At 38.9% G+C, this 72089-nt stretch overlaps 7 protein-coding genes across 7 annotated transcripts; 4 read left to right on the top strand and 3 right to left on the bottom strand.

The window, feature by feature from the left end:
- Positions 1 to 30546: 30546 nt before the first annotated feature.
- On the top strand, positions 30547 to 31713 carry LOC124150583 (neuropeptide-like protein 29). Its single transcript, XM_046522521.2, has 3 exons — positions 30547 to 30593; positions 30981 to 31305; positions 31609 to 31713. The coding sequence occupies exons 2-3, from the start codon at positions 30990 to 30992 to the stop codon at positions 31629 to 31631; spliced, it is 339 nt and encodes a 112-aa protein (XP_046378477.2). The 5' UTR covers positions 30547 to 30593; positions 30981 to 30989; the 3' UTR covers positions 31632 to 31713.
- A 4924-nt stretch (positions 31714 to 36637) lies between these two features.
- On the bottom strand, positions 36638 to 43394 carry LOC124150559 (spidroin-1-like). Its single transcript, XM_048402569.1, has 7 exons — positions 43380 to 43394; positions 42812 to 43154; positions 42671 to 42678; positions 39286 to 39503; positions 38472 to 38562; positions 37903 to 38191; positions 36638 to 36775 (listed from the first exon to the last, which is right to left on the bottom strand). The coding sequence occupies exons 2-7, from the start codon at positions 43143 to 43145 to the stop codon at positions 36759 to 36761; spliced, it is 957 nt and encodes a 318-aa protein (XP_048258526.1). The 5' UTR covers positions 43146 to 43154; positions 43380 to 43394; the 3' UTR covers positions 36638 to 36758.
- A 327-nt stretch (positions 43395 to 43721) lies between these two features.
- LOC124150582 (neuropeptide-like protein 29) lies at positions 43722 to 44969 on the top strand. The gene is made up of 3 exons (XM_046522520.2): positions 43722 to 43748; positions 44372 to 44699; positions 44860 to 44969. Exons 2-3 carry the CDS (start codon positions 44381 to 44383, stop codon positions 44880 to 44882), a joined length of 342 nt encoding a protein of 113 aa, XP_046378476.2. The 5' UTR covers positions 43722 to 43748; positions 44372 to 44380; the 3' UTR covers positions 44883 to 44969.
- A 3132-nt stretch (positions 44970 to 48101) lies between these two features.
- Positions 48102 to 50182, bottom strand: LOC125384140 (acanthoscurrin-1-like). Its single transcript, XM_048402616.1, has 3 exons — positions 50078 to 50182; positions 49513 to 49852; positions 48102 to 48237 (listed from the first exon to the last, which is right to left on the bottom strand). Exons 2-3 carry the CDS (start codon positions 49841 to 49843, stop codon positions 48221 to 48223), a joined length of 348 nt encoding a protein of 115 aa, XP_048258573.1. The 5' UTR covers positions 49844 to 49852; positions 50078 to 50182; the 3' UTR covers positions 48102 to 48220.
- A 1008-nt stretch (positions 50183 to 51190) lies between these two features.
- LOC125384141 (neuropeptide-like protein 29) lies at positions 51191 to 51808 on the top strand. The gene is made up of 2 exons (XM_048402617.1): positions 51191 to 51536; positions 51691 to 51808. Exons 1-2 carry the CDS (start codon positions 51218 to 51220, stop codon positions 51711 to 51713), a joined length of 342 nt encoding a protein of 113 aa, XP_048258574.1. The 5' UTR covers positions 51191 to 51217; the 3' UTR covers positions 51714 to 51808.
- A 3139-nt stretch (positions 51809 to 54947) lies between these two features.
- On the bottom strand, positions 54948 to 57021 carry LOC124150579 (acanthoscurrin-1-like). The gene is made up of 3 exons (XM_046522517.2): positions 56917 to 57021; positions 56340 to 56691; positions 54948 to 55083 (listed from the first exon to the last, which is right to left on the bottom strand). The coding sequence occupies exons 2-3, from the start codon at positions 56680 to 56682 to the stop codon at positions 55067 to 55069; spliced, it is 360 nt and encodes a 119-aa protein (XP_046378473.1). The 5' UTR covers positions 56683 to 56691; positions 56917 to 57021; the 3' UTR covers positions 54948 to 55066.
- A 262-nt stretch (positions 57022 to 57283) lies between these two features.
- Positions 57284 to 58346, top strand: LOC124150578 (neuropeptide-like protein 28). The gene is made up of 3 exons (XM_046522516.2): positions 57284 to 57296; positions 57787 to 58093; positions 58229 to 58346. Exons 2-3 carry the CDS (start codon positions 57796 to 57798, stop codon positions 58249 to 58251), a joined length of 321 nt encoding a protein of 106 aa, XP_046378472.2. The 5' UTR covers positions 57284 to 57296; positions 57787 to 57795; the 3' UTR covers positions 58252 to 58346.
- The last annotated feature ends 13743 nt before the right edge of the window (positions 58347 to 72089 follow it).

Below are 72089 nucleotides of genomic sequence, written 5' to 3'. Positions count from 1 at the left end.
GTATGAATCGTGGCGCGCCCACACTGGTTAAGGAATATCCCAGAGCTATATATACTGAAACGAGAAACTACTGATCTCGCCATGATGTTAAATTGGGTTTCTTTAACCGTTGGCTTTTCGCGAACATCACTGATTTCACCTTTCACGCCGACTCGAATCTGTTTCGGCAGGTAATCGAGACTGATTATTTTCAGGCATTGACGTTTTATATTTCATTTGTTTTCAATTAAATAGATACCCTAGTCTACCCTGGCCGAAATTAACGTCCAAGTCAAAATGCGGAAAGAGTTTCCTCGACATCAAATTACCATGGCAAACTAATGGCATTTATACGACGAATATCCGTGTTTTCTGAACGAGAATGCCGGAGATATTCAAAACGTAATACAATAGCCACGCAGTCCGTTTTCCAAATAAACATTGTGAAACATAATGTTCGTATATTGTTCTGGTACAAAAATAGATCACTCCAGCTAGACAGCAAATTGCAGTGAATGGCAAGAAAACCAATATGTATGAAAGTGATCTAAGCTTGAGTGAGTTTAAGCTTGCTGAAAGTATGTAAAAGTAATTCTTTGATGATTCTATATTTGAATATGATCTGCTTACAGGAAATGGTAATTACATTTTCTGGGATGAAATCAATAGGCTTATGTTTGAAACCATTTCAAACTTGCTTCCTATTGTACGTAATGTTGATTACTGCTCGGGCTTTTGAAATTAAGGTCCTATAATAATATACAAATAAAGTCGGATTCATATGAAGTCATCTAAATGTTATGCTATTAAAAATAACAACATGATGTTTTGTCATTCGTCTGATCGATGTTTTTCATAAATTCATTGGTCCATGTGACAGCCAAATATTGGACCAACTGAGTTAGCGTTGCCGGCTGTTTCTGTTCCTGTCGTAGGCGTCGTTTCATCTCATCCCAGACATGTTCTTTGGAGGAGAGGAAGCCATGGCGGTACCGCAATGTTTTGCTGCCTAAAAAACATTTGTTACAACACTACAACGTGTGGACGGGCATTATCCTGCTGCAACGTGACATTACGTCACTGCATTTGCACAAAGCGTGGAACATTATTCATGTCCCTTGAGTAACACAAGTGTCGCTGAAACAACGGGCGCCTGAAGACCTTTGCATGACCAGGACTGTCCAGATGAAACCGGGACTCATGTCTGAACAGTATACTGCCCCAGTCTGGTCTTCCAACCCTGATGATGTCTTCACTATACAAGGCGTGCCCTACGGTGACGTGGACGCAAAATTGGGCATATCGATGGACGTCGGGATGTTGTGCTCCCTCAACCGATTGCGTACGGTTCTGCCACTACTTGGTCTCAACCCAGGAGTTGTCCGAGCTGTTAATGTGGCATTTGGTACCGATTCCGCAGATGCACTAACTGAATATGGTTGTCTAGTTGATGTGACTAGACGTGGACGACTTAGAACACAGATTAGATTTAGAACACAAAGAACAGTCTCTAACAGAATTGTGTACTGTAGACAAAGAAATCATTATAAATTTTGTTGCAGAAAATATAAATCCATTTCACGTAAGAAATCAGTTGAAAGATTGCATAGAAGCATAAATAGTCAATCTAGCTTTTGGAAACAGATAAGATCATTACAAAACAAACCCAGACAGAAGAATCATATAACGAAAGCAGAATGGCTGTGCCATTTTAGAGAGTTTTTTGCAAATGACAATGTTTTTTCTCCTCACTTAGATGATGAAAATGAACTCAGTTCTAATCAGTTTACAGATATTGATGCATTCATACTAAATTCTACGATAACTGAACATGAAATTACATCATCAATAAATAAGTTAAAAAAAGGACAATCCGCCGGGCCCGATTAAGTGCTGATAGAAATGCTTAAATGTTCCCAATTGGATATTATGCCATTTCTTCATAAATGTTTCAACAAACTCTTTGATAATCAAATATTTCCAAACTGTTGGTCTTGTTCAGAAATAGTCCCTCTACATAAAAAAGGCGATCCGAGAAACCCTGAAAACTACAGGGGGATCTCATTAATGAGTGTTCTGGGGAAAATTTTTACCTCTGTTTTGAATAACAGGCTTACTAACTGGGCGAATATGAGAGATAAGATACCGGAAGTTCAAGCTGGTTTTAGAAAAAATTATTCAACCAGAGATCATATTTTTACATTATATGCTGCAATTCAAAAATGTCTAACACGTCGTAAACACAAGGTTTACGTTGCTTTTATTGATTTTAAAAAGGCATTTGATACAGTTGATCGTTATAAATTATGGTGTTGTTTAAGAAAAGCCGGACTACAAGGGAAGATGTTTAATATACTACAATCAATGTATTCAAATATCAAGTCATGTGTACGTAGTGATTATGGTGTTACTGATTTTATCGATTGCCCATCTGGTTTACGTCAGGGATGTATACTGAGTCCTCTGTTATTTTCGTTTTTCATAAGCGAATTATATTATGAAATCTCAAGTAACGGCAAGCATGGTATACAGATGTAACCTGACATCCTTGAACTTCTTATGCTCCTTTTTGCTGATGATGTTATTTTACTATCTGACACTGTTATTGGTCTACAGAATCAGTTGAATGTATTAGATAAATATACTAAGGAATGGAATTTATCTGTAAATTTAGATAAGGCAGAAATTAGAGTATTCAGAAAAGGGGGTCCTTTAAAATTTAGGGAAAGATGGTACTTAAATGGACAACAAATTAATGTAGTTAATGGTTATAAGTATCTCGGCATAATGTTCAATTCAACACTAAATATGAACAAATGTGTATCTGACTTATCACTGCGAGGGAAATGAGCTTTACTTAATATAATGTCTGTTTCACATAAACTTGGAGTTATTACTCCAAAAGTATTTTTCAAATTACTTGATACTCAAATACAGCCAATTTTATTGTATGGATCTAAAGTGTGGGGTTACCGAAGATATGAATGTTTAGAAAGAATTCACCTGGCATGTAAATAGTTTCTTCGCGTTGGAATAGCAACACCAAATAATATGATATATGGAGAATGTGGAAGATACCCACTTTACATTAATTCACAAATAAAGTGTTTAAAATATTGGTTTAATATCATCCGTATGCCAGAACATCGGCTTCCGAAAAAAGCTTATAACATGCTCTTTCATTTAGATAGTATCGGTAAGGTTACATGGATATCGCATATTAGGACACTATTACTCTCACATGGATATGGGTATATATGGCTTAACCAATCTGTTGGTGATCAACATTTATTTCTAAATGATTTTCGTAAAATAGCAATAAATATGTTCTATCAAGTGTGGCAATGCAACTTGGAAAACAGTTCACGTTATGATTTGTACAGAACATTTAAGACTCTATTAGAGCCAGAAAAATATCTATCAGTTTTAACAAATAGTCACCTAAGAAATGGATATATTAAATACAGACGTGGCTTGTCAGAACTTATGATTAACTATGGACGGAATATATCACTTGAAAGAATACAAAGAATTTGTCCATTCTGTAACTCTGCAATAGAAGACAAAATACATTTTACCTTTGAATGTCCTTATTATGCAGAATTACGTACTAAATATATACCAGAATGTTTCTTATCTAAATCGAGTAGAATAGCTTTTGTTTCTATTTTGTCATCGAATGATGCCGATGTAATGTTTAAACTGTCTTTATTTGTAAAAACATGGGATGGAACTACGAAATAACATGTTGAGTGGAAATTCATAATTTTAATTACCTCACCCTAGAAAGTCCTCATGATTATCACCGATTGTTAAATGAATGTTATATTTATATAATTTTTGTTGTATCTCCCAATCTGTAAATTCTCACCCACTGTATTTATCTGAACTTGTATATGGGCCGATGGCCTTTGATACAATAAACATCTTTGACTTTGACTGGCCAATGGCACGTCATGAGTGTTCCCCTACTGAAGATAACGTCAACAAAGAGATACTTTTTTGTTTCGATGGACAATAAAATGTCTGGAAACGTCGTTTTTCGCCATTCCTGTTTTCAGCATACCCAAGGTGCGAAGACGTTGAGTTTCAGCCAGCCGTGGCATTACGAACGCGTTATTTACGCTTAATCAAAAGTGTTCATATCAGCACCTGATAGCTAAACAATTATTGTGGGCTGTTCACATTTTTAAAATACACGCGTCTGCGTGTCATGCTCCCAAAAAACACACAAAGTGTGCGCCGTGCATAAACTTACACGTGCAAATTGTGAATCTCGACTTTAAAGTCGAGAAGATATCATCAGAAATTCGTAGGGAAAGATGCATTTTTTAATTTCAGAATAAGTGTATTTATATTAAACTTTATATGAAGCAAAGTTTTTTCCGTTGTTACAGTTACATAATTGTTGAGAAGATTGTATAGATTACAAGGCGCCACAGACCGCGGGCCTACTGTCACGCTCAATATAAATTTGATGAATGAAACAGTGCTGATAATTCTACATGTGTGGATACTGAAGGTAAATCATTCAAAACATCGACCTGTTACATTGTCACAATTGCTATAAACCACTGGTCTGCCTTGTTCTTAATCATATCTCAAATTCCCATTTTAACGTTCTATTTTATTCTGTTTGTCTTCTGATCTGGTGACAGCGAACACAACAGATGAATGATCACTACGTCAGTAACGGCACCATGTGTACGTGGTATGGCTCAGCTTGTCTTGCCTTTCTTTATGGTTGAAGAATGGATGCCAGATTAATCAATTTTGTGTTTCTTAATTCAACATTATGAAATAGAATGCGCAATATTTCCTTTGAAACCAAATTATAACATCCCAGAAGGGAGAAATTTAGGGATAGTTTAATTGGTTGTGCCAGGTGACCCGATTACAATTCTTTTGTCTTTTTGTCAAGATTGATTTATGATATCTTTCAGATATCAGAAAGGTCCACAGCAACAGTGCCACTATTTTAGAGAGCTTCATTGAAGGTCATGGATCTTGTCAGTATGTCGGGGTGATTCCTGTTTCTGAAGTAACTTCTCCAACCGCGTGTGGATTAATGGTGTCAATAAAACTGACGCAGCGTTACTATAACACGTATTATAACGACCATTGACCACCGGAACCATGTCACCCTGCACGATGCATATTAAAAGCTGTTATCGCTTCCCAATGTCCGAAGCATGTTAACACAAACCAGTATGTTCCATATCCACCAAATGGAGTTTTATTTTTCTATGCTACATGAGCGTCCTCGCATAGTACAGATTGTAAGTGATGTTATTATGATTTGACTGATTTTTTAACGCCCTTACATTACAAGTATTTCCATTATGGCAAAATAGTAATCATTCTTATTCATATTGCACCGTATCCGCATCCTTTTGCATCCGCAGGCGTGCTCTTGGCGCGACGTAACTGCCATCTCCATCACAGTGCGAATGCCAATTGCTTTCCCAGCTATCTGGAGAAAATACGGTCAGGCGCGGCCTGTTATGCGCTATAGTCCTTGCCACTTAGTGAGCGAGTGAGTATGATTTTACGCCGCTTTTAGCAATATTCCAGCAATATCACGGCGGGGGACACCAGAAATGGGCCCACTTGAGTGAGTGAGTCAGTAATTATTGCAAAACGTCGCATCAGCAATCTTGCAACTAAATCACTAAATAACACTAAATTAACGAGGATAGCTGCATGTGTGTTAATACTTATAAAGTGAAAACAAGTCATTCCGCATATATGGACTATTACTTACAGAGATGACAAAACAAAAATTGCAAAGAGCGCTTTTCAAGAAATATCCATTTTGCTGGCGATAAAAATGACCATTTCTCTTGATAAAGAATGGCACACAAGCGGTTATCTTCGTTTATTAATAATCACCATATTTCGTGATTCTTTTCCAAGTGGCGAGGACTATTGAAGGTTTTATATGTGTAATAATATCTACACCAACCAGGAACCACTCGCTCGTGGGTGAACACAGATCATATCACATTCCTGAGACACCCACTCGTTTACTGTAACATGTGATTCAGTGTGGGCAGGGCACTCTCCGGACTCAAGTTTGCCGAGCGAGGTCACTCATCACTTCTTTCCGTCGTCAACATTCCCCCTGATGTGTCACCTATGTTCCATGACCACGTGCCTCTATTATAATGAGAACGGGTATAGCTCGCAGGATACAGGTCATAATCTGAAGCAACAAACGATGATGCCATCAAACTACAGTTAACTACGTTTATAATGAACACGCATATAACGAACTGACGGATTTTTTAGTCCCGTCCATCTATTGCATATATGCTGTATATATGCTTATAACGAACTACGGTTATTACGAACTAAAATTAGTAGTCCCGTTGAGTTCGTTATAACCGTAGTTTACTGTAGTTTACTGTACGTTTTTATGCAAACAGTATGAAAGGCGGGTCTTACCGGTAGGGCAGGACATGCTGAACTTTTTCGCGAACCTCTGGTGCCATCATTGATTTTCAGTGGTCCATCCCCATATGCCCACAGCTATTTGACCTTTACGCTAAATGGAATCGGTTTCGATAGAAAAGCTAAGCTGGTTATTCTCTTGCATTAGCAATATATATTTCCGTAACGCTGTCATGGAAGCATTAATGCTGCATCTTTGCATACTGATAGTTGTTTTCACGAACACCAACGGCGGAAGTAGTAAAATATTAGTATTGACGAAAACAATAAATACCAAGTAACCTACGTTATTTAAAACATTCGTTACAACGCTAACTGTTAAAAATACACCCGTTTCGTGCAGAAGAATACAATTCCATGAGCTGACCATACTGTTATTGGTACACTGTGTATAGTTTTAGTCTACAGTGAAAGGTAACGTCAACCACGAAGAGCGAGTAGTAAATATAAAACATTTCTTTTAACCCAGTAATCTATTTGTAATATCCTGATAAAACTCTATTGTACTTTCTTTATGCTTCCATAAAACATGTCCATGAAAGTTATTATCAGTAATATACATGGAGACCTTAATGGAGCAAGGTCAGAGCCAGGAACACAACAAGTAACAAGTGTATTATCTTGTCACTCCCTGAACCAGATTATGACCATCACGTGCACAAGCTGCTAACATCATCCTTCACTGCTGGCAACACCTTTCTTCACTCAACACAACAGTTTGATATTTATTTTGATGAGAACGTGTCTGAAACATGAGTTCACAGAGCTTAAAGTTCTGTTATTGTTAATCTTGACGAAATACATATTGAGTGAGTGAATTGGTTTTGACGACGTTTTGAACAGTATTTCCGTATGTCTGCTTAATGTGAATATAATGCCCCAAGTGATATAGATCTTAGATCTCTCACACTTCGATTAACGGGGATAGCCTTGTGTTTAAAGCGTTCGCTCGTCACGCCGAAGACCCCGGTTCGAATTTGTGAGCCCAATGCTGGAATATTGCGAAAAGCGGCGTAAATATTCACTCACTCACTCACTCACTAACTTACTCACTGATAGTCGGAATCGTAAGATGTACTCTGCTTTTAGTAGATATTTTATCGCTTGTATTTACTTCCGTCTTCCTTCGACATTTTGGGTCACCCCCAGCAGCTAGACTCAACCACACACACACTTTGTTATTACCTGAGTGAAACGTTACACCTACAGCCAATTAAGCAAAGCAATCGAGGATAGCTACATTATTATTACTTTTCGTTTAGTGCACCACGTTAATCACATTTCTATTATGATTAGCCGACAAGAGAAAGGCATTGCCCAGATTATCCCCCGTGGGACAACGATATGGTCTTTTCAGGTACGTATTCCAGAATCGCCCACGCGCAAATTAATGGAGTTATCTCATGAAGTCACGTGAATAACGAGTGTTGGCTGCGCCGCAATGAAATTGGTTGAAACAAGATTTATAAGGATTTGAAGCTTGTTTTTTTTTCATAATTGGAATCCTACAATGGCCAATACAACATTCGAGGCATCAGTGGAGTTTTAGAGGGGATTCATAGTGAAGATATGAAGGACCTTTCCTAATTTGCAGAATCAACGGCAAAGAGCTGTTCAGAGCTGATGGAAGACTACCGCCGAAGGATGGGTGTGTGGGTGTTGGGTTGGAAACGAACGGCGAGATGGAGGAATGTTCGGGATGTCGTGCCGTATGGTGGAAGGGGTGTTTACGTGTGAGGGGGGTTTTATGGACACGAGAGAACACCACTGGTCACCGTCAACGGAAATTTGACAGCTCAGCCTGACATGGATGACATTCGTCGTCCGATTGTCCTACCATTTTCACAACAGCTGCCACGTGGTGTCCTTTACCAGCATGACAACGCCAGACCCCATACAGCCCGAATCGTACAGAACTTCCTTGCAGACAACAACGTCCACGTGTTGCCGTGGCAAGCACGCTCCCCAGACATGTCCCCCATAGAACACCTCTGCGATGTCACGGATCGTCGTGTTCGACAGAGTCCACACCCTCACACCAACCGAAAACATCTGATCCAGGCCCTCCAAGAAGAATGGCGACGTATCCCACGTGACGTCATCAGAAGACTGACTTTTTCTGTGCGCGGAGAGTTTTTGTGCGTCTTGTATCAGGGGGTGGTCATACACAATATTAATGTGACATGTATACCCCCGCTTTGTGTTAAGTGTTACTAAGATCATTTAATGCTGTCCTACGGACTGGAATTTATCTCGACCAGTGGACATATGGTGTCATCTTGCCTGTATCTTAGAAAGGGCCCTCCAATAATCCAGGAAGCTATAGACCTACTACCACATTATTGGAAGTTGCAGGGAAAATATTTGCGAATCTTTTCTGCTCTAGATAAACATTATGGGCTGATATTGAGGATAAAATACTGAAGGCACAGGCAGATTTTCGGAAAAGATATCAGACCTCAGATAATATATTTATTCTGAAAACTATTATCCAAAAGTACTTATCTCAGAAGTGTGGTCGCTTCTATTGTGCATTTATAGATTTAAAGGCTGTATTCGTTTTTGTCTACAGAAATGGTTTTTTGTATAAACTTTGAAAAAAATGCTTTAACACTAATTATCTTGAAATAGTATCTTGCTATAAATATCTTGGTGTTCATTTTTTCTCATCTGGTTCAGGTACTTAACCCTCAAATCATTGTCGCAAAAGCTTGGAAAGTTATCCTAATATTGCAATGAAAATCTGTTCCAAAACTTCCCCAAAGTATTCAGCTTTATATTGTTTATGATACAGTTAATCACATCAATTTTATCATGTGGATCTGAGGTATGGAGTTTCAACCCAAGCCCTGATGTTGATACAATTCATGACATGTTTTGTAAATTATTATTGGGTCTTAAACGCCAAAACCCCCAATAAAGCTGCGATATGGGAGGTTGGGAGATTTTCTATGAAGGTTTTTCAATAGAAGGGAATAATTACTTATTTGTTGAGATTGTTGAGCCAAAATTCAAATATTATTTTCAAGCGTACGTACCACTTCGAGTTTAGGAAAGCCGAATTGGGGGAAAATGCTGGAGTTATGATGTTAAAATCTTGTTATATAAGTATGGTTTGGGAGAAGTTTGGCTCCGTCAAGCGTCTGGCTATGTTGATTTATTGATGAACCAATTTGTAAAACACTGTTCAGATATGGAACGATAATATGACAGCTTCTCCAAAGTTATATTTTTATAGACATGTTAAAATAGAATTACAGGTTTTGTGTTCCTGAAGATTTTGTCCAATTTGCAAAGAATCAATAGTAGAATCAGATTACCATATTTGCCTCCAATGTCCATTCTATGAAGATTTAAAAGAAATCATTTGACCAAAGTATTAATATGTCCATCCAAACCAGCAAAAAACTTAAAATGCTGTTCTGCAGCTCAAATCCGACTTTACTTAACAGTCTTGATAAATATAATTTATTAGCACTTAAGAAGCGCAATAGATATTTTGAAGATGCCAATAAATATTCTAAGTAGTAATTCTGTCTACTATTGTACATCACAAAGTAAACATTATCAAATTTATGTTTGTGTGTGTGAGAGCGGCGTTAAACGACAAACGATCGCAGAAATGCATGCAAATATACATACAGTATGTGCGACCGTGTCCATGCTCTCATCAGCTGTTGCCTTCGAAGGTCAAGCTGAAAATTGTGATTAACAACAATTCTAAGAGATTAGAACGAGATAGACGACTTCTATCAAGGATGGTCAGTTCGTATATGTATTACTGTGTCATAGTTTTGAAAGCCCGAAGCACTTATCACGTGCAAATGTCAAGGGTATACACAGCGTGTCCGGTGGATGTATTGTACGATCGTCTGAGTGTGTAATGTATACTTTAATGGACGGTTTACTGCAGTAAGCTGCGTTTATGATCCCCGTTTCATGTAAAAAATATTCCAGATAACTTTCAGTCTTCTTTTTATTCTTTTTATCCAGCAACAGCTTTGTCATTTAATAAATAAAAAACGTAAAAGTGAGCATAAACCGTCTCGATTATCAACCGAAATAGATTGCCCATTGGGCGTAGTAGGCAATATAGCGGTGTTAATTGCATGAATGGGTTACTGAAAATCAGTGACGACACCAGGTGTTCGCGAAAAAGGGTAAAAGGGTCCTGTCCTACCGGTAGCACCCATCACTGATTAAAAAATAAAGCTCCCACAAATGTAAAGTTATACATTTTATAGATAATACATTATACAAGTAAACAATACATCATACAATCTAGTATATACGGTAATGATTCTTCTGACAAAAGACAGTGCATATCTCTTACTCCAGAGTACTGTGGGTGTAGGGTTAATCTGCTTCTGTGTTATCCCTGAGTCCTTCCCTACGTGTGCGGATAAACATCATTACCTTTTTGAGTAGGGGATCTTAGGATTAATCCTCCGGCAATGACTGACGATTATCGATCCCCCGCACATACTACAAACGTATGCACGCTACATGCAACGATGTGCATTCTGGGCTTACAAAGTTTGACCTTCTTTCACAAACATCACACCACGATCCGGAAATTAGCCGACAAATGTCGGCTTGAAAACATTACTAGTTGGGAACCCTAGAGACAACTGTAGCGTCTTCCTTGACATAAAGGTTGTTGGGCTGTGAGTTCTGTGTAGGATGGATGGTGTAGGAGAGACGCTGTGGCGGGGGAGAGTCGTTGCGGAGGGAGGGGGTATACGACTCCAGGCAGTGAGGATGAGGACAAATGATCTGGTATCTTGGTGAGAGACCGACATCTGCATCACATGTCGATCTTGTCTAAGTGACGGATTTTCTGATCTCGGACAACTGTGCATCAGTTAAATGTTGATCATTTCAATGCCTAAATAATACATTCTAGATCACTGGTACAGCTGTTTTTAATGATTCATTTCGGCCAATATCTCAAATATCTCACATGAATCTTACCCAGGCATTGGCCCGTATTTCATCTCTTTAAGGTACTGAATCAGTATACCCTAATACCGTCAAGCTTTCATGAAAACAATTCTCCCTTGGGGATTTAGTCCTGACAAGTCCGCAAAAGGATTTTGGTATTGCGGTGCCTGAGGAAATAGAAAAAATAATTAAAATACTGTTTTCTAAGTGTAAACATGTACAAACAAATACAAAGCTTGTGTATTATCCTGTCTTAAAAAGGCATGTAGAAGTGATACACATAAGGAAGATAATTTATGGATGTTAACTTCTTTATTATGAGGAACACGACGTTTCGGAGTATATGCATACTCCTTCATCAGGTGAACCGGGTAAAGAAGTTGACATCCATAAATTCTCTTCCTTATGTGTATTAACCTATTTTTCCTGGTTGGCCGACGTGGAATCAAAATTAAATGTTAAACGACATGTGATCCATTACTACATTCTCAAAAGGGACCTCGCGCCAGTGCACCAACTTGCAACATTGGGAACAATGTCTAGAAATTAGATCTGGGCCTCCCATGTATCGCACATCCAATGACTGTCAATACATTAACAACACAAACTGTTCAAAGGAGAATATTTTATCGCGGTATCAGCTTATAGCATCATGTAGTATATCATTTTCCTCTGAACGGCCTTCTGTTTCTTCTCTCGGCATATCCTTGAATAATTTGAACGTGTAAATCTGACGAAATATGCACCGTAAATGCGCGACCTCTAATGTACATTTACTGGGAGAGAAAGGATTGTTTGATGAAGCATGTGGAGGCTTATGACATCGATAAAATCGTTTTATTTTCGGGCTGAACTCGTAGGTGCAAATAATGCCGGCCGCCATTTGGCCTCTGATTCGGTTCAGATCGAACTTAATAGCGGACTTACATTTCAGGAATAGTATTTTCAAAATACATTCACTTTTTATGTTATAATTAGCACCTAAATAAGCGTCAGAATAGTAGGAATGATTAATTTAACTGTGGAATACAGACATAGATTTCCTGTGTTTACAAACAAATTTGAAAACTGAAGTCCAGGTAAATTTTCGACGGGATTCGTCAATCAGTGATCAAGTCTCGCGGGATATTGCACATATTTTCACTTGTTAAGTATTTGTGATATTTTCCAATGGAACTACTCATTGAATTTTAATGTCATTGTTTTTCCAGTCACCTTTCCAAGATTATATGTTCTCTGCCGCGCGAATAGTGAACGTTCAAACTTTGCGATTCGCCAGTTGTTGATGGTTAGCATAGAAAGTTTTCCCCGTAGCAAGATTTCTACTGGTACTAACATCTAGGAAAAGTAGTATCCGCTGCAGTGAGCTTAGCGGTGTAATGAACACGGTCTTCACGCCTAACGCAGTATGGACTCGAGCAACAACGACACTAGCACAGCAAGCCGAAAAAGCATCCCAGCTTATCTATAAACTCCATTTTAAGTGTGGTGGACTGCCAATAAATTTTGCTGCAAACTAATTTGACAGAATGATATTACCAATCCTTACCTACGGCGCTGAAATTTGGGGGTTTCAACGGATTCAATGTATCGAAACAGTTCAGCTAAAATATTTCAAGAAGATTATCTATGTTCCTCAAAATGCATGCAATACTGCTGTTCTTGGTGACTGTGGAAGAAATACTGTCTTCGTGACGCAAGTAATGAAATTGTTATCTTTTTGGACTAAACTTATCTCAATGGACAACAATCGACTTCTAAAACAAACGTACATAATGTTACATGAACTGGACAGTGTAAACCGTACATCGTGGGTGTCATATGTTGAAGAAACTTTATTTAGATATGGATTTGGATACACTTGGATCATGCAGGACTTAATCAGTATTCTTATCAGAAATAAAACAACGTACCATCGACGTAGATATTCAACAATGGCAAGCAGACATTACAGGCAACTCTAAACTATCTTCCTACTCTACTTATAAATCTGTTTTAAATGTCGAACTTTATCTTACACATATCAATTTACGGAATTACAGACAAGCACTATCAAGATTTAGATGCGGATACCACAATTTAATGATTGAACTTGGACGAAGAATGGGATTGGATGAAGAAATCAGATTATGTACATACTGTAGCCGTTATGGAATAGATGTAATTGAAAACGAATATCATTTTTTACATATCTGCAAAGCCTTCTCTCAACTCCGGGAATCTTATATTCAACCTATTTATTATAAACATCCTTCTGTTACAACATTTGTAAAGCTAATTAATTCCAAATGCCCTCAAACACTGTTAAATTTAAGTAAATACATATTTTTCGCTTTTAAACTGTATCCTACACTTCATCAATAATTGCTTGTTGTTATGTATATATATTGTTTTAATCCTCTCGTGTATATTGTAACTATCTATTTTGTTTTAATATTGACAATGTATGTCCTGTGGGCCAGTGGCCTTTTTGACTTGAATAAACACACTCAACGAACACGTCAAGTATTTTCAGCTGAGAAAACCGTCCCATTGTAAAACATTTCTCTCATTGCTTAGAACTTTCTTAAAATATTTTGACGCATTTCTGACAAACAATCAAATGATTATCAATACGACTTTGATCTGATAAAGGTCCCTGACATCTCAATGATGTCTCTGTATGAGACGCGTTCAAAAAGAAAACTAGAAGAAGCAGTCCAGATTCGCCGCCGAAAGCATTCTACCAACAGAGATGAAGAATACTGCATCCCATTCGCCTACAATGAATTCATCAAACAATAGTTGTATTTTGCCAATCATACCACCAATGCAATTTAATCCGGTTTAACTGGGTTCATGTTAAATTGGCTTCCTCGTCGGTTGTTCTCTGTCCGTCATGTTGTTTCAATATTATCCGTCTCTTGTTATTTGTCAACGTACTCATGTAAATCACTCTCGTGCATCAAATGTGTCGTTACTGTTAAAACTTCACCAAACATATATATTTCTGTACATGTGCATTATTCAGTCTTCTTTGACAACGGCCTAAGGATCCACTCCGAAACGTCGCTATTACAGTGTAATTAAGAAGTTGTTATCCATGAACCTTTGTTTATTTTATTATAACACTTATCTATCGCTTATCCCAGTTTCGTGGAAGAGTTTCTCTTAGCTATCAAGAACGTTCTCCACGGTTGCAATGACGTCATCGTTCGAGTCCGACTAGATCAGTCTTGACGTTTGGGAACAGTGGGACTTCAGCCGGAGGCAAATGAGGAGTAGGGTGCTTAAAAGAATTCAAAGCCACTCTTGATTGACTTATGCACTAGCTTATTATCCTTTTGGAAGAGCACAACTTTTTTCAGCTTCAAATGTCACGAACCCTTAATTACATCCCGTAAAATTGCCACAAAAGTGCAGCATAATATGCTCTGTTTATTATCTGACTGTTAGGAAGATAGCCCACCGTGGATCACAATAATACGGAGAATATATGCTTTCCAGATGATGTGACAGCCTTTGCCTTCTTTCGGGATGATGTCAAATGATTCCACTATTTTTATTATTGTTAACTCATCCATAGCCACACATATTTCCAAGAACCTTTTGGCATCAGCTTCCACCAGCTGGATAATCACGAGCCAAGTGCCTGGTGCGTTTTTCATCAGATGTCAGAAGTCTTTTAAGCCAAAGAGATAATATTTTCTTCGTTGCCAATGTGTCCGTTATAATTGAATGTACTCTTTCGTAGGAAATACCTACTGAACTAGCAATATGACGCCCAGTCTTTCGCCGGTCGGTCATCGCCATATCGTGGATTCTCGGGATCATTTCCGATGTTGGTAACGTGACAGACCTTACGAGGCTGGGGTTGTCTTCAAGGCTATGTTGCCCACCGGGGGCACCCTTCTCTAGCGCATTGTCTTTATCTTCATGGATGGCTTTTGGTGTTAAGCACTTTTTCCTATAAATCAAACCTCGTATTGTCAATTGTCTGATAGGCATTACTTGGAAGTTGACGGATGACAAGGTAGACACAATTTTATGGATAACAACTTCTTCGAATTGTCCACGTATTACTCGCTGCGCCGCTGGGTCTGAGCCCTGTGTTGGTGATCCAAAAGCTGTGTCAGCGCTGTTACATGTATTCTCATCTTAACGCTACAAAATATTTCTGATATTTGTCATTCCAAATTCCATATGTTTTCATATCGACAAAAGAAGCAGTTGGGAACACAACTGTAAGCGACAAATCCTATCGAAAAAGGTTGAAGGTGAACTCAATCATAGCAACCCATGTCTGTGTGTGACCATTTGTATGTTAGTCTATATCTATCAGATAGTGTCATGCGTGGAGCATGACCTTGGCGTTTGTTAAAGTACAAGTATCAGGTCAAATAGGGTATCATGTGTGGTGTGGTTGACATTTGTTTTTGTCAAACTCAAAGTACCAGATAGTGTATCATGTGTGGTTCACCTTGGATTTTGTTTAAGAAAAAAATCAGATGATGTGAAATATGCTTGTGGGGGATCTGGGAGTTCGTTAAACTAGAAGTGTCAGATTAAATAGTATCATGTTTGGGGTGACCTCGCTGTTTGCTAAACTAGAACTATAAGAGAATGTATCATATTTGTGTGTGGTGACCTCGCTGATTTTAAACTAGAACTATCATAGACTGTGTCATGTGTGTGTGGTGACCTAGGTCTTCGTTGCACTAGAAGTAGCAGAATAATGTATCATCTCATTAGAACTGGAATACATTTGCCTTGTGTCTGTTGGTGATTGTAGTATGTTTTAGTCTAGAGCTATCAAAGATTGTAACATTGTCTAGGAGGTAGTGTCACGTCCCTGATTTAATCAAGGATACCTACGCACACACATCAAACCATTCTTCTACATTAGCTTGTACATGTAATAGACATCCAACCTGATATCCTATCAAGATCTAAATAACTCCGCATATCAAACGTTGCCTAGATCTTTGGATGGCTGTACTCGGTGAATGTCGGATTGTCGTATGTGAACCATTATGGATCTTTTCTTGTAATTTCGGAAACAGTGTGGTGATCGATCGATATTACACTTAACGTCAACGTTTAGAGTCATATTATTAAATACAACCTTTAATTAATATTTGAATGACATAAATTAATTTTAAGAAATCAGCACAAGAAAAGATTTTGTTTGTTTATCTACGACGTGATCCTTTCAAAATTACGTTCAACATGTATATAACAACACACACGTCCATTTGGCCTTGTATCCCTTTCCGATACAGAAAAAGGTGTGTCGTGGCATTTACTATTTTTATACACCGTCTGACCGTAATTTCTTATCTCCAAAATAATGGAACCTATATTTCTAATAAAAGTTACTGTTTGATGTTTGACGTGTAATGTATTGAGAGCTGTATAGTTTACATGTTGTCAATATGAGTAAGTGGCCGACAAGCATATATACGGCTATATATCTGAAATTTGCATGAAGAAAACATGCATATGCATATATATCCGACATTTGTATGAGGACGATATGTATATACATGTATATCCGAGCTTTGTGTGAGAACAGTATGCATGTACATGTATTTCCGACAATTTGCTTGAGGATAATTTTTATACCTATACGAAACATAAGTAGCATGCCCAGATGAGCTGTATACATTTAGGATATTTGAGATGTTATATTTGGGATAACACTTTCTTAGTAAAGTACAGATTCTCGTACTTTTTTTGGTTGAGTCCCGTACGGAATTCGAACCCACACTGTCGGAGTGAGGCACCTTATCGCCAGCACACAAAGTCAGCGATCTAACCCACTCACCGAGACTTCCACAAAATGAAAGTCCGACAACTGGTCGTCTAGAGCACGTACTTTGTGTGTTCAGACCAGTATACGGTCACCTTTTCGCGAATACCTGATGTCACGATATTTGATAGTGATTTATAATCACGGTCTGATGATGTGTTTGGAATCGTACAATGGATTCTGCATTGGGCAGATGTTTATTATAGATTCACCATGTTAACATTCGTCCACGCAACAAACTGATGGATCAAGCCAGTAGCTGCCAGGATCCGTCTTGGCTGGGTCTTGCGCGTCCTCCCCGGCAAGATGGATGCTGATACTTATCAAACAACTTGTCTCGGAGCAATTTTCTTTCTCCCTGGACTTGCTCGCCTACACATGATATCCTCCTGATTAGATTGCTGCTGACCTGAGTATGATATCTCAAACCCTTTAAACAGCAATATGGCAGAAAACGTAGGTCTGAGTTAATACTCGTTCATATCTATCCTCCTATTACCGCCTATTCTATGATATATGTGTTGACATCATTATATATTTAGTGGGGATTGGGTTTAACACCACTTCGAACAGTATTCAAGTTTTATCAACTTAGTGTGTGAGGAAACCCGAAGTGATGCAGATATCTGACAATAAACCACTTTGTTGAAGCCCACGAATTCGGTTATGATGCTGACAAACCTAGAAACATAATCAGGGCGAACAAGGATTCGAACCACTATCAGCTCACGGCGCATTCTAGCGCCTTAGACGACTGTGCCACCCGTGCCCCCGTTTTATTACGGGGTCTTTTATAACAATGAAACGATATGTGATAATCAAGTCTGTGCAACGAGTTTTCTAAATCATGAATTACATTACGTTATATTACATTGTACACAGATAATCTAGGTCTAGTCCCTATGTATTACAGATGAACGCAGGGTCTGTGATAATGTGCATTACAAGACGGATAAATGTGCTCAGTTGCCACCTATTTTAACGTCTTGTCTCGTTTTGAATCCGTTATAACACGACTTGTCTCATACATGTTATATTGCGGTGTCGTGTTTACGTTTTTTACAGGAACTTGCACGAATAATTGAGCAGTGAATAAAACAAAACATGAATGCTGGACACTGAAAAAAGGATGAACTGGATGCATCAATGACAAAAATAAGGTTCGATGCAATTCCCTATTTTGACTTGTACCATATGTTCCCATATTTTTTTCTGTTGAACAATTCACTTGCCTTTGCCTGTGTTTGTTACGGGTGCCACCGATGGGGCAGGATACGCTCACCTTTTTGCGAACACCTGGTATCATTACTATTTGATAGTGATTCATAAACACATGCTCATGATATAGTCGGAATTTTACAACAGCCTCATGCGGAGATGTCTATTAGATATGGAAAGGGTTTTGTCACTTTATATATTGAATAATATTTTTGAACAACCGTTTTCCACAAAAGCCTCTTTTCGCAAAGCTGATCACGTATTACCAATGACTTACCACGCAAGTGCCAAGTATTAAGCTGCACAAGGGGATTAAGTTCAACCCCGAAATGTATTTAAACACGAATATTCTCCGCCTCCTACAAACTGATATAACATATATGATTGAAATGTGACGTAGCTGGTGTTGCATATGGATGTTGATGTTTCTCTACATCTGATCTCAGGTATTTTGAACATTCAATGACACAGTGTACATCAGTTGCAGCCACGCTTTTGGTGTTAATCCCTTTTTCCTATAAATCAACCCTCGTATTGTCAATTGTCAGATAGGCATTACTTGGAAGTTGACGGATGACAAGGTAGACACACTTTTATGGATAACAACTTCTTCGTATTATCCACGGAATACTCGCTGCGCCGCTGGGTCTGAGCCATGTGTTGCAATGATGATCCCAATGCTGTGTCAGCGCTGTTACATGTATTCTCATCTTAACGCTACAAAATATATCTGATATTTGTCATTCCATTGCGATTATGTTTTCATATCGACAAAAGAAGCAGTTTGAACACAACTGTAAGCGACAAATCCTATCGAAAAAGGTTGAAGGTGATCTCAATCAAAGCAACCTATGTCTGTGTGTGACCATTTGTAAGTTAGTCTATATCTATCAGATAGTGTCATGCGTGGAGCATGACCTTGGCGTTTGTTAAAGTACAAGTATCAGGTCAAATAGGGTATCATGTGTGGTGTGGTTGACATTTGTTTTTGTCAAACTCAAAGAACCAGATAGTGTATCATATGTGTGTGGTTCACCTTGGTTTTTGTTTAAGAAAATAATCAGATGATGTGAAATATGCTTGTAGGGGATCTGGGAGTTCGTTAAACTAGAAGTATCCGATCAGATCATGTGTGGGGGATGACCTCGCTGTTTGCTAAACTGGAACTATCAGAGAATGTATCATATTTGTGTGTGGTGACCTCGCTGTTTTTAGACTAGAACTATCATAGACTGTGTCATGTGTGTGTGGTGACCTAGGATTTTGTTGCACTAGAAGTAGCAGAATAATGTATCATCTCATTAGAACTGAAATACATTTGCCATGTGTCTGTTGGTGATTGTAGTATGTTTTAGTCTAGAGCTATCAAAGATTGTAACATTGTCTAGGAGGTAGTGTCACGTCCCTGATTTAATCAAGGATACCTACGCACAAACATCAAACCATTCTCCTACATTAGCTTGTACATGTAATAGACATCCAACCTGATATCCTATTAAGATCTAAATAACTCCGCATATCAAACGATGCCTGGATCTTTGAATGGCTGTACTCGGTGAATGTCGGATTGTCGTATATGAACCATTATGGATTTTTTCTTGTAATTTCGGAAACAGTTTAGTGATCGATCGATATTACACTTAACCTCAACGTATAGAGTCATATTATTTAATACAACCTTTAATTAATATTTGAATGACATAAATTAATTTTAAGAAACCAGCACAAGAATAGATTTTATTGGTTTATCTACGACGTGATCCTTTTAAAAATTACGTTCAACATGTATATGACAATAGACACGTCCATTTGGCCTTGTATCCCTTTCCGATACAGAAAAAGGTGTGTCGTGTCCTTTACTATTTTTATACACCGTCTGGCCGTAATCTCTTATCTCCGAAATAATGGAACCTATATGTCTAATAAGAGTTACAGTTTGATGTTTGACGTGTAATGTATATATATGTATCTACATGTATATCTGAGCTTTGTGTGAGAACAGTATGTATGTGCGGTTATCTCCCAAAACCCCTACATCCCATTTCCCCTACAACCCAGTTCCCCTACAATTAGTTAAAACAACACGCGGCATTTACCTGTCTGGTATTATGAACTCACCTAAAGGAGAGATTAAGGTCTGGAGTAGAGGTAGTAGAAATGAAAGGGGTAGAGCTTTAGGGGACTAGGGGAATTATTTTTTTTTTAAATAATGTAAGTGTAATGAAAGATGCCTATATAATGAGAAGACAATTTTAAAAAATTACAAAAATAACAATTATTACACTGAGATGGACGATTTACAGTTGAGATGGCTAGGTTTAGTATATAGATACTTGAATCTGACTAACATGACATCAACATGTCTGGGCTTCGCTATGTTGAGTTTGTTATGTCACAGAGAGGAAAGCCCCAAGTCCTTTTTGATGGTTATCTTCACACTAAGAACGTCGAGAGACTGACTTGCGTACACTGGTAGTGTGTCAAGTCCACATGTAGAGGAAGACTCACGACAGTAGGAACCGTGATAAGGAATGCTACAGAGGACACGTGGGTTGACGCAACGGACACCACACCAGATGTACCGAGAGCTGTCGCCTTCAACGACTACATCGTCACTACCTGGGTCGACCACGGAGCACGATTCCCCCTACCACTGTGGAACCATCACGGTACAACAGGTCGCAGGACGAACAACAACCTGGAAGGCTTTCATAACCGACTCAACCGAGGTCTCCCTCACCGACATCCCAACATCTACCGATTTGTGGAGGTAGTCAGGAAGGTGGAACAGGCAGAACGAGCTAAGATTTTACAGCTCGACTTAGGAGCAGCAAGAGAGTGTACAGAGAGGTGGAGAACCGTCTTGAATAGACGAGTTGAATAGAGAGGTGAAATCCCCAATGCAGTTATACGGTTGGCCATTTCCTCAGGCTCGGATAAAGAGTGAATTGAACATTTGAGATGAAATTTATTATAATGTATTATGAATTTTGAAAAATGAACATTTTGTTATAATGTATTATGAATTTTGAAAAATGAACATTTTATTATAATGTATTATGAATTTTGATAAATGAACATTTTCTTATAATGTATTATGAAATTTGAATAATATCGTAATCGTAATTTAATATTTATCTCAATCTATTCGTGTTTCTTGGGTTGTTCCATTGTATGAAATAGGTAATAGACTAGGGATTAGCAGTGCCATGGTCCGTGAACTTTGTTGTCTTAATCTGTAGGGGAAATGGGATGTAGGGGTTTTGGGAGGTTACCGTATGTACATGTATATCCAACAATTTGCTTGAGGATAATTTTTATACTTATACTTGTAGTGCCGACATGTGAATGTAGCCGGTGTGTATATGCATATATACGAAACATAAGTAGCATGCCTAGATGAGCTGTATACATTTAGGATATTTGGGATGTTATATTTGGGATAACACTTTCTTAGTAAAGTACAGATTCTCGTACTTTTTTTGGTTGAATCCCGTACGGAATTCGAACCCACACTGTCGGAGTGAGGCACCTGATCGCCAGCACACAAAGTCAGCGATCTAACCCACTCACCGAGACTTCCACAAAATGAAAGTCCGACAACTGGTCGTCTAGAGCACGTACTTTGTGTTGTCAGAGCAGTATACGGTCACCTTTTCGCGAATACCTGATGTCACGATATTTGATAGTGATTTATAATCACGGTCTGATGATGTGTTTGGAATCGTACAATGGATTCTGCATTGGGCAGATGTTTATTATAGATTAACATTCGTCCACGCAACAATTTAGTTGATCAAGCCAGTAGCTGCCAGGATCCGTCTTGGCTGGATCTTGCGCGTCCTCCCCGGCAAGATTGATACTGATACTTATCAAACAAGTTGTCTCGGAGCAATTTTTTTCTCCCTGGACTTGCTCGCCTACACATGATATCCTCCTTATTAGATTGCTGCTGACCTGAGTATGAGATCTCAAACCCGTTAAACCTCAATATGGCAGACAACGTAGGTCTGAGTTAATACTCGTTCATATCTATCCTCCTATTACCGCCATTCTATGATATATGTGTTGACATCATTATATATTTAGTTGGGATTAGGTTTAACACCACTTCGAACAAAATTCAAGTTTTATCAACTTAGTGTGTGAGGAAACCCGAAGTGATGCAGATATCTGACAATAAACCACTTTGGTGAAGCCCACGAATTCGGTTATGATGCTGACAAACCTAGAAACATAATCAGGGCGAACCAGAATTCGAACCACTATAAGCTCACGGCGCATTCTAGCGCCTTAGACGACTGTGTCACCCGTGCCCCCGTTTTATTACGGGGTCTTTTATAACAATGAAACGATATGTGATAATCAAGTCTGTGCAACGAGTTTTCTAAATCATGAATTACATTACGTTATATTACATTGTACACAGATAATCTAGGTCTAGTCCCTATGTATTACAGATGAACGCAGGGTCTGTTATAATGTGCATTACAAGACGGATGAATGTGCTCAGTTGCCACCTATTTTAACGTCTTGTCTCGTTTTGAATCCGTTATAACACGACTTGTCTCATACATGTTATATTGCGGTGTCGTGTTTACGTTTTTTACAGGAACTTGCACGAATAATTGAGCAGTGAATAAAACAAAACATGAATGCTGGACACTGAAAAAAGGATGAACTGGATGCAACAATGACAAAAATAATGTTCGATGCAATTCCCTATTTTGACTTGTACAATATGTTCCCATATTTTTCTGTTGAACAAGTGACTTGCCTTTGCCTGTGTTTGTTACGGGTGCCAGCGGTGGGACAGGATATGCTTACCTTTTCGCGAACACCTGGTATCATTACTATTTGATAGTGATTCATAAACACATGCTCATGATATAGTCGGAATTGTACAACAGTCTCATGCAGAGATGTCTATTAGATATGGAAAGGGTTTTGTCACTTTATCTATTGAATAATATTTTTGAACAACCATTTTCACAAAAGCCTCTTTTCGCAAAGCTGATCACGTATTACCAATGACTTACCACGCAAGTGCCAAGTATTAAGCTGCACAAGGGGATTAAGTTCAACCCCGAAATTTATTTAAACACGAATATTCTCCGCCTCCTACAAACTGATATAACATATATGATTGAAATGTGACGTAGCTGGTGTTGGATATGGATGTTGATGTTTCTCTACATCTGATCTCAGGTATTTTAAACATTCAATGACACAGTGTACATCAGTTGCAGCCACGCTTTTGGTATTAAGCACTTTTTCCTATAAATCAACCCTCGTATTGTCAATTGTCTGACATTACTTGGAAGTTGACGGATGACAAGGTAGACACAATTTTATGGATAACAACTTCTTTGTATTGTCCACGGAATACTCGCTGCGCCGCTGGGTCTGAGCCATGTGTGGCCATGATGATTCCAATGCTGTGTCAGCGCTGTTACATGTATTCTCATCTTAACGCTACAAAATATATCTGATATTTGTCATTCCATTGCGATTATGTTTTCATATCGAAAAAAGAAGCAGTTTGAACACAACTGTAAGCGACAAATCCTATCGAAAAAAGTTGAAGGTGATCTCAATCAAAGCAACCTATGTCTGTGTGTGACCATTTGTATGTTAGTCTACATCTATCAGATAGTGTCATGTGTGGAGCATGACCTTGGCGTTTGTTAAAGTACAAGTATCAGGTCAAATAGGGTATCATGTGTGGTGTGGTTGACATTTGTTTTTGTCAAACAAAAAGTACCAGATAGTGTATCATATGTGTGTGGTTCGTCTTGATTGTTGTTTAAGAAAAAAATCAGATGATGTGAAATATGCTTGTAGGGGATCTTGGAGTTCGTTAAACTAGAAGTATCAGATTAAATAGTATCATGTGCGGAGTGACCTCGCTGTTTGCTAAACTAGAACTATCAGAGAATGTATCATATTTGTGTGTGGTGACCTCGCTGTTTTTTAGACTAGAACTATCATAGACTGTGTCATGTGTGTGTGGTGACCTAGGTCTTTGTTGCACTAGAAGTAGCAGAATAATGTATCTTCTCATTAGAACTGAAATACATTTGCCTTGTGTCTGTTGGTGTATGTTTTAGTCTAGAGCTATCAAAGATATCATTGTAACATTGTCTAGGAGGTAGTGTCACGTCCCTGATTTAATCAAGGCTACCTACGCACACACATCAAACCATTCTTCTTCATTAGCTTGTACATGTAATAGACATCCAACCTGATATCCTATTAAGATCTAAATAACTCCGCATATCAAACGTTGCCTAGATCTTTGGATGGCTGTACTCGGTGAATGTCGGATTGTCGTATGTGAACCATTATGGATCGTTTCTTGTAATTTCGGAAACAGTGTACTGATCGATCGATATTACACTTAACGTCAACGTTTAGAGTCATATTATTAAATACAACCTTTAATTAATATTTGAATGACATAAATTAATTTTAAGAAATCAGCACAAGAATAGATTTTATTTGTTTATCTACGACGTGATCCTTTCAAAATTACGTTCAACATGTATATAACAACACACACGTCCATTTGGCCTTGTATCCCTTTCCGATACAGAAAAAGGTGTGTCGTGTCATTTACTATTTTTATACACCGTCTGACCGTAATTTCTTATCTCCGAAATAATGCAACCTATATTTCTAACAAAAGTTGCTGTTTGATGTTTGACGTGTAATGTATTGAGAGCCGTATAGTTTACATGTTGTCGATATGAGTAAGTAGCCGACAAGCATGAAGAAAACATGCATATACATATATATCCGACATTTGTATGAGGACGATATGTATATACATATATATCCGAGCTTTGTGTGAGAACAGTATGCATGTACATGTATATCCGACAATTTGCTTGAGGATAAGTTTTATACCTATACATGTAGTGCCGACATGTGAATGTAGCCGGTGTGTATACGCATATATACGAAACATAAGTTGCATAAGTTACATGCCCAGATGAGCTGTATACATTTTTGTATATTTGGGATAACACTTTCTTAGTAAAGTACAGATTCTCGTACTTTTTTTGGTTGAGTCCCGTACGGAATTCGAACCCACACCGCCGGAGTGAGGCACCTTTACGGCAGCACACAAAGTCAGCGATCTAACCAACTCACCTTTTCGCGAATATCTGATGTCAAGATATTTGATAGTGATTTATAAACACGTTCTGATGACGTGTTTGGAATTTGAACAACGGATTCTGCATTGGGCAGATGTTTATTATAGATTCACCATGTTAACATTCGTCCACGCAACAGACTGGTGGATCAAGCCAGTACCTGCCAGCATCCGTCTTGGCTGAGTCTTCCGCGTCCTCCCCGGCAAGATGGAAGCTGATACCTATCAAACAACTTGTCTCGGAGCAATTTTCTTTCTCCTTGGACTTGCTCGCCAACACGTGATATCCTCCTGATTAGATTGCTGCTGACCTCAAACCCTTTAAACAGCAATATGGCAGAAAACGTAGGTCTGAGTTAATACTCGTTCATATCTATCCTCCTATTACCGCTTATTCTATGATATATGCGTTGACATCATTATATATTTAGTGGGGATTGGGTTTAACACCACTTCGAACAGTATTCAAGTTTTATCAGCTTAGTGTGTGAGGAAACCCGAAGTGATGCAGATATCTGACAATAAACCACTTTGGTGAAGCCAACGAATTCGGTTATGATGCTGACAAACCTAGAAACATCATCAGGGCGAACCAGGATTCGAACCACTATCAGCTCACGGCGCATTCTGGCGCCTTAGACGACTGTGCCACCCGTGCCCCCGTTTAAATTAGGGGGTCGTTTATAACAATGAAACGATATGTGATAATCAAGTCTGTGCAACGAGCTTTCTAAATCATGAATTACATTACGTTATATTACATTGTACACAGATAATCTAGGTCTAGTCCCTATGTATTACAGATGAAAACAGGGTATGTGATAATGTGCATTACAAGACGGATGAATGTGCTCATTTCCCACCTATTTTAACGTCTTGTCTCGTCTCGTCAAATCACTTTTTAAATCCGTTATAACACGACTTGTCTCATACATGTTATATTGCGGTGTCGTGTTTACGTTTTTTTACAGGAACTTGCACGAATAATTGAGCAGTGAATAAAACAAAACATGAATGCTGGACACTGAAAAAAGGATGAACTGGATGCATCAGTTACAAAAATAATGTTCGATGCAATTCCCTATTTTGACCATATTTTTTTCTGTTGAACAATTGACTTGCCTTTGCCTGTGTTTGTTACGGGTGCCACCGATGGGGCAGGATACGCTTACCTTTTCGCGAACTGATATAACATATATGATTGAAATGTGACGTAGCTGGTGTTGCATATGGATGTTGATGTTTTTGTACATCTGATCTCAGGTATTTTAAACATTTAATGAGTGTACATCAGTTGCAGTCACGGTACAAGGTACTGCATAAATCATCTGAATTTACAGTACAGTAGTGAGTGCGTGAGTGAGTGAGTTGGGTTTAACGCCGCTTTTAACAGTATTCCAGTTATATCACGGCGTACAGTACAGTAAGAGCCAGGCACGGTGCATCAGTGGTCAGAAAGAAATATTTTATTGGTGAAGAGAACTCACAAGATCCGACATCCGACAATCTTAGCACTTTGCATAGAATGCATAGGACCATTTTGTTGCACTTCATATTATCTAAATGTGATTATAACCCCCGTCATAAACTAAAACATGCATAAAAAGAGACCTACGTTGACATAACCGAGTGCCCTGTTTGAGATTTTGACACTATTATTCAATGCATGTTGAACGCTTTCTGTAAAACAAAACATTCACATTATTTTGACGGTTCCCATCGCCAGACATCTATATATGAATATATAGAGAGAGCACTGATTATTTGGTTCTTTATTCTATTTACAATCATATACATACCCACCATTTAGCTCGAAAAAGATACATTTACATTGTACTTCACTCACATGCCGTTTCAACTAGACCGCCTCCATGGTCTAGTGATAGAGCGTTCGCCCGGAGAGCGGAAAATCCGGGGTTCGATCCCCGGCCGCGTCATACCAAAAGACGTAAAAAGATGGTACTTGTTGTTACCCTGTCTGGCGCTCGGCATTAAGGGGCTAAAACAAGGACTGGTCGGCTCGGAGTCAGTATACTGTGTCTGAGTGGGGTATTCATGTTAAACTGCGGCATGGTTCTCAGTGAGCTAGCACTAAAAATCGGCATCAGTCCGGACTTGTACAAGCACCCACACAAACACACACACGTACATGCACGTCGCTATATATGTGCAATAATCTTGGACGCGACGTTAAACCCCATTTCACCTCACCTTCACCGTTACAACTAAGATCTGGTGCACATTAAACAACAGATTCCATAGAGTGCTCTTACTCTGAGATTCAGAATTTATCTCCAGATTCTTGATGACAAGAACCTCATCCTTTGATACTTTTTGTACCCCCATGCATACCAATCAGTTAGGCTTACACTAAATAAAACTAGGTTGGATTATATCTCTGTAGTTCTAAAGATCGTCACTGGAACCGTAGTAATGAGTTTATCGTACATTTAAAAAAGTGGAAAATTAAATTAAAACAGGACACCATAAACTCATTAGTACGGTACCGTTAACGATCTTGAGGGTCTAATTGTAAATGATATTTCATTTCAGTGCATGGTATTGGAAAACGCCAAAATGTATAGTTTGATTTTGACATGCCACAGTTATAAGCACAAAGTAGAATTACTTGTATCCATTCCAATGGCCAACTGTTCAATTCGAAAATGTCCTCCTGGTGGACGAGTTTCGTCTGCCGATGCTGTGAGAGAGCAGATTATGTATTGTAATCAGGAATCAGACAGAATCTAACGGTTTCGTCCGGGATCAGAGTAAAGCACTATTAATGTCAGCTTCCTGTTAGGTCTTCTTAGCTTAAATGCACAGACCTCATAATAAATATGTATGATACTGACTTATCTTTAATTCTAAAGGTTGTGACGTTGTTTGTCAGGTGAAGAAAGTAGTTGTATACTACAGTATTTGTAGTTGTATTACATGTTGATCTTTGGTATTATTTCCTGTAATGTGTTTCTGTAATGCAAATGTTGATATATTTGACCTCCACATAGGTAGTCAGTGTGCTCTGTGATACCATGCAATGTCTGTAGGTGACATGGTAGATGTACGAATAGGCAGATTAATTTATGTCGGCTCGGTGTGTGTGCACTCCTGTGTTTCTATAGACCCCTTACGCCTGAGAAGGGTGGAGTTACACTTGACTTGGTCAGTTTCTATGTCAGTCTATAGAACACTTACACGTGAGAAGGGTGAAGTTATACTTGACCTGGTCACTTTCTATGTAAGCATATAGAACACTTACACATGAGCAGGGTGACGTTACACTTGACCTGGTCAGTTTCTATGACAGTCGAAAGAAGACTTACACGTGAGCAGGGTGAAGTTACACTTGACCTGGTCAGTTTCTATGTTATTCTATAGAACACTTACACGTGAGCAGGGTGAAGTTAAACTTGATTTAGTCAGTTTCTATGGTATTCTATAGAACACTTACACGTGAGCAGGGTGAAGTTACACTTGACCTGGTCAGTTTCTATGTTATTCTATAGAACACTTACACGTGAGCAGGGTGAAGTTACACTTGACTTAGTCAGTTTCTATGCCGTTTTATAGAACACTTACACGTGAGCAGGCTGGAGTTATACTTGACCTGGTCAGTTTCTATGACAGTCTAAAGAACACTTATGCCTGAGAAGGGTGAAATTACGCTTGACTTAGTCAGTTTCTATGTTATTCTATAGAACACTTACACGTGAGCAGGGTGAAGTTACATTTGTCTTTGTCAGTTTCTATGCCATTCTATAGAAGACTTACACATGAGCAGGGTGAAGTCACACTTGACTTAGTCAGTTTCTATGCCATTCTATAGAACACTTACACGTGAGCAGGGTGAAGTTACACTTGACTGAGTCAGTTTCTATGCCATTCTATTGAACACTTACACGTGAGCAGGGTTGAGATATACTTGACCTGGTCAGTTTCTATGACAGTCTAAAGAACACTTATGTCTGAGAAGGGTTGTGTAACACTTGACCTGGTCAGTTTCTATGCCATTCTATAGAATACTTACACGTGAGCAGGGTGGAGATACACTTGACCTGGTCAGTTTCTATGACAGTCTAAAGAACACTTATGCCTGAGAAGGGTTGAGTAACACTTGGTCTGGTCAGTTTCTGATCATGCCTCCCATGCTTCTATATGGACCCCCCATGCCTGTGTATGGTCCCCACATCCCTATGCACATACCTCCCATGTTTTGTATATATTTCCCATGCATCTGTACATACCCATATGCATATGTACATAATTCTATGCCTCTATATAGACCTCCTATGCCGACGTACATACCTCCCATGCCTCCGAACATAAGTCCCATTCCTCCGGAACGATTTTTTTATATATTTGATAGCAAAAGACTGCCAATATCTAGTAATCATTTTGTAGAGCCGTTCATGAACAAACAAAATAAATTTTGTTTTCATTTGACGGTAATATGCAGGTTTTAAAGTCGGTAAGATTCCTCCTTAAATAGACCGTGTTATTAATGTTTTGTATTTCTATTATCTGGCTCAAAGGCGTAGTTGGTAGTTTCAAAATGTGAACAAATTGTTAAAAGTGGTAATTCATCTCTGAACCTGCCCATGGTGTACTGCTACAGTTAGAACTACGTTTACATTTGTTTTCTTTTAACAAAATGGTACAAATTCAAGTCCCATCGTCTTGGCGACTTTCAGGTTGATCATTAATATGTCGTTAGACTTATATAATGTGTTTATTATGGCCGGGGTTGTGGGGACGTCCTCACTGGTGCACTTTCCACACTTCCTTGTACAGTTATCCAATACTTCTCACATTTAAGCCCTAAGCATATGGATAAAACACATGCTCATCGGTGATGTTATGTCACCTGTTCATGTTCAGGGTGTGTTAATTGGTGTGTGCCCTTGATCTCACCCGGAAGTAGCCATTCCCAGGCAAATCAATCACAGGTTACACATAACACGCCGCGTATATAAACGTGAATGTTAAGAGCGTAAACTTCACTGAACGTCTCTGCATTGACAACCTAGTCGCTCCGTACACCTAACTGTGAGTACCAACGTGAATAACACTTATTAGTCTGCCATTATAGGCTACTTGGTCTCCGCATCCCTCGTAAATATTTCACCTGTGAGGACCAACCGTTTTACCCAATCAATAACTGATTCGTCGATACACCATATCTATTTCTAAAATCGTTTAATCGAATAACTCTTTATGTTTAACCTTAATCTTTACACCAACTAAGGGTTCACAGTAAATGATAAAACATTTTTGTTTTATTTCTTACATTCTAAATTATCAACTACACGGAACATCACTTTGGTCATATATGTTTAAGGTGTACATCCACGTTTAACATTATTTTTCAAATTCAATAACAACATGCAGCAAGTCTATTGCTATCGCAAAACCTATTTCGTATTTTATTGACAGCTACTGAAAATGATGAAGATTATCGTCGTCCTTGTTGCCTGTCTGGCTGTTTCTGCCTACGCCAAACCCATTGGCAACGGTATGGGCATGTACGGAGGCCTTGGTGGCCTTGGTGGCCTTGGTGGCCTTGGCTATGGCGGCTTCGGTATGGGAGGCCTGTATGGTGGCATGGGAGGCCTGTACGGAGGCATGGGAGGTCTGTACGGAGGCATGGGAGGTCTGCACGGAGGTATGGGTCTTTACGGAGGCTTGGGAGGCCTGTACGGAGGAATGGGAGGACTGTACGGTGGCATGTACGGAGGAATTGGACTCGGCAAAGGAATTGGTAAGTTGTCTGTGTATATTATGATTGTGGCATATTGATTTTGCTGATTCTAGTAACATGTAACATTTGTGAAGGGGTTGCGATGGGAGGGGTACGATTAGCGACAGAATATTTTCTTCTCTCAATACATGCAATGTCCTTGTTTGAAAAGCGAAACCAAACACTTTTTATCTCTAAATAACGGCTTCTGTCAGACTTTTATCAGACAATTTGTGTTTTGGGAGAAACTCCTTAGGCAGAAGTACTTTAGTGTACTCAAGTGTGTTGCTATCTTATAATTGCGTATTTTGTTGTCTCTTTTAGGTATGGGATACGGTTACTACTGAGAGTCGTGCCTTCAATGAACAGCTCCCTGTATTATACACTGATGTATAATCTACGATTGTAATAAAATACCTGTTAAACGTATTCTTGTTAATTTCATTATATAATTTAAACAGATGTACGACATTTTTTATAATATTAATATAAGTTACACAGGATCCAGAGGATGTGGGTTAATGTTAGTCTGATCTTGACACCGACAGTGGAGTGTATGAGTGGAATGCTTTACACAATTTCAGAACGTTTTTCTTAATCCGTCGATTTACAATGCACTTCATGACAAGAATTATTAGTGAAATGTGAACGGAAAGATCACCAAAAGTAAATGTGGATGTCGGCTATGTGATATATGTCAGACATTTATCCCATCACATCTTGAAGCTGTGACTCTCATTTACTGATTTTGTTGAAACGAATTAAAGCGATATGTTCAGACATCCTTCAGAGTTACACAATTTGCCATACAGCTTATAATAAATTGACAAGAACAAAAAAAAATAATATTTTATTACATATTCCACATTATAATTTCGGGTATTTTGAAAGCATGACTTCAAAAACGTTTGCTTCTATATGTAATGACTCTGTGACCGAAAACCTCAACCATCGAAAACAATAGATGACGTCACAGGGGGTTTCAGAAGTGTGATAAGCAAATGAAGTGTGATAAGCGAGTTTACCGTGTTAAGCATAGAATTCTTATTTATTAATGAGATCAACTAGCCAAAGACTGTCAAATCCATTTGATATTCTACAAAATACTTCAAATGGTTTGTTTGTCAGTTGATTGATTTGGAGATATTTGGTACAGTTGTATCAGTTTAATTTTATTGTGACCCTTTTATTGTGAATCCGAACTGAAATCCATAATGTTCTCATTTTCCCAACACGTGAAACCAAACATATGAGTCTATAGATTCCTAGATGGGATAGATCCCTTTTTCAAATAGATGCAGTGGTATAACATAAGCAATTTCTCAATAATTTGGAAATGTATGTTGACTTAGTGATAGGATTCTTCAGTTCCAACCATATTTTTTAAGCATACCCTGATTGAACTTTCATTTTAGATGCAAAGTTTAGAATCGTATCGATGATATCCTGACTATATATGTGTTAGTCTTGGATACGCGCCTTTGCTTTCTTTTCCAAATATGTTGTTATTGTATTAGAATATTTCGTTTTAGGGGGCTGTATGACTGATACTGACTGATTTCAATAGTTTCAAGGTGTATTGACCATTGTTTCATGTGTTGCTTGATGTGATTCCATGAAGACCCTCGCTATATAAGTTTTGCTTATAATTGCTTTCATGAATTAGCTTAATAAGTTTCAATATAGTTTCTCTCAACAACCTGCATGTCCTTGGGAATCACCCTCTTTTAACGGCCATGCGCTTTTTTATCTGAAATGGAGTTGTTGTCGTAATGAGTGAACGAATTCCTGTAATCAGCTCCCATGGAGGATGGTAAATCTCAAAAGGATGTATTTTGATGTTTGAAATCATTTCCATGATACTTCTACTTTTCGATCTAGTTTTACATTATTGCGTTAACATTGTCCTTGTCGTTACCCCCACGCAGACACTAATGGTTCAATTCTTCATACACCAACACACCGTGTACACAAACCAAAAGGATGTACACCTGTTAACTGACCTGAGCTAAATGTCAGCTTCTGAGTGATTCAAAGATCGCACAGGTACACTTACACTTATCACAGTTGTCAACACGCAATAACAGAGCAGATAATGAAACAGAAAGTTAAAACTAAGATTCAGACACTACAATGTGACTGCCCTCTAAAAACTGTCCCCGCCTCATCATACAGTCTATAGTTGGAAGTGAACATGAGCCTCTATCGGCTCCCTTGTATACCACCAACTTAGGTGAATTATTGTGTATGCAACAATCAAACACAAAACAATTACATATTCATATCGCATTATGTAACCTCCATTCTATTTTCCAAAAGAATATATGAGTAATTATGAATAACTATCTCTTTCAAAGATATGTGTTAATTGCTATAACACTTATGTAGTGTCTCATTGACACGATTTATGACTTTCGTATTAGAAAACGGCTTACTTGCGCATTCCTGTGAAGCACAAACACATACAGAAGAGTTGTCTCTGATTATAAAGACCCCCTAATCTTAATCACCTTTTAATGATCGGTCAATTGATCAGTAATGACTAATACTTGTAATCGCCCCAGGTTCATGAAAAAATATACCTTTCGCGTTTCTTTTGTAGGCCAGTGTGACGTCCTGTATTTGATGTAAATGGATCACAACGCGATGTCACGGTGACTGACTTACTGTGGTAGTTCTTAACAAATCTTTCTCATTTATGGTGATGGTATTTGAATCTATTTATTGGAACCAAAGGGGCGGTCGGGTAGCCTAGTGGTTAAAGCATTCGCTCGTCACGCCGAAGACCCGGGTTCTATTCCCAACATGAGTAATGTGTGAAGCCCATTTCTGGTGTCCCCCGCCGTGATATTGCTGGAATATTGCTAAAAGCGGCGTAAAACCATACTCACTCACTCACTCACTATTGGAACCTAAATGCAAAAGATGGATTTGAGCATAAGTATCCTCATATCACTTATTTTATTTCGCCATCCAGTCGGACGTTGTATGACTGTCAGTGTAAACAAGAAGGGTGTTCATGGAATACAATAGTGATCTAAAATGTATAAGAACTGTTCATCACTTCGTGTTGGTTTAATGGAATATGAATCTTCACACAGAGAGGGTCAAACATTGTACGAATGTCGTCGCAAGCTAACACATTGTACCTATGCGGTGAAACATATATATGACCTCCATGTAAACTTGTGTTCAATCCATTTGTCTTTTGACAATGAAATATGTTTGAAAAATCCATAGCCATGTTTTTTACACATGGATATTATATGAAGAATATGTACTCTTGCACAGTTAGTTCCCAACATGATGTACGTTCTACATACTTTACCCCTGATATGATCAATTGTCATGAAATAAGATCCATTTGTTCATCAAATAATGAGAAAACGGTATTTTTGATTGCAAAATTTGTATAATTGTATAATATGTTCAAGATACATGGAAAAATGGAACAATAAGTGACCAGGGCATATTTATATTATATTGTATTGGTAAAGATGGTTTTTTTATGGGCCTTTAGAGCAAAAACTGATTGCCATTGTCATTGTAATATCTTTCTACAGATCCCTCGTATATATGTACCTGGTCCACTAAATCCCTGTCTCAATGGGTAACCAATACCTTAATACGGTCAAGGAAGAAGTTTCTCTATACTCACAGCATGTATTTGTGACACGTGGAATTAATACCATGTGGGTTCTCAAAAACCAGAAGGATTTGGTTGATTTTAACAATCTCCCAAAAGAACTTAATTTGAATTCTGTTAAAACATTTGATTGTTCAATTTTTTTTTCACCAATATTCCACATTACAAATTTAAGGGGAAGCTTCATTCCTTGATCCATGGGGGATTCCGTTACAAACCGTGGTGACTCAAGATACAGTTACAGTTATTTATCTTCAGAGTTTCAGGGCAATCTGTGATAAATGCAAACAAATGCCATCTGAATTTTATTGAGAAAACAACATGTGGAGTGTTGGACTTCCTCATTGATAGCATCTATGTAAAATATTGGTAAGTTGGCATCCCCATGGGCACTAAGTGTGCTCAACTTCATGCATATGACGTTTAACTGAATTCGAAGTTTCGTTTTATCGATGATCTGACATCGTTCAATTACAATAAAATAGTTAATTCCCTTCCACAGATTTACCCACATGAACTAGAAATAAAGGAGTCCTGTGAGAGGAATGACGTCAACTTTACAATAGTCAACATTCCATTTATGTCGAGCAATATTCCTACAGCGCCAGCCCTTGGTGTCTTTATTTCACAACTTTTGAGGTACAATCGAGAATGTCATACAATTCATGCTCAGAAGTTGTTTGATCAAGGTTACACCATTCAATACCCCAGAAAAGCTTTCGAAACGTTTTATAGTGGGGATGATTTCGACGCATCGGTGACAAAATGATGTCCGATTCCCTATTTTGACGTGTACCATAAGTCCCTATGTTGTTTCGAGGTGAAAAATTGACTTGCCTTTTCATGTGTTTGTGACGGGTGCCACTGATACGCTCACCTTTTCGCGAAAACCTGGTATCATCCAAATGTAATAGTGATTCATAAACACATGCTCATGATATAGTCAATATTATGGAAAGGGGTTTGTGGCAGCATATACAACGTACTGGGTTTTCATCGTAACTAGGGTGCCCCGTCAAGCAGTTGTAAACTTCACAGAATACATGCCATAAATTGGAAATTAACATAACTTAAAATAGTGACACCTGGTATGATCACTATTTGATAGTGATTCATAATAAATTACATGATCATGATATAATCCGAATCGTACAATCGACTCTGCTTTTGGCGATATGTCTTTTATTTATATATTTTTGCAAAGGGTTTTGTCGCTTTTATTTACTCAAAGACCTTATTGTGTTTGTGTTTACCCGTGATTTCTACCAACCTGTTGAAGAAAATGTACTAAAATGTGCTATCTACACGACTCATAGCTCAACACTCCGCTTATGTCAATGTTTTCGTCTGTTTCGAAATCGTTTCTAATAAACATTTTTATTACCCATTTCCCTGCTGTGATCTTTACACTTTTCATGTACCCTTGACCTTGACCTTATTTGGATTCACTGATGCATGTCTATTCAAAACTATGTCTTTAGTCGGTGCGACGTTTACTTGCAAAGGTAAAATGTTTATGGTACACGTTGATAAGAACATGCAATTTAGACTGCAACTAACAGTGAGTAGTAATAGGGGTCGACGCCAACGCCAGAGGATAAACAGCCTCGATTATTTGCCAAACCAGATTCTTTAGGTGGTAGAAGGCATAAGAGCGGTGTAAATTATATAAATGGAAAACTGAAAACTAATGACAAAATAGATAATTAGCATGTTAGAAGTGTGATTTATTTATCCAAGAGGTGAGTATTTGTTGGCCATGATGCGTGGAGGTGTTGTTTGATCTGCGCTGACACTGTTGCAGATGAGAGACGCCATCTCACTAACCTCAATAGTATCCAAGGCCTGAAGTAAAAAGACACATTTGATATAAATAAAAGAGTGTTTATTCAATATGTCGTAAATTGCAACTACTATTCAAGAGAAATTGTTTACTCGACTTGGAATAATTACGGTGATATCAAGAACGGTTCAGACCTATATAGTAGAATAATCCCGTAATGTGCCCGGTTTTTATCAAAGATTAAAAGTAACAATACAAATGGCGCGGTACTTTTCGATTCGATCCGAATTATCCCAGGAAAAACTATTTCCAAGTTGCAAGTACCCCGTGGTTTGTCGTAAGGGCTATTGTGATCTAGCCAATAATGTTTGATAACAGCCGAACTTCCTACATTAATAATGCTGCTGATGCCTTGAACTACAGGATTGTCGTCAAATGGTTGTAATTTTCACTAACATTCACTAACTCATTCATAACTGCCACGACAGCAACGGCAGACATGGAGCCTAGTCTGAATGTGATTCCTATAACAATATGAGTGAGTGAGTGAGTATGGTTTTACGCCGCTTTTAGCAATATTCCAGCCATATCACGGCGGGGGACACCAGAAAATGGGCTTTACACATTGTACCCATGTCGGGAATCGAACCCGGGTCTTCGGCGTGACGAGCGAATGCTTTAACCACTAGGCTACCCGACCGCCCCAATAACAATATGAAGATGGGGGAAAGATATATAAAGAATTACATACACCAAGATATGACTACATTCCAGAACTGGATGTGAATGTAAACATGTGACTGTGATACTTGTTTCACCTGGTTGCAACACGATCCTTTCGTCGTGACTAACTAAATATAACTTTCGCGTGTCACTGGTATCTGGATCTATATCCATAAATATGTTCATGTTACTCAAATTAAAATGCACAATTACCTTACCGTGCCTATATCCAATTTAACCAGACAGTCCATCCATGCCTTACATGCCAACATATAGTCGTACAATGCCTCCGTACAAGCCTACCAATCATCTTTAAAGGCTCATTTCTCCGTATATACATCCAGTGACCACACACAGACATTCCATACAATAGCTGCCATAGCCAAGGTCAACAAGGCACACGTAAATGCCCATGACATAGCCAATGGTTCTGGTGTACAACATACAGTGTACTCACGAAACTTACCAATTCCTTTTCCAAATCCAATTCCCCCGTACATGCCGCCGTATTTTCCTCCATACATGCCGCCGTACAGGCCTCCCATTCCTCCGTACAGGCCTCCCAAGCCTCCGTAAAGACCCATACCTCTGTACAGACCTCCCATGCCTCCGTACAGGCCTCCAATACCATAGCCGCCATAGCCAAGGCCACCAAGGCCTCCGTACATGCCAATACCGTAGCCAGTGGGATTGGCGTAGGTGGTAACAGCCAGACAGGCAACAAGGACGACGATAATCCTCATCATTTTCAGTAGCTGCCAGAAGAATACTTAACTTCTTAATCCCATTACATAAATACCTTCCAGCGAATCGGTTTGAAATAAGATTATTGTAAAACAAGTAATGTTTAGATAGATTTCAATTTCATGAGACGGAAATGTAATAAACAGTATTTGCAATGTATCACAAAATGTGAGGTTGTCAGCAGAAATTAGTCGTAATCACTTTCGGTTCCTTTGTTTCTTGACATTTTAATACATTTACAAATACGACTTCATTAATTTTAACAAATAATGAAAATACAAGCCAACTTACCTTTGTCACTATGGAGCTGTGCGAAACTTGTGATAAAGGCCTTTTTCTGTTTGCTTTTATAGGCCGGGGATTGTGGGAATGTCTAACCCCACTGGAGCAATGTCCACACTTCCTTGTACACTTACCCAATACTACTGACATGTTAGCCCCTAGGATAAAACACATGTTAATTGATAATTTTATGTCATCTTTACTTGTTCAGGAAGAGTTGATTGATGTTTATTCAACCCACCTGGAAGTAGCCATTCCCAGGCAAATCAATCACAGGTAACACAAAACACACCAAGTATATAAACCTGAGAACTATGAGTGACCACCTCACTGAACTTTACTGCATTCGCAAATAGTCGATCTGTGTGATCTGTGTAACTAAATGTGAGTATATACATATCGCATTCTATAAGTGTACATGTGGTAGTAATTCTATTTGATTCTCTATGTGATAATGCTAACAATGTTTAAAGTTAGTTTAAGTCGATTATCCTCGTGACAACCAATTTATGAAATCCATTCTTTACTTTTTCATTGCTCCGAAGTACACACAGGAATTTTTGAAACATGGTATCAAGTGATTCCATCCTGTTCGATCAAGTGTATAAAACTTTGCTTCAATATTCGTATCATATTCGGCTATGATGTGAAGAAACATTCAAGCGTAACTTCGAATGAATACATAATTGCAATATTTTTTTATTAATGTACACAGATCTTTGAATCATGTGTATTGTTGAATCATAGAATTGTATGTATATTATTTGTTTTACATATTAATCTACTGCGATTATGAACGTGTTTATTCCTTCATGGCAGCTACTGAAAATGATGAAGATTATCGTCGTCCTTGTTGCCTGTCTGGCTGTTGCTGCCTACGCTAAACCCACTGGCTACGGTATGGGCATGTACGGAGGCCTTGGTGGCCTTGGCTATGGCGGCTATGGAATGGGAGGCCTGTACGGAGGCATGGGAGGCTTTGGCTATGGTGGACTGGGAGGTCTGTACGGAGGTATGGGTCTTTACGGAGGCTTGGGAGGCCTGTATGGAGGAATGGGAGGACTGTACGGAGGAATGGGAGGACTGTACGGCGGCATGTACGGAGGAATTGGACTTGGCAAAGGAATTGGTAGGTTATCTGTGTAATATCATGCTTGACATAACAATAAATTAAGCAACCATTAACCTAGATTAAAACTTACTTGAACGTAAGATAAATGAAAGGTACACATCTTGATTTTAACCTACTGACATGTGTATTATGTGTTCTCTTTCAGGTATGGGGTACGGTTACTACTGAGAGTCTTCTTACACAAGCCGAAGATACAACTCTAGCTTTATCGCTATCCATTAATGAAGAACCAAGAGTAGTTCAATAAAATATGTGTTACATTGCTCTTATTTCCCTCATCTGTTTACTTCATATATGTACAACATAAACTACAAGTGATGAATATGGCGTACATCAACGTTGGTTGAACTCATGAGTTCCAAGTTGACTGGGTGAATTAATATTACTTTTCAAAGCTCCATCGGTATGTCTTCACATAGGGCCATTATAACACAAATATCATTGAAGGCAGGATATGTAAATAACTTGAGTTGTGTGGAAAACATATTTTGTTAATAATCTGCATGGAAGGATATACATATTCCTGAACTTACATGTGGTATGATAAAAACACACGAAAACATATTTAAGGAGATATATATTAGATGTCCTGTATTCTTTTAACTATAATATATCGCTCAAAATACATTCGCGAGAGTTGACTTGTAAGGGTTGATGCGTGGTTATTTTACTCTGTAATTTAATTGCACAGTATGAATCATAAACTATAAAAACATTCTTAATCGATTCAGAAGGGATTGGTGGTAAGGAGAAAGGCATAACATAAACATTATTCATATCACACGTAAACAATCATCATTATATTATATATGCTGTTGAGCTATTAACTGTAGATTAACATTTCATTTTTAAAACGATGACTGTCCAAGTATACAGTTTCATCTAATATCCATTTGGATTTTTTGCACGAATAGGACACCACGTATTTTACGTATACACATAAGATGGAGAACATGTACTGTTGTACTGTGCCCAACATAATGTAAAGTAGATGATCTTGGTCATGAACTGTTGTCGAGAATATTTGACATGGAAATAACCCCAATATTGCTTTATGGATCAGAGGTATAGGCGTAGTATCAAAATGATGAAATGGAAACTGTACATATGTTGACGTGTAAGCGCTTTCTTGGTGTCAAGATATCTACCCCTAACCACATCGTTAGTGGAGAGTGTGGCCGATATCCATTACATGTATCTATTTGTGCTTACACAATATGTATCAGTTACGAGCTGACGCTTATTTCTAATCCTGACTCCCGTTATCCACAAAAGTGTTACAATATGATGTAACAGGCATTTTATGAAGGCAAAAGCAACTGGTTTCGAATTGTAAATATATCCTGTTTAGCTTTGGTTTCGGGTATATTTGGGAACAGCAATATCCATCCAAAATCGTTTTGATCTGAATTCATGTCACGCCTAAAATATACCTATGAACAGGGTTGGCATAGCATGCTCCAAACGGTACCGAATGAGACTATTATGAGAGCAACGCCTGACCATGGACTGCTGCGATATTTACATTTTTCACGTAAACCTCAACGTGATAAGATCAAGACAAACAATATGCAATTTGGCCTCCAACATACAGTGAGTGATTTGGGTGAAATATAAAACGACAACGCCAGATAATAATTATTCTCGATTATCTACTGAAACACATTATATTGGGTGTAAAAGGCAAAATCAGGGTCACAATTATATGAATGGATCACTCGAAACTAACAACAATATAATAAGCATTGTAGAAATGTCCTTTATTTATCCGAGAAGAAAATATTTGTCTTCCATGATGAATTGAGGCGTTTGTTTGATCAGCGCTGAAGCTGTTGCAGATCTGAGGCGCCGTCTCACCAACCTCAATAGTATCCCATACCTGAAGTAAAAAGTACATTAAATATAAATAAAGGGATGCATATGTAATTGTCTAACCAACAATATTGAAAATTGCAACTATTAATTAAAACAAATCATGTACTCGCCTTGAAATAACTACGTTGATATCAAGAAGGTTCAGCCCTGTACTGAAGATTGATCCCATAATGGGAACGTATTTTATCAAGTTTTAAAAAGAACAATACAAAACTCATAGTCTTTGTATTTTTTTTTCTATTCGACGGGGTTTCCAGGGAAAAAATAGCTCCCAATTATAAGTACCTAGGACCGACGTACATCGATGGATGTGATGTAATCAATAATGAGTGATAACAGCCAAACCTCGTGTATCAATGCTGTTGCTGATAATAGTGCCTTGAAAGATTGGATTGCCGCTATATTGCTGAAATGTTCACTAAAACAGACTCATAACTGCTACGACCCGAAAGCCACAACAGCAATGAAGCAAAGTTCGAATGTGATATTTATGTCAATATCATGATAGAGGAATGATATATAAAAGAAACACTTAAACCATAAAAGTGATTTTCAAATATGTTCGTCTGACAACATTCCTGAAAGGCCTTTGAATGGAACACATGTAAGCATGTTATTGTGATACTAATTTCGCCTGGTTGACATCACGATCGCTTCGTTTCTCTATTTGAATAGAACTGTGGCGAAATTAGAAGGAGAGAAATATTAATTGTATCTGGCCAGCCATTGACATCGTTACTGTACTACCCCGGCATGCCATACATGTTCCTTGTACATGTTTCTCAAATTTAGCACATCAATATGCAGAAATGACCCTTACCTTCACATATCCCGTTCTACCACACATTCCTCACTATTTACCTACCATCAGATCAGCACACACAACACATGCCTCAATACATGCCTCAATACATGCCTCAATACATGCCTCAATACATGCCTCAATACATGCCTCCCACGCCTTCAGAAGGGCCTATTCCTCCATACAGGCCTCCCTTACCTTCGCCTCCAAAGCCAAGGCTTTCAAGGCCACCGAGGCCCCCATGGCTACCGTACATGCCCATACCGTGGCCAATGGGTTTGTTGTAGGTAGCAAAAATAAGACAGGCAACAAGAACAACGGTAATCATTGTATGTTTTGAGAAGAGAAGATTGCTGACAAAACTCCAACCCACCCCACCCTCAGCCCTCAGCTCCAAACCCCGAAACCTACAGAAAGATTACATGTTAATGAAATTAGCAAATCAATATGCAAAAATGACGCTAGTGTATTAAATGTTCATGCAACCATACATCTTTCTCAATGCCATGTTAACATAATTATATTAAAGTGAAAACGTACCAATTCCGTTGCCAAGTCCAATTCCTCCGTACATGCCACCGTATTTTCCTCCGTACATGCCGCCGTACAGTCCTTCCATTCCTCCATACAGGCCTCCCAAGCCTCCGTAAAGACCCATACCTCCGTACAGACCTCCCAGGCCACCATAGCCAAAGCCTCCCATGCCTCCGTACAGACCTCCCATGCCTCCGTACAGGCCTCCCATTCCATAGCCACCATAGCCAAGGCCACCAATGCCACCAAGGCCTCCGTACATGCCAATACCGTAGCCAGTGGGTTTTGCGTAGGCAGCAACAGCCAGACAGGCAACAAGGACGACGATAATCTTCATCATTTTCAGTAGCTGCCATGAAAGAATACATACTTTCTTAATTTCATTACATAAATACCATCAAGTGATTCTATTTGAAATACGATTATTATAAAACAAATAATCTTTGAATAGATTTCAATTTCATGCGGTAGAAATGTAATTAACAGTATTTGCCTTCGTTTATTGACATTTTAATACATTTACAAATTCGACTTCATTAATTTAAACAAATCATGTGAATTCAAGTCAACTAACCTTTGTCACTATGGAGCTGTGCGAAACTGGTGATTACGGCCTTTTTCTGTGTTCTTATATAGGCCTGGGATTGCGGGAATGTCTAACCCCGCTGGCGCAATGTCCACTCTTCCTTGTACAGTTACCCAATACTACTCACATTTAAGCCCCAAGGATAAAATACATGCTTATTGGTAATTTTATGTCACCTTTACTTGTTCAGGAAGAGTTAATTGACGTTTGTCATTGATCCCACTTGGAAGTAGCCATTCCCAGGCTAATCAATCACAGGTAATACATAATACACCAGGTATATATACGTGAGTGTGGTGAGTGACCACATAACTGAACTTTCCTGCATTTGCAAATAGTCGATCTGTGTACCTCAATGTGAGTATCTGTATTTGACACTGTGTAAATGTTGTAGTAATACCACTTGCTTATCCATCACGCGTACACCATTTGGCTTCGATATTCGCCAAATGTTCCATATTCGGAGATAAGGTGAAGAAACATTCAAGCGTAGCTTCCAATATATCATTACTGATTAATGAACATGTATTATAAATATATGAATCACGTGAATGTTTACCCTCTCAGTCATTCAAATAGTGTATATGTGCATTATCCGCCGTGACGATCCGGAGCAGAATACACTTGCCGTAAAAGGCGAGTATGCTTGAGGCGACTAACGTGATCGGGTGGTCGGGCTTGATGACTTGTTTGATGCATGTCATCGTTTCCCAATTGAGTGGACCGATGCTCATGATGTCAATCACTGGATTGTCGGGTCCAGACTCCATTATTACAGACAGCCGTCATACAGCTGGAATATTGCTGAATGCGGCGTTAAACAACAACAACAAAATAATAACGTAGAAACAAAATACATATATAATAATTTGAATTGATAATACCTTTGTAATCGGTTGTATGGATGAATTACCGTCTTGCAAATACATTAACCTGGTTGTTTAAATGTATCGCTAATTCAAAATATTTCTTTATGACAGCTATTTAAAATGATGAAGATTATCGTCGTCCTTGTTGCCTGTCTGGCTGTTGCTACCTACGCCAAACCCATTGGCTACAGAATGGGCATGTACGGAGGCCTTGGTGGCCTTGGTGGCCTTGGTGGCCTTGGCTATGGCGGCTATGGTATGGGAGGCCTGTACGGAGGTATGGGAGGTCTGTACGGAGGCATGGGAGGTCTGTACGGAGGCATGGGAGGTCTGTACGGAGGCATGGGAGGTCTGTACGGAGGCATGGGAGGACTGTACGGTGGAATGGGAGGACTGTATGGTGGAATTGGCGGAGGAATTGGACTTGGCAAAGGAATTGGTAGGTTATCTTATCAATATCATGTTTGGCGTTACACTTAAGTTAAGCCGTCAATCCATCAACATAGATTAACAGTGTCACTTAATTGAACCCACGTTAAATGAAAGGAACACATCTTGATTAAATCCCACTGACATGTGTATTATGTGTTCTCTTTCAGGTATGGGGTACGGTTACTACTGAGAGTCTTCTTACACAAGCCGAAGATACAACTCTAGCTTTATCACTATGCATTAATGTAGAACCAAGAGTAGTTCAATAAAATATATCTTACATTGCTCCTTATTTTCCTCATCTGTTTACTTCATATATGTACAACATAAACTACAAGTGATGAATATGGTGTACATCAACGTTGGTTAAACTCATGAGTTCCAAGTGAACTGGGTGAATTAATATTGCTTTTCAATGGTCCATCTGTATGTCTTCACATCGAGGTATGGGGCCATTATAACACAGAAATTATTAAAGGCAGGATATCTTAATAACTTGAGTTGTGTGGAAAACATCTTTTGTGAATAATCTGCAGGAAGGATGAACATATTCCTGAACTTACATGTGGTATGATAAAAACACATGAAAACATATTTCAGGAGATATATATTAGATATCCTGTATTCTTTTAACTATAATATATCGCTCAAAATACATTCGCGAGAGTTGACTTGTAAGGGTTGATGCGTGGTTATTTTATTCTGCAATTTAATTGCGCTGTATGAATCATAAACTATGACAAATTTTTTCATCGATTAAAAAGGGATCGTTGGTAAGGAGAAAGATATAACATAAACATTATTCATATGACACGTAAATAATCATTATGATATTATATATGCTGTTGAGTTATTAACTGTAGATTAACATTTCATTTTTAAAACGATGACTGTCCAAGTATACAGTTTCATCTAATATCCATTTGGATTTTTTGCACGAATAGGACACCACGTATTTTACGTATACACATAAAATGGAGAACATGTACTGTTGTACTGTGCCCAACATAATGCAATACGCTGTACCCATTTCCTTTAATAAGATAAATTGTCACAACATCCATTTGTTTATCAAATAATACGAAAACAATATTTGAGCTCGTGATACCATGACTCCTACAAGTATGTTCTGAGGTGAAGTTAAACCAAGGCCCGCGGGGTCGGGGAAGTGTCAGTTGGGGTGCCCGAAGTAAGGCAACTGCATAGTCTACTTCAGCACGACGTTAACAAGAGGAACAGCGATTCTAACCGCAACCAGGAAGATGACTCTGAGCGTTTAAAACTTGAGATCTGACATTGGTAAACATTGGTAAACTTAAAAGAAAGTTTGATACAATGATTATTTTTTTAAGCTGAGGTCGGAAAACGTTGAATTTGAAGAAAGAATATCCAAATTGGAAACTCTTGTTGATAAAGAAGAGGAATAGTTAATGGCATAGAAGAGAGAGTTAGAAAGATAAGGGCGGGGCTTATCCCTCACGTGGTGGATGCATGTAAAAGCGATAAGGCAGCTTATCTCTCCTATGAAAAACTAATGATAAATGGCGACGTGTATGTCCTTGAAAATGATGAATTCAGAATTCACTACTACACGCCGGGGATCACCGAAACGCCGATACCATGGTGCCGAGGGACAAACGCCTCTTCGCCCCAGTGAGAGCGACGGAGGGGGTACCCAGGGGTTGTCTGTTATAGCCTAGGACGACAGCCGTGGCCTAGATCCAAAGACTGATAAATGTCTACCTGTAAGGGATACGACACCAAAAACACTGTTCAATGCAAATGTGTGTGTGAGTGTGTGTGTGAGTGTGTGTGTGTGTGTGTGTGTGTACATGTGTGTGTGTGTGTGTGTGTGTGTCTGTGTGTGTCTGTGTGTCTGTGTGTGTCTGTGTCTGTGTGTGTGTGTGAGAGAGTGTGTGTGTGTGTGTGTGTGAGAGAGTGTGTGTGTGTGTTAGAGAGAGAGAGCGAGTGAGAGAGAGACACAGAGAGACAGAGAGAGTGTGTGTGTGTGTTAGTGTGTGTGTGAGAGAGAGAGAGAGAGAGTGTGTGTGTGTGTGTGTGTGTGTGTGTGTGTGTGTGTGTGTGTGTGTGTGTGTGTGTGTGTGTGTTCCCTTGGAGTCCGTCAGTGTTTCGTTTGAAGTCCTTTTTTATTTTCCATTTTTATTAATTATTATTCGAAATTGAGGAAAGGTATCCAGTTGTACCCTGATTTGACGCATTTGTTTCATTTTGCTATTCGCAGATGATATTATCATAATAGCAGATAGTATTGAGGGATTGCAGAATCCAAAGAATGTTTTGGAGAAATATTACATTGATCTTTGATAAGATGTTAATTTGGTTACAACGTTCTTGGTGTTCAAGAAGGCATGGGTGGGGGCGTTTGTCAGGAAATGGTTTTACAAAGGGACTAAACTCAAGTGTGTATCTTTTTACAAATTCTTAGGCGTTATGTTTTCTAGAAATTTCTTCCGTGGCCCAGACGCTTCGAAAATGCAGCTTTGCAAAAGAGAAAAGCTGTATTTTGCATTTGAAGTCATAATGTAAAGCTGATTAATTTGGCCATGAACTGTTGTCGAGAATATTTGACATGGAAATAACCCCAATATTGCTTTATGGATCAGAGGTATAGGTGTTGTATCAAAATGATGAAATGAAAACTGTACATATGTTGGCGTGTAAGCGCTTTCTTGATGTCAAGATATCTACCCCTAACCACATCGTTAGTGGAGAGTGCGGCCGACATCCATTACATGTATCTATTTATGCTTACACAATATGTATTAGTTACGGGCTGACGCTTATTTCTATGCCTGACACCCGTTATCCACAAAAGTGTGACAATATGATGTTACAGGCATCTAATAAAGGCAAAAGCAACTGGATTTCGAATTGTAAATATATCCTGTTTAGCTTTGGTTTCGGGTATATTTGGGAACAGCAGTATATTCACAATACAAAGTCTTTTAAATCTGAATTCAGGTCATGCCTAAAATATAGCTATGAAGCGGATTGCCATAGCATGCTCCAAACGGTACCAAATGAGAGTATGATGAGAGCAACGCGTGACCATGGCCTGATTCCATATATGGAAACCAGGGTCTTCAGTTGGCGTGAGGAGTTACAGCAAAGGGTGAAATGTTTATGGTAAACGTTGATCAGAATTTGTGTCGATATGATACTTGGTAAGGAAGTAAGTATTTCTCTAATGCTGGACAGTATCAAGACAAACAATATGCAATTTGGCCTCCAACTTACAGTGAGTGATTTGAATGACATATAATACGTCAACGCCAGATGATAATTATTCTCGATTATCTACTGAAACACATTATATTAGGCGTAAAAGGCAAAATAAGGGTCACAATTATATGATTGGATCACTGGAAACTAACAACAAAATATTAAGTATTGTAGAAATGTCCTTTATTGATCCGAGAAGAAAGTATTTGTCTTCCGTGAAGCATTGAGAGGTTTGTTTGATCAGCGCTGAAACTGTTGCAGATCTGAGGCGCCGTCTCACCAACCTCAATAGTATCCCATACCTGAAGTAAAAATACATTCTATATAAATAAAGGGATGCGTATGCAATTGTCTAACCAACAATAGTGTAAATTGCAACTATTAATCAAAACAAATCATGTACTCGCCTTGGAATAACTACGTTGATAGCAAGGAAGGTTCAGCCCTGTATTGTAGATTGCTCCCGTAATGTGAAGTATTTTATCAAGTTTAAAAAGAACAATACAAAACTCATAGTCCTTGCTTGTTTTTCCTTCGATTCGATGGGGATTCCCGGTCAAAATTAGTTCCCAATTATAAGTTCCTCGTGCTTGTCGTAGGACCGACGTACATCGATGGATGTGATTTAATCAATAATGTGTCATAACAGTGCCTTGAAAGATTGGGTTGTCACTATATGGCTGAAGTGTTCACTAACATGCTCATAACTGCTACGACACAAAAACCACAACAGCAATGAAGCAGAGTTCGAATGTGATGTTCATGTCAATATGATGTTGGAGGAATGATATATAAAAGAAACACTTAAACCATAAAAGTGATTTTCAAATATGATCATCTGACAACAGTCCTGAAAGGCATGTGAATGGAACATATGTAAGCATGTTATTGTGATACTTGTTTCGCTTGGTTGACATCATGATCGCTTCGTTTCGCTATTTAAATAGAACTGTGGCGAAATTAGAAAGAGTGAGATATTACTTGTATCTGGCCAGAGTCAGTGACATGGTTACTGTACTACCCCAGCATGCCATACATGTCCTTTGTATATGTTACTCAAATTTAGCAAATCAATATGCAGAAAAGACCCTTACCTTCACATATCCCGTTCCACCATACAGTGGGATCATTCCTCGCAATTTACCTATCATCAGATCAACACACACACATGCCTCAATGCATGCCTCCCACGCCTCGATAAAGGCCTATTCCTCCATACAGGCCTCCCTTACCTTAGCCTCCATAGCCAAGGCCATCAAGGCCTCCGTGAACGTCCAAACCGAAGCCAATGGGTTTGTCGTAGGTAGCAACAGTCAGACAGGCAACAACGGTAATCATTGTATGTATTGAGAGTAGAAGATTGCGAACAAAACTCAAGCCACCCCCACCCAACCCCCCTACCATCCACCCCCACTCCCTTACACCTCACCTCCCATCTCCAAACCTACAGACAGATTATATGTTACTGAAATTAGCAAATCAATATGCAAAAATGACACAAGTCTATTAAATGTTCATGCAACCATACATGTCTCCTAATGCCATGTTAACATAATTATATTACATTGCAAACGTACCAATTCCTTTGCCAAGTCCAATTCCTCCGTACATGCCGCCGTACAGTCCTCCCATTCCTCCGTACAGTCCTCCCAAGCCTCCGTACAGGCCTCCCAAGCCTCCGTTAAGACCCATACCTCCGTACAGACCTCCCAGACCACCATAGCCAAAGCCTCCCATGCCTCCGTACAGACCTCCCATGCCTCCGTACAAGCCTCCCATTCCATAGCCACCATAGCCAAGGCCACCAAGGCCACCAAGGCCTCCGTACATGCCAATACCGTAGCCAGTGGGTTTTGCGTAGGCAGCAACAGCCAGACAGGCAACAAGGACGACGATAATCTTCATCATTTTCAGTAGCTGCCATGAAAAAATACATACTTTCTTAATTTCGTTACATTAATACCATCAAGTGATTATATTTGAAATACGATTATTGTAAAACAAATAATCTTTGAATAGATTTCAATTTCATGCGGTAGAAATGTAATTAACAGTATTTGCCTTCGTTTATTGACATTTTAATACATTTACAAATTCGACTTCATTAATTTAAACAAATCATGTGAATTCAAGTCAACTAACCTTTGTCACTATGGAGCTGTGCGAAACTGGTGATTACGGCCTTTTTCTGTGTTCTTATATAGGCCGGGGATTGCGGGAATGTCTAACCCCGCTGGCGCAATGTCCACTCTTCCTTGTACAGTTACCCAATTCTACTCACATTTAAGCCCCAAGGATAAAATACATGCTTATTGGTAATTTTATGTCGCCTTTACTTGTTCCGGAAGAGTTAATTGACGTTTGTCATTGATCCCACCCGGAAGTAGCCATTCCCAGGCTAATCAATCACAGGTAATACATAATACACCAGGTATATATACGTGAGTGTGGTGAGTGACCACATCACTGAACTTTCCTGCATTTGCAAATAGTCGATCTGTGTACCTCAATGTGAGTATCTGTATTTGACACTGTGTAAATGTTGTAGTAATACCACTTGCTTATCCATATGGTGACATCAACCATGATTTAAGTTAAGGTCGTTAAACTTTTTTACAACGGTCAACTCTCTTTTCGTCAACAAAAAGTTCGCCAAAGTTCACATAATATTTTTGAAACATGGATTTAAGTTATTACATCCTGAACCATCACGCGTACAACATTTGGCTTCGATATTCGCCATATGTTCCATATTCGGAGATAAGGTGAAGAAACATTCAAGCGTAGCTTCCAATATATCATTACTGATTAATGAACATGTATTATAAATATATGAATCACGTGAATGTTTACCCTCTCAGTCATTCAAATAATGTATATGTGCATTATCCGCCGTGACGATCCGGAGCAGAATACACTTGCCGTAAAAGGCGAGTATGCTTGAGGCGACTAACAGGATCGGGTGGTCGGGCTTGATGACTTGTTTGATGCATGCCATCGTTTCCCAATTGAGTGGATCGATGCTCATGATGTCAATCACTGGATTGTCGGGTCCAGACTCCATTATTACAGACAGCCGTCATACAGCTGGAATATTGCTGAATGCGGCGTTAAACAACAACACAAAATAATAACGTAGAAACAAAATACATATATAATAATTTGAATTGATAATACCTTTGTAATCGGTTGTATGGATGAATTACCGTTTTGCAAATAAATTAACCTGGTTGTTTAAAATTATCGCTAATTCAAAATATTTCTTTATGACAGCTATTTAAAATGATGAAGATTATCGTCGTCCTTGTTGCCTGTCTGGCTGTTGCTACCTACGCCAAACCCATTGGCTACGGAATGGACATGTACGGAGGCCTTGGTGGCCTTGGTGGCCTTGGTGGCCTTGGCTATGGCGGCTATGGTATGGGAGGCCTGTACGGAGGTATGGGAGGTCTGTACGGAGGCATGGGAGGTCTGTACGGAGGCATGGGAGGTCTGTACGGAGGCATGGGAGGTCTGTACGGAGGCATGGGAGGACTGTACGGTGGAATGGGAGGACTGTATGGTGGAATTGGAGGAGGAATTGGACTTGGCAAAGGAATTGGTAGGTTATCTGATTAATATCATGTTTGGCGTTACATTTAAGTTAAGCCGTCAATCCATCAACATAGATTAACACCAAATTGAACCCACGTTAAATGAAAGGAACACATCTTGATTTAATCCCACTGACATGTGTATTATGTGTTCTCTTTCAGGTATGGGGTACGGTTACTACTGAGAGTCTTCTTACACAAGCCGAAGATACAACTCTAGCTTTATCACTATGCATTAATGTAGAACCAAGAGTACTTCAATAAAATATGTGTTACATTGCTCCTTATTTTCCTCATTTGTTTACTTCATATATGTACAACATAAACTACAAATTATGAATATGGTGTACATCAACGTTGGTTGAACTCATGAGTTCCAAGTGGACTGGGTGAATTAATATTGCTTTTCAATGGTCCATCTGTATGTCTTCACATCGAGGTATAGGGCCATTATAACACAGAAATGATTGAAGGAAGGATATCTTAATAACTTGAGTTATGTGGAAAACATCTTTTGTGAATAATCTGCAAGGAAGGATGAACATATTCCTGAACTTACATGTGGTATGATAAAAACACATGAAAACATATATTAGGAGATATTTATTAGATATCCTGTATTCTTTTAACTATAATATATCGCTCAAAATACATTCGCGAGAGTTGACTTGTAAGGGTTGATGCGTGGTTATTTTATTCTGCAATTTAATTGCGCAGTATGAATCATAAACTATGAAAACATTCTTAATCGATTAAAAAGGGATCGTTGGTAAGGAGAAAGATATAACATAAACATTATTCATATGACACGTAAATAATCATCATTATATTATATATGCTGTTGAGCTATTAACTGTAGATTAACATTTCATTTTTAAAACGATGACTGTCCAAGTATACAGTTTCATCTAATATCCATTTGTATTTTTTGCACGAATAGGACGCCACGTATTTTACGTATACACATAAGATGGAGAACATGTACTCTTGTACTGTGCCAACATAATGCAATACGCTGTACCCATTTCATTTAATAAGATAAATTGTCAAAACATCCATTTGTTTATCAAATAATAAGAAAACAATATTTGAGCTCGTGATACCATGGCTCCTACAAATATGTTCTGAGGTGAAGTTAAACCAAGGCCCGCGGGGTCGGGGAAGTGTCAGTTGGGGTGCCCGAAGTAAAGCAACTGCATAGTCTACTTCAGCACGACGTTAACAAGAGGAACAGCGATTCTAACCAAGTTCTAAGTTCTAAGTTCAAGTCGGAACACGTTGATCTTGAAGAAAGAATATCCAAATTGAAAACTCTTGCTGATAAAGAAGAGGAACAATTTTATGGCATAGAAGAGAGAATGGAGTAAGGCAACTAGATAGTCTACTTCAGCACGATGTTAACTCGAGGAACAGCGATTCTAATCCACTACCAGGAAGATGCCACAACACGTATAAAACTTATCAGATCGGGAATTGGTAAACTTAATAGAAAGTTTGATACAATCATTATTTTTTTAAGCTGAGGTCAGAAAACGTTGAATTTGAAGAAAGAATATCCAAATTGGAAACTCTTGTTGATAAAGAAGAGGAATAGTTAATGGCATAGAAGAGAGAGTTAGAAAGATAAGGGCGGGGCTTATCCCTCACGTGGTGGATGCATGTAAAAGCGATAAGGCAGCTTATCTCTCCTATGAAAAACTAATGATAAATGGCGACGTGTATGTCCTTGAAAATGATGAATTCAGAATTCACTACTACACGCCGGGGATCACCGAAACGCCGATACCATGGGGCCGAGGGACGAACGCCTCTTCGCCCCAGTGAGAGCGACGGAGGGGGTACCCAGGGGTTGTCTGTTATAGCCTAGGACGACGGCCGTGGCCTAGATCCAAAGACTGATAATGTCTACCTGTATGGGATACGACACCAAAAACACTGTTCAATGCAAATGTGTGTGTTAGTGTGTGTGTTAGTGTGTGTGTTAGTGTGTGTGTGTGTGTGTGTGTGTGTGTGTGTGTGTGTGTGTGTGTGTGTTAGTGTGTGTGTGTTAGTGTGTGTGTGTGTGCGTGCGTGCGTGCGTGCGTGCGTGCGTGTGTGTGTTTGTGTGTGTGTGTGTGTTCCCGTGGAGTCCGTCAGTGTTTTGTTTGAAGTCCTTTTTTATTTTCCATTTTTATTAATTATTATTCGAAATTGAGGAAAGGTATCCAGTTGTACCCTGATTTGACGCATTTGTTTCATTTTGCTATTCGCAGATCATATTATCATTATAGCAGATAGTATTGAGGGATTGCAGAAACGAATGAATGTTTTGGAGAAATATTACATTGATCTTAGATAAGATGTTAATTTGTATACAACGTTCTTGGTGTTCAAGAAGGCAGGGGTGGGGGCGTTTGTCAGGAAATGGTTTTATAAAGGGACTAAACTCAAGTGTGTATCTTTTTACAAATTTTTAGGCGTTATGTTTTCTAGAAATTTCTTCCGTGGCCCAGACGCTTCGAAAATGCAGCTTTGCAAAAAAGAAAAGCTGTATTTTACATTTGAAGTCATAATGTAAAGTAGATTAATTTGGCCATGAACTGTTGTCGAGAATATTTAACATTGAAATAACCCCAATATTGCTTTATGGATCAGAGGTATAGGTGTTGTATCAAAATGATGAAATGAAAACTGTACATATGTTGGCGTGTAAGCGCTTTCTTGATGTCAAGATATCTACCCCTAACCACATCGTTAGTGAAGAGTGCGGCCGACATCCATTACATGTATCTATTTATGCTTACACAATATGTATTAGTTACGGGCTGACGCTTATTTCTATGCCTGACACCCGTTATCCACAAAAAGTGTTACAATATGATGTTACAGGCATCTAATAAAGGCAAAAGCAACTGGTTTCAGATTGTAAATATATCCTGTTTAGCTTTGGTTTCGGGTATATTTGGGAACAGCAGTATATTCACAATACAAAGTCTTTTAAATCTGAATTCAGGTCATGCCTAAAATATAGCTATGAAGCGGATTGCCATAGCATGCTCCAAACGGTACCAAATGAGAGTATGATGAGAGCAACGCGTGACCATGGCCTGATTCCATATATGGAAACCAGGGTCTTCAATTGGTTTGAGGCGTTACAGCAAAGGGTGAAATGTTTATGGTAAACGTTGATCAGAATTTGTGTCGATATGATACTTGGTAAGGAAGTAAGTATTTCTCTAATGCTGGACAGTATCAAGACAAACAATATGCAAATTGGCCTCCAACTTACAGTGAGTGATTTGGGTGACATATAATACGTCAACGCCAGATGATAATTATTCTCGATTATCTACTGAAACACATTATATTAGGCGTAAAAGGCAAAATAAGGGTCACAATTATATGATTGGATCACTGGAAACTAACAACAAAATAATAAGCATTGTAGAAATGACTTTTATTGATCCGAGAAGAAAGTATTTGTCTTCCGTGAAGCATTGAGAGGTTTGTTTGATCAGCGCTGAAGCTGTTGCAGATCTGAGGCGCCGTCTCACCAACCTCAATAGTATCCCATACCTGAAGTAAAAATACATTCTATATAAATAAAGGGATGCGTATGCAATTGTCTAACCAACAATAGTGTAAATTGCAACTATTAATCAAAACAAATCATGTACTCGCCTTGGAATAACTACGTTGATAGCAAGGAAGGTTCAGCCCTGTATTGTAGATTGCTCCCGTAATGTGAAGTATTTTATCAAGTTTAAAAAGAACAATACAAAACTCATGGTCCTTGCTTGTTTTTCCTTCGATTCGATGGGGATTCCCGGTCAAAATTAGTTCCCAATTATAAGTTCCTCGTGCTTGTCGTAGGACCGACGTACATCGATGGATGTGATTTCATCAATAATGTGTCATAACAGTGCCTTGAAAGATTGGATTGTCACTATATGGCTGAAGTGTTCACTAACATGCTCATAACTGCTACGACACAAAAACCACAACAGCAATGAAACAAAGTTCGAATGTGATGTTTATGTCAATATGATGTTGGAGGAATGAAATATAAAAGAAACACTTAAACCATAAAAGTGATTTTCAAATATGATCATCTGACAACAGTCCTGAAAGGCATGTGAATTGAACACATGTAAGCATGTTATTGTGATACTTGTTTCGCTTGGTTGACATCACGATCGCTTCGTTTCGCTATTTAAATAGAACTGTGGCGAAATTAGAAAGAGAGAAATATTACTTGTATCTGGCCAGAGTCAGTGACATGGTTACTGTACTACCCCAGCATGCCATATATGTTCTTTGTATATGTTACTCACATTTAGCAAATCAATATGCAGAAAAGACCCTTACCTTCACATATCCCGTTCCACCATACAGTGGGATCATTCCTCGCAATTTACCTATCATCAGATCAACACACACACATGCCTCAATGCATGCCTCCCACGCCTCGATAAAGGCTTATTCCTCCTTAGCCTCCATAGCCAAGGCCACCAAGGCCTCCGTGAACGTCCAAACCGAAGCCAATGGGTTTGTCGTAGGTAGCAACAGTCAGACAGGCAACAACGGTAATCATTGTATGTATTGAGAGTAGAAGATTGCGAACAAAACTCAAGTCACCCCCACCCAAACCCCCTACTCCCACCCCCACTCCCCTAAACCTCACCCCCCATCTCCAAACCTACAGACAGATTACATGTTACTGAAATTAGCAGATCAATATGCAAAAATGACACAAGTCTATTAAATGTTCATGCAACCATACATGTCTCATAATGCCATGTTAACATAATTATATTACATTGAAAACGTACCAATTCCTTTGCCAAGTCCAATTCCTCCGTACATGCCACCGTATTTTCCTCCATACATGCCGCCGTACAGGCCTCCTATTCCTCCGTACAGGCCTCCCAAGCCTCCGTAAAGACCCATACCTCCGTACAGACCTCCCAGGCCACCATGGCCAAAGCCTCCCATGCCTCCGTACAGACCTCCCATGCCTCCGTACAGGCCTCCCATTCCATAGCCACCATAGCCAAGGCCACCAAGGCCACCAAGGCCACCAAGGCCTCCGTACATGCCAATACCGTAGCCAGTGGGTTTGGCGTAGGCAGCAACAGCCAGACAGGCAACAAGGACGACGATAATCTTCATCATTTTCAGTAGCTGCCATGAAAGAATACATACTTTCTTAATTTCGTTACATTAATACCATCAAGTGATTCTATTTGAAATACGATTATTGTAAAACAAATAATCTTTGAATAGATTTCAATTCCATGAGGTAGAAATGTAATTAACAGTATTTGCCTTCGTTTATTGACATTTTAATACATTTACAAATTCGACTTCATTAATTTAAACAAATCATGTGAATTCAAGTCAACTAACCTTTGTCACTATGGAGCTGTGCGAAACTGGTGATTACGGCCTTTTTCTGTGTTCTTATATAGGCCGGGGATTGCGGGAATGTCTAACCCCGCTGGCGCAATGTCCACTCTTCCTTGTACAGTTACCCAATACTACTCACATTTAAGCCCCAAGGATAAAACACATGTTAATTGGTAATTTTATGTCGCCTTTACTTGTTCCGGAAGAGTTAATTGGCGGTTGTCATTGATCCCACCCGGAAGTAGCCATTCCCAGGCTAATCAATCACAGGTAATACATAATACACAAGGTATATATACGTGAGTGTGGTGAGTGACCACATGGCTTCGATATTCGCCAAATGTTCCATATTCGGAGATAATGTGAAGAAACATTCAAGCGTAACTTCCAATATATCATTACTGATTAATGAACATGTATTATAAATATATGAATCACGTGAATGTTTACCCTCTCAGTCATTCAAATAGTGTATATGTGCATTATCCGCCGTGACGATCCGGAGCAGAATACACTTGCCGTAAAAGGCGTGTATGCTTGAGGCGACTAACGGGATCGGGTGGTCAGGCTTGCTGACTTGTTTGATGCATGTCATCGTTTCCCAATTGAGTGGATCGATGCTCATGATGTCAATCACTGGATTGTCGGGTCCAGACTCCATTATTACAGACAGCCGTCATACAGCTGGAATATTGCTGAATGCGGCGTTAAACAACAACAACAAAATAATAACGTAGAAACAAAATACATATATAATAATTTGAATTGATAATACCTTTGTAATCGGAGTATGGATGAATTACCGTTTTGCAAATACATTAACCTGGTTGTTTAAATGTATCGCTAATTCAAAATATTTCTTTATGACAGCTATTTAAAATGATGAAGATTATCGTCGTCCTTGTTGCCTGTCTGGCTGTTGCTACCTACGCCAAACCCATTGGCTACGGAATGGGCATGTACGGAGGCCTTGGTGGCCTTGGTGGCCTTGGTGGCCTTGGCTATGGCGGCTATGGTATGGGAGGCCTGTACGGAGGTATGGGAGGTCTGTACGGAGGCATGGGAGGTCTGTACGGAGGCATGGGAGGTCTGTACGGAGGCATGGGAGGACTGTATGGTAGAATGGAAGGACTGTATGGTGGAATAGGAGGAGGAATTGGACTTGGCAAAGGAATTGGTAGGTTATCTGATTAATATCATTTTTGGCGTTAATCCATCAACATAGATTAACACCAAATTGAACCCACGTTAAATGAAAGGAACACATCTTGATTTGATCCCACTAACATGTGTATTATGTGTTCTCTTTCAGGTATGGGGTACGGTTACTACTGAGAGTCTTCTTACACAAGCCGAAGATACAACTCTAGCGTTATCGCTATCCATTAACGAAGAACCAATAGTAGTTCAATAAAATATGTGTAACATTGCTCCTTATTTTCCTCATCTGTTTACTTCATATATGTACAACATAAACTACAAATTATGAATATGGCGTACATCAACGTTGGTTGAACTCATGAGTTCCAAGTGGACTGGGTGAATATATATTGCTTTTTAAAGCTCCATCTGTATGTCTTCACATAGGGTCATTATAACACAAACATCATTGAAGACAGGATATGTTAATAACTTGAGTTGTGTGGAAAACATCTTTAGTTGTGAATACTCCACAAGGAAGGATGTACATATTCCTGAACTTACATAAGGTATGATACAAACACGTGCACATATTTCTTGAGATATAAATCAGATATCTTGTTAACTTTCAACCATTATATAGCACAATAGACTCTAGCAGGGATGACCTATAACGGAATTACTCACCACGCAATGTTTTTTAACTGCGCAGTATGAAACATAAACTGCGACACATAGCTTAGATTTCTGCATCAGCTTAAAGGGGATTGGTGGCACGGAGAAGCATATATATATATCTTCCTAATGTACAAATGACATGTTTTCAAAATGCACCGAAAATTGTGCTTTTATGATGAGCATCACATGTTACATACTCTGCTGTAAGAATTATTAATAATACTTGCTATATTGATAAAAAAAAAAGGCAGTTCGTTTTTTCTGATGATTTTTTAGAACTCAATAAAGAGAGGTAAATTAACTTACAACGTACACGACCGCTCGCAGATTGCAAAGAAGTATCTCACGAATCCTTGATGAGTTTTCGCCGATTTTAACAGTATTTCAGTTATATCACGGCATGTTAGCTTGACGTGGGAGGAAATCTTCAAGTAGTGTAGGTCTTTTGCCGTTTACCACTTCGTTGAAACCCAAGAGCACTGGTGCTGACAAACAAAGAAACGTAATTGGGGCTCACTGTTGTACACGGTGAAACAATTTGTGCTGACATTGCAGTATTTGTAAGTGATCGCATTATCGTTATATGAACTCCTGAAGGTTGTCAAACATATCGCTGAGCTGAAAACGCATTACTGTATACTACTAAACATTTAATGGAGATAATCTTAGTGTCCAGATGGGGGATAAATATGACTCGATGTTGGAGATTTTGGCGTACGAATAGGATGTCATTTTGTCATGGACCCATGTTAAGCTCTATGTCTAGTAATAGTGAAATAAGAAAATATGGGAGCGTGCCTGGGACGTTTAAAAAGATTTCCGCAATATTGCAAAAGGTATTGCATTGTTAAAACAGCTGGTATTTTTGTTGTGACACTGCATACAAACTTCACATCTCTTCCAAGACGACGACAAAGTGAGTCCATCTTCCCGAGGCAAGAGAGTTAACTGACTGTAAGTCCAGTTTCCACCCTTGCCGAATTACGCTGGTATTATGGGGTTACATTTTGGCTGGACTAACGAGTCTATGCATAGTCCAATCAAAATCGCGCAACGAAATCGAAATCCGGTTCGTAAACTGTGCAGATTTAGGTCGATTGCAGGATTTGCAAAGCATATGCAACGCCAACTCGTTGTCATCAGATATTTTCCAAATCTTTTCATGATTTTAATCAAGGTGCTCACGTGATTTGATGCATTTCCCGATGTAAGACCCGTTTCATCACAATATAGATCCTGATTATTGATCAGATCGTCCTGACTGGGCGCCACCATTTTGTGTGAAGCAAACGCAAGTGATACGGAAGGTTGAATCTGATTGGTCCATAGGAGATGTTTAAAAGGGATGTAACTGGTAATAACCACTGGTGGCGCTACGATCGACCCCAGTTATTTCAGCCTAGTTCGGCAAGGGTGGAAACTGGACTTTTAAAGTCAATTAACTCTCTTGCCTCGGGAAGATGAAGTGAGTCCTACATGAAAGTTCACTCAAATGAGTCTGAATAATACCATTCAAGTCATCATGGGGATACTGTGCTAGGTCTTACAAACATCGTGAGACAACCACGTACATAAATACTTACATTTGTTTCCTATGAATTGAAGCATAGCGAAAGAAACAACTTTATATTTGCCATGTTTTTCCTCAATCTTGTCAATCACATTTGTTTTCAAAGGGGACAGAAAATTCAATGATATAACTGATTTCATTGGATTTATCAAAAAGGACAAGATCAGGTTTGTTGACCTGGAACGTCTAAGGCTGTAAATGGGTCTATTACCACTACTACTGCCACTACTAGATGCGTCACCATCAGTCATCCCCACGGTAAATGGAGGTAAATCTGTAATTCGCTATCGATGGTTGCAACGTTGCACTGCGAGATGTACGTGGTGTCGGGGACGACTGGACAAGATAAGCCGTACATGAGAGTTTCAATAGACCTATCAGATATCGTTACAGCTGATATCAGCTATTCCAATGAATGGTATCATATAATATCGATTCACGGGGATGTTTATCGTTTTCTATGTAACCGTTCTCCACTACAATTACTTTTTAGATAATGCCAGATGCACTAAACGGTCAAGACCAATGTGTCCTCTTGTGTAAATTGGGGGCACGGGTGGCCCTGTCCTCTAAGGCGCCGCGATCCGCTGTGCAGAGTTGCGTCCCTTAGGCACGGCAGAAACCTATGATTGTGGCTTCGAATCCCGGTTCGCCCCAATAATGTTTCCAGGTTTGTCAGCACCAAACCCGTGCTCGTGGGTTTCACCGAAGTGGTAAACGTTTGAGACCTGCATCACTTCGGGCTTTCCTTCCACATTTAGCTGACACGCCGTGATATGACTGGAATACTGTTAAAAGCGGCGTTAAACCCAACTCACTCACTCATGTGTAAATTATTAACTTGGCTTGCAAAATTGGAGAAAAAAAATATTTCAATCATTTTCATGTTCAAAACAGCAATGTTTGATTTTTACAATTATCATCATTGGACAAAAACGATTGAATGTTGGAGGGGTTTGACACGTTGTTATGAAAAACACAACTTTAAATTCTTTAATAACAAAAAAAGCAAAAGCGAATTCGAAAACGCTTGCAACTGAACAACTGATGTGTACATGTTACTATTCCCAATTACAAACTGCATTAAATATTAAACAACGTTTTTGTGCCCTGCACAATTATGAATTCTTCACACGGTTGATACATGTCTCCATTGGCAGCAATTGTCATGCTTCAAAACGAGTGGGGAGTGACTGAGATTATTGCGTTATATCCGGATTGCATTCCAGAACGTACAAACACCGCATTCTGTTAAATGTAGACAATTTATATTACCAGGATTCCCGTTGGAAATATGAATAAGGCACGTTTTACGTCTTTTTTGTGTACTTCAAATGGAATATATTTACAGTCACAGTTACCATATAAATGTATTTGTCTCACTCTTTTCACGAACACTTGCCATTATTACTATTTGATAGTGATTTGTAAACACCTGTTCATGATATAGTCGGAATTTCGTCGCATTTATTGTCACATTGGAACATAAAGGAACATACTTCGCATTCAAAAATACATGTCGAACTATCACTGTTAACGTGTCGCACAGTATATAAACAGGTAATTCAATTTTCAACATTCGTCACCTGAATAGGACGAGCGTAGATTAATGCATTTCCAGCGTATAACGGAGATATATCTACAGTGTTTCCAATTTAGATGTGTGGAGCGTCGGGTTTCAAATGGTAAAGAGAGCGCTATCAGATTTGCATTGTACCAAAATAGATATATATTTTTTCTTACTCCAGATCATTTAAATCTGCTGCTATATAATATTATTCCAGTGGTTTCAGATATCATAATCATTCTATTACCTGCCATCCGAGTAAGAGAAGTTCAAAGGTTAAAGTATGTTAAACAATCAAATACAAATAAAAACTTACTACATTCAAAATACACACACAATACGTAATGGTCCATTTGAAAATCAGGACTGTTGTTCGGAAATTTATAGGAGCATCCAATGATGCATTTTTAGCAAATGATTCTAATAAAAACATATAGTCAAAATATTTCATCAATATATACTTCTTAAGTTAACATGGCAATATTTCATGTTTAGCATTCAAGCAATTTTTAATTCCAGGTTTCGCAAACATAAAATATTCCAGATGCTCAGTGTTGTTATACCCTGTAAGCAAAACTGATGTGTGATGAATCCAACAGGGCACAACTATTAGAGTGCAGTCCCTTAACCCCGACACACACACTCGGCACTGAATCTTCTGATATTTTCCACAAGAGCGGTTTTACGCCGACGCCTTTCATTTGTCGGTTTTAGCTTGTGTTGGGTACAACTGAAATACTGTTTCAAGCGGCTTTAAACCCAAACTTACTCACATATGACTTAGATTTATCAACACCACACTTAACTTGCACTTTTTGTGTTGGCATTATTAAAAATGATTCCCGACTCTGATTTCCAGAGTCGTAAAAGCACTCCCTATGGACCTCTATGCGCCATGCTGAAGATGTAATGACATGCCTCCTGCGCTCCAGCATGTGTCGGGCTGCCTACAGCGTTCACTCGAGTGATCATAACGCGCAGCGGCGACTTGTTTCCACCAGTGATGGGAAGACAATCACCTTTAAATTTTACACTTGCAGACTTCTTGACGATTCACGTTTTAGTTATTAAACCGTAAAATTGGTATTAAATGATGAGGTGAATTATCCAGGACGGCGATTCCAATGTGTAATTTCACGTATACATACACGCAATTTAGGCTTCGTAGTTTCGTGACTCCAGATGAAAGAGTTACTTCTGTTAAAACATTATAGAGGCAAAGAAACTATGGAATATGATAGAGTACCTCTTATATTATTTTTAACAACTCAAATTATATTGCGTTCTATACAGATATACTACCATTTAAGCATCCCTCGGGTGTTTGTTCTCACTGCATTCTCGTCGCAGGCTTGTTATGAGCATTCGTTAATAAAAGCAGTTCCACAAATACCACATATTAGTGCCATGCTATTGCTTTATATAGTATAGGTATCTCCAGTGGCATTGCATGACATTCTACACGTGTAACATTTGCTATGTGTATCTTAAGTATCTTACGAGTGACATCTTTAAAAACAATTCATCCATTCGCTGACCATACGGAAACTAACATTTTATCTTGTCAATCTATCAAATCGTTTTACTACTACTCTAGGACAGACATCGGTTTATCTGGCTTTTTTTATGAGTAAATTTCAATTTCAATATATTGTTTTCCCAGATTTTCCGAGATAATTTTTTCCAGGAAAGTACCATGATCTCTCAGATCTTTTGTATACCTTTTAGCGAGAAACCCACATCTGACAGATAATTGTGTGTAAAGTTTCCGCTTCTGCTCTTTAGTGCTATTGTCTATTGATGGAAGCAGAGTTACACTGGGTAAGCTTGATCGTGTTAATAATGGCCCACTGACATCGCAAGGAGAACCTACACTCGTGTAGCAATTCCGAATATAAGTGAACGGGGATATTTTAGTTGACAAACATTAAGCAACAACAATATTATCCTTATCCCAAATTGTGTGTCTCTAATACCTGACTTGGAATTTTATAATGTCGGTTTGACATACTCAAAATTGCTGTTTCACAAAAAATCCTGCCGTTTGTGATTGTACAAGATCACACATTTGCATTAATGCTTGGATCATAAAGGTTAATTTTGATGAGTCTATATGCACGATGGGCTTACTCCCATTTCTCAGATGTGCTAATAATCAGACCTGCCAATTGTCATTGTGGAGTAAGGACAATCAGTCATATCAAAAAGGAATATCCAAAACTATACATTCATCTCCAGAACAGCTTCGGTATCCAAGCGTTCAATACACACAATTGGTGAATCTGGTAGTTGGGTCCTTTAATGTTTGTTTTATGTTTCAATAATGCATAGTCACTCATCATTAGTTGAGGAACATCTCCAGTTAAGGTCAGCTTAATTTTACTTAAGTGAATTAATCCAATGAGTTTTACATCTACTTTGCAGTCAAAACTCTTCTCAGAAAAAAAACAGTCGTTATATTTAATAATTAAATATATATTATCGACCACTGGCACGAGAGTGAACAAGCTGAAGCCAGGGGCTGTGGTTTTGTCAATCATTGACAAGCCCGAAAGTACCAGACCTTGGAGGTTCAGCAATGTACCCGGCGAGCAGCAGCCATACCCCCTCTTCCCCCAAGCCCTCGTTACGGACACTGAAGGTCATTGACCAGGTCCCAGAGGTCAACAGTGAAGACAACATCCATGACAGCATAGTCATCAACTGGGCTGACTTTGACACATGATGCCCGTTGCCACTGGGAAACCACCATGCAATCCAAGGACCACGTACAAGCAACTGTGAATACTTTCGTTGCCCCATCGTCACCGGAACATCTACCAGTTCATTGAAGTCAGAAGACGAAATGAAGCTGTTGACAGAGGGACCATTGCGGGGTTACCGCCCCGCACACCAGGAAGAGGGTGTTCCAAGATGTGAAAACAGAAGTTAGCGACTGAAGAAGGAATATTTTGAAGGATAGGAAACACCAAACCAGTACATTGATGCTGGTGGAAATATGCACAAGTTTGTGAGATATATGCCCGTGAAGTAATGTTAGATAATTACCAAATTAACAAACATGTTCCATTTTGTCTTGTGCTTGTCACTTGCATCAAATTATAGAATTCAAAACGAGATTTTATTCCATATCAAGTCCCAGTGAAAAGATCTTAACATATTAGGGGGAGGAGTTTGATAGATTATGCTTTATATGAATTTATCATGAACGAAATCCTGTTTCTCTGTGCATTGGTATTCGGCTTTCAATGGAATCAATTAATACGCTGAATGATTTTGCACGTGCGAACTTTGTGAGACGAGAATTAAACTGTTTCAAATACCCTTGCGTCTATATGTCTTATTATTTGTTGATAGTATTTATATCAATCCACGAGTACGTTGTAGCAAACCAATTAAATCATTTGCATAAACGTATTTAATAAAAATACATATGGTCATATGGATGTTACTTATTACTAATGCGTAGTTGTCATAGCATCGTCACAGTTAAAAAAAGTGTTATGCAGGTTATTTGAGAATATATTTCTAACATGACCTGTCAAGACCCTTTGTCTGTCTGTGGCAATTCGATGTATCCTCCCTCATTTCACTCGTGCGCCGTTATTTGCCTAAAATACTCTTTAAACGGCTGGACGTACTGTGAACCTTGTGCACGATAGGCGGAACAGGTGGAATTCACATCTGACCTAATGAAAGGTTACATTAGATCCTGACTACAAATTATGTGAGTGAGTTTGGTTTTACACAGCTTTTAGCAATATTCCAGCTATATCACAGCGAGGGACACCAGAAATTGGCTTCACACATTGTACCCATGTCGGGAATCGATCCCGGGTCTTCGACGTGACGAGCGAACGCTTTAACAACTAGCCTACCCGACCGCCCCCAAGCATAAATGAAACATGTGGAATATTCTGTGATGTTCAAGTGACACTGGACATGTCAAGCACTGTGTGGAAAGTGCTGGAAGCTAGTTGGACAATATAAGTGCAGCAGGAGCGTGCCTGTGATCTAACATTTCATCTCACGTTTCCTTTTACATTACATCAAGACCATCTTTCCAGTGAAGATCACTTTTCACCCTGGTATCCAGCCTTGGCAATCTTGGAAGCTTGACCACTGTCACCGGGGTGTTAATTGGCTCATGTCACGGTGTAGTGACTTCGCGGTTCCTCGGCTTATTTCCAGCACCGCTCGGCAAAGTCCGGCGGTCGCTATGTCAGTACATTTCGTGTTAGATATTTAGTGGCCCGACTATTTCATTTTATTGTAATGCAATGGCACTCAAATAATGTACTGAGTGAGTGTATGGTATCTCTTATATGTTCGCTGCCTTATTCTTGTATTGAAAATGTTTTTGTAACTATGATTTGCAAACATAAGGGGAATTTATATGAACACTTAGATATTTCCCATGTATTTATGAGAATTTGTGCCTTATCAGCAATTGTTCATAGCTTGTTGTGTACACTTAATGATACCGTTGGATAGCATAGGTTCAGCGCTTTATTTTGAATCTTACACCTTCAGCATAGATATAGAATTTTGTTTGCATTGCTATTAGTGTTTTTCCCGTGTGACACACGTTGGCTAGCTATAGGGGGCCCTGTCAGGAGAGATTGGCCTCTCTGACACACGCGCGCTGTATATATAGACTTTTTTCTAGATATCGTATCTTCATCCTCCATGTTTCGTCAAATCGTTCATGATTGTCTCGCTACTGGAGTGGTCACGGTCGAGACTCAGGTTTCGTCAGTTAGTGTTTTTTGGGACTAGGATTGATCTAGAATCTGACATAGTCTGGTTGTACTGCACTAAACTTAGTTATTAGGGTTTGTAATACTCAGTCTTGCTAGTAATCCGTGACCCTGGATAACCAAGATTCCTGTGATTGCATGTTATTTGGAAATTTTAGTATTTCCTTGTTCAGTCAAAGTGACTGAAACTTTAGTCAACTAAGACTAGTCGATATCAGACTTAATTTTCTAACTTGTAGTCTAAGTGACTTATTTTAGGGATACACCCTCTGTGAGTATTTAACCCAGCCGAGGTTATTCACTCATTAGTGTGGGTAGTTAATTGACGCAGACAGACAGACAGACAGATTGTTTATTTTAGTCTCAACTCACAAAAATAATTACATATAAAAGGACATAAAAGTGAGCCACCCGTTAAGGGATACGAGAGACTTAAAATATATCACATTATGTACAGCATAAATATATTGGTGTAAAAGGGGTATGAAAGTATACTACCCGTAACTAGCTATATCAAATTATTTTTTTTCGTTGGAGAATTAAAAAGCAGGTTTTGGCTGTAAAATATACATAATATTTAAAAGGTACAATAAGTTTAAAAGTATTGCATAACTCTAGAAAGTTGGGATAGCTAAAACTCACCTTTTCGTATGAACTTTCACGCAAATCATCGTACACAGGGCAATCAAGCAATACATGACATTCATCTTCAATACTTTCCTTACACTGAAAACACACTCTTTCATTCACATTCATATTCGAATATCTGCCTGTTTCCAACTTCAGAGGAGCAGTACCTGATCTAAATTTGGAGAATGCAGAGCGGTAAGAACGAGGCATATACATACTTACATAACTTTCACATCCATACCCATCTTTAAACATTCTATACGTACGTAATTCGTTACTGGTCGCAGCCAACTTAATTGGCTGTCTATGGATCTGGTCGGTATTTTGTCAAAGTGTTGTTATGTCTAATCATTTTATTATTGTAATACAGTTGCTTAGTTAAGCCGCTGGTATAGCTGCGCTAATTTAATGAATCAGTGATCCTTGTTAGCGCTGATTGTGTTTATCTTATCCTTTATTGTCATCAACTAGTACAATTAGCCGTTATCAAAAAGCGTGTGAAACTTTTACCACAGTTCCTTTATTACTTTATTCTCATTTTATGACACCCCTGATCATTGGAAGACAGCTCCGTAACAGTGCCAAAGTCCAACACACAAACAGCAAAGCCATTTCGTCTAATGGGAGCCTGGAGGTACCAATCAACAAAGAAATGATTATGAGTCGATATCGAAGGGATAGGTGAATGTCGTTATCACTGCAATCATATTTTAAATTTGATATTGCCATTGAAAAGTGTACTACCACTCTATTGCGTACTGCCATTGTAATTGTTGTGCAGTAATTTGTATAGAATTGTAAACCTAGTTAATTTTGTGATGTAATTGTTGATTGTATACCATTTGTTGTTTGTTTGTTGTGCACAGGTGTATTGTCCTTGTGTAACGTCAAATGAATTTGCTTTTATTTTTGACAAATTGTCCTGAAACCGAAAGACGATCGGCTGTAAAACACATCGATGTGCGTTTCCTGACAAGAAGGAGGGTTTGTGGGTATTAGGATGTAAAATTCCCAAAGGCCATGTGGCATGTAGATCAGAGAGCACGGCTAACACTCAACAAGAATTATTACCATGCATCAGAGAGCCAGTGTGTGATTTGGTTGTCGGTATGGGCGCATGCGTAACATTTCCTCATGGGGCTCCACTAAAAGGCCGGATTCCCTGAGCGTGATCATTTCAGCACTTAACTTAAGTAAATAACGCTAACCTTCCCAAAGAAAACACATTGCGACATTTCGCAAATTGAATCGTGTCCAAATGATGAGGAGTTGTTGCATCTTATCAAATAGCGATCGACACTTGATCGAAACCCGGGAATGAGTAACTGCGTACTCCCATATTCGTCCCCATGGCCATTTTCTTTCTTAAAGAAATAAACAACAACATGTCGTGACTCTTTGGTGCTCCATCATCGGTGTTGCCTAATGGTAATTCCAACAAATTTCACAACATTCAAACCCGTTGCTGACTCGTATGAAATCAAATAGCCAACGATCGTCTCGGACTCGCTCCACTCGCCTACGCTGAACCGAGTTTTATATTAGGGAGCTAGAATGTTCTGTTGAATATTTCTGAGTTGGTCATATTTTTTATTCAAGTATTATGAACATATTTATCGAGTCTGTATCCTATCTTTCCCTCTTTATTGCCAGACCAGTCTAGTATAGCTGTCCTATGTTCTCGTTTTCTTTTCAGGAGAACAATTGAATTGCCTTTGCATGTGTTTATGACGGGTGCCTCGGTGGGACAGGATACACTCACCTTTTCGCGAACACCTGGTATCATTGCTTTTTCATAGTGATTCATGATTATATGATTTAGTCGGAATCGTACAATGGATTCTGCTGTTAGCAGATATTTCTTATGATTATGGAAATGATTTTATCGCTTTTATCTAGGACTGGTGTATTCTTACGCCATCCTTATGACATTCACGGAAATTTCCAAAGTTGAATTTAGATAATTTACTAAATCAACTTGAGTGATAAATATATTATTACTACACTCGTCGTGCACGCTTTCCTTACAAACGGTGTATTTAATTATTCTCGTTACGTAGCCATTGCGGTGTGTGTGCGTGCGTGATTTCGTGTGTGTGTGTGTGCTTGCGTGCGTGCTTGTGTGTGTAGGTAGGTGTGTGTGTAGATGTGGTTGTGGGGTGTTTCTATTGGTGGTTGGGGTGTTTGTGGGGGTTTGGGATGGGTCGGTTTCATTCCTGATGGCAGTGCTCAGATAAACAGAACCCGTGTTACCTGCTGAGTCAAAATGAATCCTATCAACCATTACACACTACTTTATCCTCTTTCACTGCAAACTCAGCACTCAAATTAGCACACAATTACTACTGCAAATACTTCTCACAAAACAACGTGGGCGGTTGTAACAGCACAGGACGTGGGTACTCCACGACATTCCTACACTGCACGAATGTGGGCGAGCAGATGACACTAGGAAAGATTAAATGCCATATATTGTGTATATACTGCCATTTCCCAGAGGTAATCAAATTCTTGCAGTGTAGGGACAGCATCTACGCTTCACATTAGACACATGACGCCCGAAGAGTCTCATTGCATTCCCAATAATACATTAAATAGGTACAGTAAGCAGTATTGCCGGAAGCACTCCTGTATGTGGGTTTGTAACTGGGGTTCCAGGGACGGAACTAATTTAGGCCCCTGGCAATTGTAAGACATACATGTAGCACCTTCGATTCAATTCATACAAAACCCACTGATTATATCCTAAATATTATGTTATGATACCAGACTAGCAACTACTGACTACCCTTAGACAGCGTCTTAGTTTAACACAGTTTTCGCACAGATTTCTGAAGATTTTGGAAAGGGGTTTGCAGCTTTTATTTACAGCTTCCAGCTATTAACTAGAAATTAGTACCAGACTTCGGAACATCGTCCATCTTTATGTGAAATAATTTGTTGCGACTTGACCATCAATATCCTGAAGATATCCACGTGACTGAAGAACAAAATCATACCAGCTGCATTATTAATTACATCCCCTAAAGCGTTGTCCTTGGTTTCGCTCGCACGGTGCTGGCCAGCACATGAAGGTCAAAAGCACACTCTCCAACGCTGAAGAAGCTGTGAAAAAACTGTGATCATCTATTTCAGTGTGAGTACCAATGTCGGAGGTGGACAGGGGGAGCATGATCGTTATTCCCCGGGGATGTTATTTACAAGAGACATTGTCCATATATGTCCAACCTCTGGTGATCATTTGTGTGTTGTTTAAGCAAATACCCATATTTTCTACTCTCGTAAGTAGTGTCATAAAGTATAGTTGTGCTCTGATCTAGTATAGTTAAAGTACGAGGACATTTTTCTATGATGCCGAATTTAAGACTAACCGTGTGTTGTATTTGAGAGGGGTTTAAAATCAATTCTATAATAAACGTCGCTGTAAACTGACAATAATCGAACAGAAGTGTCGTCTAATTCGACCAAGCTTATTCAAGAATAATAAGACATTCTTTTCTCATGTGCTCACCTTTGTTAAAAAGGCAATTTGGTTAATGGTTGGCGGAATTGTCCCACAAAGCTTTGCGTCAGACGACGCTTCATGAAGTAACCTGAAGGCATTTAAGTACACCAGATGTGAACAATGTTACATGCAAATACCCATTTATCTTCAAGAAATCGGATTCCATTTAAAAGAACTTCAGTTCGATGCTATAATTTGGTTTCGTACTCTCATTCTGATTTATATTTGTATTCAAAAGTATTAGAATTGTTGTGCTAATACTCTTCAGCGGCCTAATGCATTTCAGATTAACACTAATCCCTCAACATTATTAGCTTCACATCCAGTATTCAATATAAAGTGTGCACACATCGGTGTATTATATTTTAATGTATCCTGAACGCGAGAGGCCTTAACTAGATTATGTGTTTTTTCATAATGATCCAACAAACACACACACGCACGCGCGCGCACATGCACAGGCACATACATACACATACACACACATGTACACAAACACACATGTACACATGCACATACATACGCATGCACACACATGTACACATGTACACACGCACACACAAATACACAAACACACATGTACACATGCACATACATACACACTCACATGTTCACACGCTCACACACATGTACACACGCACATACACACAAACACACATGTACACACGCACATACATACACATACACACATGTAAACACGCACACACACAAACACACATGTACACACGCACATGCATACACATACACACACCATTACACACGCACACACACAAACACACGCACATACACATATACACACGCGCATACATACACACGCACATTCATACACATACACACACATACATGTACACACGCTCACACACATGTACACACGCACATACATACACATATACATACACAAACACACATGTACACACGCACATGCATACACACATACACACGAAATTCATACACATACACACACATACATGTACACACGCACATACATACACATATACACATACATGTACACATTCACATACATACACATGTACACACGCACATACATACACATATACACATACATGTAAACACATTCACATACACACACACACACACACACACATGTACACATGCACATACATACACATATACACACACATGTACACACGCACAGACATACACATATACACACATGTACACACGCACATACATACACATACACATATATACATGTACACACGCACATACATACACATAAACACACACATGTAAACACGCACATAGATACATACACATATACACACACAAACACACATGTACACACGCACATACATACACATA

This window comes from Haliotis rufescens, unplaced genomic scaffold (genome assembly GCF_023055435.1).
Source record: "Haliotis rufescens isolate VD_foot unplaced genomic scaffold, xgHalRufe1.0.p SCAF_27, whole genome shotgun sequence".
Lineage (NCBI taxonomy): Eukaryota > Metazoa > Mollusca > Gastropoda > Lepetellida > Haliotidae > Haliotis > Haliotis rufescens.
Note: the sequence above shows the minus strand (reverse complement) of the source record. Positions and strands in the feature narration are given on the sequence as shown.

Coding starts and splice junctions, on each gene's coding strand:
- LOC124150583 (XM_046522521.2), top strand. CDS start 30,990: ATGATGAAGATTATCGTCGTCCTTGTTGCCTGTCTGGCTGTTTCTGCC. Junction 31,306..31,608: donor TGGACTCGGCAAAGGAATTG/GTAAGTTGTCTG, acceptor TGTCTCTTTTAG/GTATGGGATACGGTTACTAC.
- LOC124150559 (XM_048402569.1), bottom strand. CDS start 43,145: ATGATGAAGATTATCGTCGTCCTTGTTGCCTGTCTGGCTGTTGCTGCC. Junction 38,563..39,285: donor GATAATCTTCATCATTTTCA/GTAGCTGCCATG, acceptor ACATTGCTCCAG/TGGGGTTAGACATTCCCACA. Junction 38,192..38,471: donor ACAGCTCCATAGTGACAAAG/GTAAGTTGGCTT, acceptor TTCTTCTGGCAG/CTACTGAAAATGATGAGGAT.
- LOC124150582 (XM_046522520.2), top strand. CDS start 44,381: ATGATGAAGATTATCGTCGTCCTTGTTGCCTGTCTGGCTGTTGCTACC. Junction 44,700..44,859: donor TGGACTTGGCAAAGGAATTG/GTAGGTTATCTT, acceptor GTTCTCTTTCAG/GTATGGGGTACGGTTACTAC.
- LOC125384140 (XM_048402616.1), bottom strand. CDS start 49,843: ATGATGAAGATTATCGTCGTCCTTGTTGCCTGTCTGGCTGTTGCTGCC.
- LOC125384141 (XM_048402617.1), top strand. CDS start 51,218: ATGATGAAGATTATCGTCGTCCTTGTTGCCTGTCTGGCTGTTGCTACC. Junction 51,537..51,690: donor TGGACTTGGCAAAGGAATTG/GTAGGTTATCTG, acceptor GTTCTCTTTCAG/GTATGGGGTACGGTTACTAC.
- LOC124150579 (XM_046522517.2), bottom strand. CDS start 56,682: ATGATGAAGATTATCGTCGTCCTTGTTGCCTGTCTGGCTGTTGCTGCC.
- LOC124150578 (XM_046522516.2), top strand. CDS start 57,796: ATGATGAAGATTATCGTCGTCCTTGTTGCCTGTCTGGCTGTTGCTACC. Junction 58,094..58,228: donor TGGACTTGGCAAAGGAATTG/GTAGGTTATCTG, acceptor GTTCTCTTTCAG/GTATGGGGTACGGTTACTAC.